Raw genomic sequence first — 72,089 nt, 5'->3', positions numbered from 1 at the left:
CCCACTAGTATATGAAAGTGATAACATAGGAGACTCTCTATCATGAAGATCATGGTGCTACTTTGAAGCACAAGTGTGGTAAAAGGATAGTAGCATTGTCCCTTCTCTCTTTTTCTCTCATTTTTTATTTGTGCCTTTTTATGGCCTTTTTTTAGTCCGGAGTCTCATCCCGACTTGTGGGGGAATCATAGTCTCCATCATCCTTTCCTCACTTGGGACAATCCTCTAATGATGATCATCACACTTTTATTTACTTACAACTCAACAATTACAAGTCGATACTTAAAACAAAATATGACTCTATGTGAGTGCCTCCGGTGGTATACCGGGATATGCAATGAATCAAGAGTGACATGTATGAAAGAAGTATGAACGGTGGCTTTGCCACAAATACAATGTCAACTACATGATCATGCAAAGCAATATGACAATGATAGAGCATGTCATAGTAAACGGAACGGTGGAAAGTTGCATGACAATATATCTCGGAATGGCTATGGAAATGCCATAATAGGTAGGTATGGTGGCTGTTTTGAGGAAGGTATATTGTGGGTGTATGATACTGGCAAAAATTGCACGGCATAAGAGAGGCTAGCAATGGTGGAAGGGTGAGAGTGCGTATAATCCATGGACTCAACATTAGTCATAAAGAACTCACATACTTATTGCAAAAATCTATTAGTTATCGAAACAAAGTACTACGCGCATGCTCCTAGGGGGATAGATTGGTAGGAAAAGACCATCGCTCATCCCCGACCGCCACTCATAAGGAAGACAATCAATAAATAAATCATGCTCCGACTTCATCACATAACTGTTCACCATACACACATGCTACGGGAATCACAAACTTTAACACAAGTATCTCTCAAATTCACAACTACTCACTAGCATGACTCTAATATTACCATCTCCATATCTCAAAACAATCATCAAGTATCAACTCACTAGATTAAGAGTTTATTTTATTTTCATGTTAATCTGTTCTAAAAATGATGTTAGATTAAGAGCAAGTGGAAATTTTATGTCAAAGCTGAGATATGTGCACAACGGGTCTTTGATGCATATTGTAGGCTGATAAAATCAAAACCTTTTCGATACACTACAGAGTAGCTAGATAATTGTTTTGGTAACTGAATAATAAAGAATAGAAAATTGTTTCGGTTACTGGATAATACAAAGTATTTTAGTTCTCATGGTAATAGAAAAGGCCTCGGTTGTATTTTATTTGAGTTTTCATTTTCATTATATGTTTGGTCAAGATTGAGCTTACTTTTTGTCCATGTTTTGCTGGTATAATGCATCATCAAGCTTTAATTTTTATAAGATGATATTGTGTAATTCAGCATATGGATAAGGAATATGGTGTATTGTCTCAGAATAGTAAAACACCATCTCTAATCACCTGTAATGGTCTTTGTTTCATTTTTTTGCCAAAAATAGGTGCCGAAAGTGGGAGATGGCTCGCGGAAGAAAAATGTTGGTTGTTCTGAACGAATAGCAGACAGCGTCATGGTGTAGTGCTGTGGTGCTAGAACCCTAGGACAACATTGGTACGAGGCTATTCCTATTTAACTTTGTTACTTGGATCATATAATTGTCTTCTGTAGTAGTGCACACGAACATATAATTGGGAATTTATTCTAGCTTAAAATTTCTAACCAGGAATGCATTGCTTCACATTTCAACCAGCAGTACTGCTGCCATGGCAGTACGTGAACCTGGGAGTGAGCCGACGTTCTACTCCAAGTGGTTCAAGGCGGCGACCCCGCTGTCTACAGCTATATCTACGACAACCTAGGAGCATATTCACCCACGACCAGTCACCCGACTAAACCATCACCTTCCGCTCCAACAAGTAGTAGTCTTATATTCTTATCCTCTCTAAAATTCCTTCATATTTGTGTATCTTGTGGTCAGAGAATTCAATTCTTAACACAATCTTATGCGTGTATGGTCCATCAGTGAGCTTGTCCAGATTCTGGATCCCAAATAAAAAAGAACAATTTTTTGAATCAAAATAAAACTGCAGCAATCGTATACACTATCAATGTTCTTCCCTATGCTGTCAATTCTGAATGGCTTCCTGTTGATAATTGCTTATGTGATTGTTCAGATCTGTAAGGGCATGTTTATTCCATTTTCTGTGGGTGCTATGGTGTTAATTGTTAAGTTTCCAAGGATGGCCCTAATCAACAATTTATGAAGTTGTCTTCTCCCTTCATCGATTATGCTTTCTTTTGTTTGTCATGGATTACCTGCAAAAACATGTGAAATACAATTCACTATTTGTCGTTATAGTTGGCATGTGATATATTTTCTTAAGTTTAAGAAATGTTTTGGGTATACATGCATTTTTATCTTTGGTCAATTTAATTATTTTACCCTTTTTCTTGAAACAGATTAATGTTGTACATGGTGACCTTGTCACCACAGGTATTTCTCATATTTATTGTATTTATGTGTTATTTCTTATGAAATTCCATCTTAATGCTTATGTTGTATCTTAACTATGCGATAATAGTCCAATGCACCAAATAGTATGTTGTGATTCTCCAAGCATGGTTGACATACTTGCTTTGTCCATTGCCCAGGTGACGATTTTATATGCAATGTGTAGGTCAAGCTCCCCGAAGAAGAATTTGGTGGTCTTGTTAGACTGGAATTTTGGAACCATTGGTCGTGTATTGTACAGTTTCATTTATCTACTGTCATTTGTGAGCCTCATGGGTTGTACATACCTGAACTACATTTTTTAACTCATATATACCAAACTATGTTTTGTACAGTTTCATATTTTATCTTTTATTAGTACTTCCAAGCCTTCAACAGAAAAGGCCTTGATGTACATTGTGGGCAATCATGGAGAGCTGATATAGATGTTGTTAGATAACAGTTATTCGTGTGATCCTCTTTTGCCATATTTTGCATTCTCACTAAATTCTGTATGTCAGTTGGTAGAGAAAATAGACCAATATCTACGAGTTACTCCTACAAATGCTTCGCTATTTGAGAACGACTTGACTAACCATCCAGCTTGATTTAGTTTCCAGTGACTTGTAAACCTTTTTGCATAATAGTCACTATAGCGCTCTTTTACATATTTCTTTCCACACCCTGCTTTGATTTCTAACTATCTTCTGACATAGGGACGAATCACATCACAAGCGATACAAGACCTGTTCCTGACTTACGAAAGACAAAACTTATACTGGTACATCATTGGGCAGTGTGTTAAACTTTGCTATTTCATATACATGGAAAATTTCATTCAGATCTGAGTTGCAATCATGCCATGTATGCAAAGTGGGTTTTTTCTTCAAACTTCGAAGCACACACATGTATTTATTTTGTACCTGTTGCAACGCACGGGCATTTTTCCTAATAATAATAAAGCACGGATTGACTCCGTGGGTTCACTATCATAATACGCTTCTTCCCGTAAGTTTACGCTTTCACTTTGAATTTAAAACATATACGCGAGGTGGTACTAATAAAATTTGATACGTCACACGCTAGGCTCGCTCGCGCTATTGATTCTTTTGTTACGGGCCTTTTATTAGCTGTCCCTACTTTAGTTAGTCTGAAAAAAGGTTTCGTTTTTTTACCAGCCGCGGCGCACAACGGAGGCGATGCAGCTGCGCGCCCTCGCTCCTTTTTCCGCTCGCTCCGTCTCTGGTACATCCTCGCCCTGCTCGCTATCGCCCGGTGCTTTCTGGCGCCCAAGGTGGGCCTACATGCACGCACAAAATCAGCCCGACTGTCGTCACGATTGGACTAGATCGAGCAGCGAAAATTACTTTCTGTGACGAGATCAAGCAGCGAAAATTAATTTATGTGTAAGGATTATTAGGACTCATAAATAGTCCCACCTCGCTCCTTTGAATATAATCCAATCAGTTTATATACACAGGCAATTTTGCCCCATCAGATCTCAACAAGAGTAGGAGGAAAACAGAATGAAGGAATTAATCCCACAAAAGGGAAGATGGAGCAAAGGAATACACGATAGAGGGAAGGTAAGCGGTGGGGGAAGACGTGGGCGGGCTTATAGTTGGACTGTCCAGGCTGATGCTCTTACTTTTATTTTCTTTTTCCAACCAAACGAAACTTGATTGTCTCAAAAAAAACTAAACAAAACTTGATGAAAAAAAAGAGAGGAAGAAGGGATTTAGACCTATTTCTATGGGATCGGAGAAATAAGAGGGATTTAAATACAAACTTGTTTCAATTTAAAGTCTGACTAAACCAAACCCAAATGGGCTCAAAATTTAAGAAGTGGAAACTTGATGGACACATCAACTTTTTCCCGTTGCAACGCACGGGCATATGTGCTAGTAATAATTATATAATAGAAGATTTGCTGCCTTTAACGGGTGGTGTTGTACGTTGCCGTCTTTGTGTGTTGTGAGTTGTGACCTTGTCACTGGCCTTGAACACGCCATGGAGGGCCAACCTGGTCCCTGTTCGGACGACTGCTTTGCATGCACACACCCAGGCCCTGGGGTCGGGGCTACGTCGTTGCTAATAGCCCACGTCCCAGGCAAACCCATATAGCTACAGTAGCCGCAGCAGGCTGCAGTGCTCTATAGTGCTACAGTCAACAAAGGCTTTCTCCGCGCCCTGGCTGCTTGGTGGCGCCCTTGCTTACTGCTGCGGGGTATTTTCAAATATCATCGGACACAACCTTTGCTTCATGTTTTTTGATTTCCTACATAAATCTAAAAGCACATTTTTCTGGAGAATCAAAAGGGGAGAACTTTATCTGCTGCGGATTTGGAAGAAGCACACAAATTGGAATTACGTAGAGGGCTCTCATTGGCATACTCGATTTACTCATCTTATAAATTATGGAAGTAGTAGGGCTTTTTAGCTCCTTGTGTTAATAAGTTGGTTTTTGGAATACCACTAAGTGTGTATGTTGGGTCGATCAAAGTAAAAGGCCAAGAACTCAAAATTGAAGGCATGGAGTGCAAGTTTGAGCTCCAGGACCTTGATCTCCAGACCAGGTGCCACAGGTTGATTGAAGGCGTTGAAGATTACATCAACTGAAAGGTTATATGAGGGTCGTGACAAGGAGATCGGTTGCAGTTTCAGGATCATAAATGTATATTTCACATATCACATCAACTGAGTGGATCCGCTTTTACCAATGGTCAAACTATAAACCGTGTATATCAAATGCATGCTGCAAGGATGATTTGTCAAATGTGTTCTTTGAGATCATCATAGGTTCCTATTGTGCATATCTCTTGCTTCACTGCCGCCTTCATAAACCATGCCACTCGGTCTCTCCGAAAGATTTACTTGTATGAGTTTAGCTCACAGACACTAAGTTGTATATCTTGTCCAAACCATCTCGGTGCAGGTTCGCACATTATATAACATCTTCATGTACTTATTATGGAGTTATATAAATGTACGCGAGGTTCTTTAGGTGGGTTCTCATCAATCCGTAAACTAGGAACCTGCCATTGTGGCATGCCGGCCTAGATTCAGCTCACACTTGAGCAAGTCTTGAAGCACATTTATAGTCCTGGTCACACATTGTCTTCTGTTTGTTGACACAGTCAATGTGATTGTGGGGTGGGTATGTAGAGTAATGAAACGAACCATGACTACTAGTTTCATCAGCCCTTCCGCCGGTATGGGCCGGGATCCACCACCTTCATGGCTCTAAGGTCGCAGAACATGAGGCAATTACACGTCTCAGAGACTTTCTTTCTTTTTGGGAAAGAAGGTTATTTATGGGTACATCTACAAGTAATACTTCAATGATCCAGATGACCCAACATATAGATATTCTTCAACTATGCGTAAACAAATACATTAAAAATCAAATTTCTTACACTCAATAAAACAACAAATCTCATTACAAGAGGCCAACATCTAGGCGACACGACCGATCCACGATGATCTATCTGCCAGGGACCAGTGCATCAAAAAACAGAAACTATCTAGTTACCTAGGGTTTCTTTTTCCCAGGAATCTAGTTATACTACCTAGCTAATAATACTACTACGACATAAAAAGAAAAAATGATCATGGGGAAGCGAGGGTGGGCTCGCAAAGCGCGACGGCGGCGTCTATGCGGTCCTGGAGAGGCCAGAGCTGCTCATAATCGCTAAAGTAGGCAAGGGTCTGTCGCTCCAGTTTCGGAAGCTTATCCGCGGCATCTTGGAAGCGATCGTCCTCCATGTCTTGCAGTATCTCCTCGGACAGGGCTGAGAGACTTGCTATTTGGGGTTTCAACGCGGCGAGACCCCACTTCACCTCCCTGCAATCCGCCGACGCGGCCCGTATTATGTCGTCCAGGTCGAGGTCTTCTTCCTTGCTAACTCCCGCCGCCGCAGGCTCAGCCACGGGCACGGACAGTTGCTTGTTATCCATGGTCGGTTGATGAGTTGCTTGGGAGGGGTCTCGTCTGGGGACGAGCTCTGCTGCTAGCTAGCTACCTGATGAATCGATGAGACGAAACACGCCGCGACTGTCCATATATATATAGCTAGTCAAGGACACAGGGACATACCTACCTATCCGGACTCAGGGTCCGTGTCCGACAATGATATGCATGGCAGCCACGCGACATCGAGTCGTCTCCTCCCCGGATTGCGTATGTGCACGTTGCTCTACGCCCAGACCGCTCAGTCAAATTAAACCAAGGGATCGGAGTTCATATCATACATTTTTTCATGGAAGCACGCATATATATATTTTTTATTAATTAATTACTAGCAAATGAACCTGTGCGGTTGCCATGGGTGAAAAAACCCGGTAATGTTAACGCCCACACGTGTGGGCGTTGACCATCTCGACCACACGCATCCATCACCGTCCAGTACTATATGCACGAATCTTGACAAAGTCTGGCTGATTTTCTGTGCCACGTAGGACAAGGCGTGTATGTGGTGTGTGACATAGTTCGCCCACACATTCGTTTTACCACACTGAGGGGCCGGTGTGTGGGCGTTTAGCAATTCACCCACACACCAGTTTTCAGTCACGCACAAGGGTTGGTGTGTGGGCATTTGCCATCTCGCCCACACGCCCGTCTCCTCTCCCACATGTAAGCTGCTAGTTGCCATGTGTTTTTGTAGCGCACATGGCAACTGCCTCTAGTGTGCTTTATAAGCAGGTGGCAACTCTCTTTTTTTACCCGAGTTGCCATGTGTTTTTGCAGGGTACACGGCAACTGCCTAGTGTGCACGTAAGCAGATGGCAACTGTCTTTTACCCAGTTGCCATGTGTTTTTGCATGGTACATGGCAACTGCCCCAACGTGCACGTACATGGCAACTGCCCTAACATGCACGTAAGCAGATGACAACTCTTCCTTTTTACATGGCAACTGCCGTAGCATGCTTGTGAGCACATGACAACTCTCTCAACTTCATAGTGTTAGTATGTGGCAACTCCTGAAATCATGGCAACTACATTAGATCAGACCATACATGGCAACTGCAGTTGAGCAACCAAGACAACTGCAGTTGTCCGACATGGCAACCGTAGTTCAGCAACATGGCAACTGCAGATAAACGAACATGGACGAGGGTCTGGACCATGGCAACTGCGGGCGCGCGGTGGGCATCACGCGTCGCGTGCGGAACCAGAAGGGTACGAGGCCTGACATACGGGTGTGTGGGCGTTATCAACTTCGCCCACACGCACGCGTGTGAGAGGGTTCAGGAGGGAAAAAAAGATACACCACACGTGTGGCAGTTATCGGGACCCAAAAAAAACACTTGCTAATCTAATAGCCATGAGTCCAAACTTCAGTAGGTCTATGTCCTTTATTTCAACATATGGCATCTCATATGTGTTTCTATTTATCTTTCTTCCCACTCTTGTCGACACTAGCTTCAGTGTTGACATCAACACAACACATTCGAATGTTGCCAATCTTAAGACATCTCTCTCTCGACATACGACGCAAATGAGCCCGTTCGTTGCAACGGGTGAAAAAACACTGACTAATCTAATAACAATGAATTCGTAGGTCCATGTCCTTTATTTCAACACATGACATCCCATTTGTGTTTCATTTTATCCTTTTCCCACTCTCGTTGATGCTGGTCTCAGTGTTCACACCATCACAACATGTTTGAATGTTGTCAATCTTAAGACGTCTCCCTTTCGGTATAGGATGATAAATCTATTTTTGTGAAGTCTTTAGATATTGTTTTTTCACCATCCTAGTTTTTCCAAAGTATTCATTTTCAATTCGGAACGGCACCGATATGAAGGAAAGACTAATCATGCGCTATTGATTAAGATTTCATCGTAAATAGCATTTTTAAATGGCAACAGTTAAAAATAATATCATATTCAGATTCTACATATTTATTTAATCAAGTTTCATATATAACATGTTAAATTTGGAGTTAGGGTTAAAAAGCTATGAATTTTAAATAAATCGATTAATATGTACTATGGGTTTATTACCAAAAACTTGAGGGGGTTTTCTGCAAAATAGCATGACGGACCAAGAATACCTATTTCTTTTATTAGTAAAAAAATAAAAAGGTATAGACTTAGGTTGTACATGGAGAGGCACCTTGGTGCAGTTGAATCTGTAAATTTTGTTTGTTTATTTATTAAGACAAGTCTATATTGCAAACTCGTTTGTTTGACTTCTATAGTTTTTCAGAAAAAAAAGAAAAATCCACCATCCACCGTCCTGCGTCGCCCCCACGAGGCGACTGTGAGGAACCCTAGCGCACCGCCGCCAGCTCCGTACTTTGGAACTCTGGTAGCGGAATAATCCCTGATATTGGCTCCTTGTGTAAAGAAGTTGGTTTTTGAAATACCACTAAGTGTGTGTATTGGTTTCTGTATTTTCAACATTCAGGTCGACCAAAGTAAAAGGCCAAGAACTCAATATTGAAGGCATGGAGTGCAAGTTTGAGCTTCAGGAGCTTGATCTCCCGACCAGGTGCCACAGGTTGGTCGAAGGCGTTGAAGATTACATCAACTGAAAGGTGATACGAGGGTCTTGGCAAGGAAAATGATTGGAGTTTCAGGATCGTAAATGTATATTTTCACATATCACATCAATTGAGTGGATTGTCTTTTACCAATGATCAAGCTATAAACCGTGTATATCCAAATGCATGCTGCAAGGATGATTTGTCAAATGTGTTCTTTGAGGTCATCACAGATTTCACTCCTATTGTGCATGTCTCTTGCTTCACTGCCGCCTTCATAAACCATGCCACTCGGTCTCTCCGAAAGATTTACTTGTATGAGTTTAGCTCACAGACACTAAGTTGTATATCTTGTCCAAACCATGTCGGTGCAGGTTCGCACATTATATAACATCTTCATGTACTTATTATGGAGTTATATAAATGTACGCGATGTTCCTTAGGCGGGTTCTCATCAATCCGTCAACTAGGAACCTGCCATTGTGGCATGCCGGCCTAGATTCAGCTCACACTTGAGCAAGTCTTGAAGCACATTTATAGTCCTGGTCACACATTGTCTTCTGTTTGTTGACACAGTCAATGTGATTGTGAGGTGGGTATGTAGAGCAATGAAACGAACCATGACTACTAGTTTCATCAGCCCTTCCGCCGGCATGGGCCGGGATCCACCGCCTTCATGGCTCTAAGGTCGCAGAACATGAGGCAATTACACATCTCAGAGACTTTCTTTCTTTTTGGGAAAGAAGGTTATTTATGGGTACATCTACAAGTAATACTTCAATGATCCAGATGACCCAACATATAGATATTCTTCAACTATGCGTAAACAAATACATTAAAAAACAAATTTCTTACACTCAATAAAACAACAAATCTCATTACAAGAGGCCAACATCTAGGCGACACGGCCGATCCATGATGATCTATCTGCCAGGGACCAGTGCATCAAAAAACAAAAACTATCTAGTTACCTAGGGTTTCTTTTTCCCAGGAATCTAGTTATACTACCTAGCTAATAATACTACTACGACATAAAAAGAAAAAATGATTATGGGGAAGCGAGGGTGGGCTCGCAAAGCGCGACGGCGGCATCAATGCGGTCCTGGAGAGGCCAGAGCTGCTCATAATCGCTAAAGTAGGCAAGGGTCTGTCGCTCCAGCTCCGGAAGCTTATCCGCGGCATCTTGGAAGCGATCGTCATCCATGTATTGCAGTATCAACTTGGACAGGGATGAGAGACTTGCTATTTGGGGTTTCAACGCAGCGAGACCCCGCTTCACCTCCCTGCAATCCGCCGACGCGGCCCATATTATGTCGTCCAGGTTGAGGTCTTCTTCCTTGCTAACTCCCGCCGCCGCAGGCTCAGCCACGGGCACGGACAGTTGCTTGTTATCCATGGTCGGTCGATGAGTTGCTTGGGAGGGGTCTCGTCTGGCGACAAGCTCTGCTGCTAGCTAGCTACCTGATGAATCGATGAGACGAAACACGCCGTGACTGTCCATGTATATATAGCTAGTCAAGGACATAGGGACATACCTACCTATCCGGACTCAGGGTCCGTGTCCGACAATGATATGCATGGCAGCCGTGCGACATCGAGTAGTCTCCTCCCCGGATTGCGTATGTGCACGTTGCTCTACGCCCAGATCGCTCAGTCAAATTAAACCAAGGGATCGGAGTTCTTATCATGCTTTTTTTATGGAAACACGCATATATATATATTATTAATTAATTACTAGCAAATAAACCTGTGCGGTTGCCACGGGTGAAAAAACCCGGAAATGTTAACGCCCACACGTGTGGGCGTTGACCATCTCGACCACACGCATCCATCACCGTCCAGTACTATATGCACGAATCTTGACACAATTTGGCTGATTTTCTGTGCCACGTAGGACAAGGCGTGTGTGTGGTGTGTGACATAGTTCGCCCACACATCCGTTTTACCACACGGAGGGGCCGGTGTGTGGGCGTTTAGCATTTCACCCACACACCAGTTTTCAGTCACGCACAAGGGCTGGTGTGTGGGCATTTGCCATCTCGCCCACACGCCCGTCTCCTCTCCCACACGTAAGCTGCTAGTTGCCATGTGTTTTTGCAGTGCACATGGCTACTGCCTCTAGTGTGCTTTATAAGCAGGTGGCAACTCTCTTTTTTACCCGAGTTGCCATGTGTTTTTGCAGGGTACACGGCAACTGCCTAGTGTGCACGTAAGCAGATGGCAACTGTCTTTTACCCAGTTGCCATGTGTTTTTGCATGGTACATGGCAACTTCCCCAACGTGCACGTACATGGCAACTGCCCTAACGTGCACGTAAGCAGATGACAACTCTTCCTTTTTACATGGCAACTGCCCTAGCATGGTTGTGAGCACATGGCAACTCTCTCAACTTCATAGTGTTAGTATGTGGCAACTCCTGAAATCATGGAAACTACATTAGATCAGACCATACATGGCAACTGCAGTTGAGCAACCATGACAACTGAAGTTGTCCGACATGGCAACCGTAGTTCAGCGACATGGCAACTGCAGATAAACTAACATGGACGAGGGTCTGGACCAACTACGGGCGCGTGGTGGGCGTCATGCGTCGCGTGCGAAATCAGAAGGGTATGAGGCCTGACATACGGGCGTGTGGGCGTTATCAACTTCGCCCACACGCACGCGTGTGAGAGGGTTCAGGAGGGAAAAAAGATGTGTGTGGGCATTAGTTGTTTTGCCCATATGTAGGTGTGTGGGCTAGTTGCTCTCCATGCCACACGAGGCGTGTGGCACAACTACCCGATACACCACACGTGTGGCAGTTATCGGGACCCAAAAAAACACTTGCTGATTTAATAGCCATGAGTCCAAACTTCAGTAGGTCTATGTCCTTTATTTCAACATATGACATCTCATCTGTGTTTCTATTTATCTTTCTTCCCACTCTTGTGGACACTGGCTTCAATGTTGACATCACCACAATACATTTGAATGTTTTCAATCTTAAGACATCTCTCTCTCGACATACGACGCAAATAAGCCTGTTCGTTGCAATGGGTGAAAAAACACTCACTAATCTAATAACAATGAATTCATAGGTTCATGTCCTTTATTTCAACACATGGCATCCCATCTGTGTTTCATTTTATCCTTTTCCCACTCTCGTTGATGCTGGCCTCAGTGTTCACACCATCACAACACGTTTGAATGTTGTCAATCTTAAGACGTCTCCCTTTCGGTGTAGGATGAAAAATCTATTTTTTTCTGTGAAGTCTTTAGATATTGTTTTTTCACCATCCTAGTTTTTCCAAACTTTTCATTTTCAATTCGGAACAGCACCGATATGAAGGAAAGACTAATCATGCGCTATTGATTAAGATTTCATCGTAAATAGCATTTTTAAATGGTAACAGTTAAAAATAATATCATATTCAGATTCTACATATTTATTTAATCAAATTTCATATATAACATGTTAAATTTGGAGTTAGGGTTAAAAAGCTATGAATTTTAAATAAATCGATTAATACGTACTACGGGTTTATTACCAAAAACTTGAGGGGGTTTTCTGCAAAATAGCATGACGGACCAAGAATACCTATTTCTTTTATTAGTAAAAAATAAAAAGGTATAGACTTAGGTTGTACATGGAGAGGCACCTTGGTGCAGTTTGGAATCTGTAAATTTTGTTTATTTATTTATTAAGACAAGTCTATATTGCAAACTCGTTTGTTTGACTTCTATAGTTTTTCAGAAAAAAAGAAGAAAAATCCACCATCCATCGTCCTGCGTCGCCCCCACGAGGTGACTGTGAGGAACCCTAGCGCACCGCCGCCAGCTCCGTACTTTGGAACTCTGGTAGCGGAATAATCCCTGATATTGGCTCCTTGTGTAAAGAAGTTGGTTTTTGAAATACCACTAAGTGTGTGTATTGGTTTCAGTATTTTTGACATTCAGGTCGACCAAAGTAAAAGGCCAAGAACTCAATATTGAAGGCATGGAGTGCAAGTTTGAGCTTCAGGAGCTTGATCTCCTGACCAGGTGCCACAGGTTGGTTGAAGGCGTTGAAGATTACATCAACTGAAAGGTGATACGAGGGTCTTGGCAAGGAAAATGGTTGGAGTTTCAGGATCGTAAATGTATATTTTCACATATCACATCAATTGAGTGGATCGTCTTTTACCAATGATCAAGCTATAAACCATGTATATCCAAATGCATGCTGCAAGGATGATTTGTCAAATGTGTTCTTTGAGGTCATCACATATTTCACTCCTATTGTGCATGTCTCTTGCTTCACTGCCGCCTTCATAAACCATGCCACTTGGTCTCTCCGAAAGATTTACTTGTATGAGTTTAGCTCACAGACACTAAGTTGTATATCTTGTCCAAACCATGTCGGTGCAGGTTCGCACATTATATAACATCTTCATGTACTTATTATGGAGTTATATAAATGTACGCGAGGTTCTTTAGGCGGGTTCTCATCAATCCGTCAACTAGGAACCTGCCATTGTGGCATGCCGACCTAGATTCAGCTCACACTTGAGCAAGTCTTGAAGCACATTTATAGTCCTGGTCACACATTGTCTTCTGTTTGTTGACACAGTCAATGTGATTGTGATGTGGGTATGTAGGGCAATGAAATGAACCATGACTACTAGTTTCATCAGCCCTTCCGCCGGCATGGCCGGGATCCACCGCCTTCATGGCTCTAAGGTCGCAGAACATGAGGCAATTACACGTCTCAGAGACTTTCTTTCTTTTTGGGAAAGAAGGTTATTTATGGGTACATCTACAAGTAATACTTCAATGATCCAGATGACCCAACATATAGATATTCTTCAACTATGCGTAAACAAATACATTAAAAAACAAATTTCTTACACTCAATAAAACAACAAATCTCATTATAAGAGGCCAACATCTAGGCGACACGGCCGATCCACGATGATCTATGTGCCAGGGATCAGTGCATCAAAAAATAGAAACTATCTAGTTACCTAGGGTTTCTTTTTCCCAGGAATCTAGTTATACTACCTAGCTAATAATACTACTACGACATAAAAAGAAAAAATGATCATGGGGAAGCGAGGGTGGGCTCGCAAAGCGCGACGGCAGTGTCTATGCGGTCCTGGAGAGGCCAGAGCTGCTCATAATCGCTAAAGTAGGCAAGGGTCTGTCGCTCCAGCTCCGGAAGCTTATCTGCGGCATCTTGGAAGCGATCGTCCTCCATGTCTTGCAGTATCTCCTTGGACAGGGCTGAGAGACTTGCTATTTGGGGTTTCAATGCGGCGAGACCCCGCTTCACCTCCCTGCAATCCGCCGACGCGGCCCGTATTATGTCTTCCAGGTCGAGGTCTTATTCCTTGCTAACTCCCGCCACTGCAGGCTCAGCCACGGGCACAGACAGTTGCTTGTTATCCATGGTCGGTCGATGAGTTGCTTGGGAGGGGTCTCGTCTGGCCACGAGCTCTGCTGCTAGCTAGCTACCTGATGAATCGATGCAATTTAGCTACTTTTCAGTTAGCTGAGTTTTTCAATTTGGGTCAGTCGAATTTGTGGCCGTTCGATTTATGCTTTGAGATTTGTGGTTTGGTTTTTTTTTTCTGTTTTGTTTTTTGTGGTGAGCTGGGCCTAATTGAAATCGACTGAGTCTTGTTCTGGTCAGTCAATTTTGCTTAATGGGCGCGCTCAGCCTCGCGGGCGCCCTTTTTTTTGCGCGCCCGTTAACAGGCTTGGAGCCCAGCGCCCACCGCCCATCCCGCTTCTGGAATCGTCCTTTCGGTGGCTGGAATCTTGTCAGTCACTTTCCCCTCAAGCTCTCAGTCTCTCTCCCGTTCCTGTCTTCTCCTCTTCTCCTCGTCGGCCTGTTGATTTGTTGCTTGTTTCTCTTCTCTGCTCTCTTTTCTACCTAGATATGTTCTAGGTTTAGAAGTTATTGATGTGGTTTTTCTTTTTGTTTGTTGATGTTGTGTTTGCAGGACCCGTAATTGGGGGATTTCTTGGGGAATCTGCTCCTTTTCCAGGTATTTTCTCATTCTCTTGAATCCTCTCTTTGTATTTGTTTTAGGGTTTCTTGCTATGATGCTCTTTGGTGTTTGTTTCTGTTTTCCTTTTAGATCTAATGTTGTCACTGATTAGGTGACCAGTGTAGAGTCCTTGTTGTTTAGTGGTAGGGTTCTTTGTAATGCTTTAGGGTTTCTTGTTTCTGATGCTGTTTGGTGTGTGTTTCTCTGTTATCTTTTGATCTGTTCTAATGTTCGAATGATTAGGTGACCAGTGTATAGTTCTTGTTGTTTAGTAGTAGTATGATTAGGTGCTTATTTTGTATATGATGCTTCAGATTTGGTCTTTATTTTGTGTGGTTAGGTGTTTTACTCGTAGATTTGTGTTCTTGGTGGTGGTGGTAGTGCTACTAGGTTTGTTCTGATTGGTTAGGGTAAGTTCAGATTTTTTTGTGTATTAGGTGCTAATAGTAGTAGTAGTAGTAGTAGTAGTAGTAGTACGGTCGGTGTTTTTTACTTTCTAGATTCATGTTTTTGGTGGTAGTGGGAGTAGTATGGTAGGTTTTCTTTGGGTTCGTTAGTGTAAGTTCAGACTTTTTGTCGATTTGGGTTCTTTTATTAGTAACGATATCCTTCATGTACTTAACATAAGGGTTCATTTTAAGCATATCAGTCAAACGCATACGCAAAAAGATAGGTCTAATCATTTTAGCAAAGCGCTCAAAATCCTCATCATCCTTTTTCTTGGATGGTTTAGGAGGAAAAGGCATGGGTTTCTAAACCCATGGTTCTCTTTCTTTACCGTGCTTCCTAGCAACGAAGTCTCTCTTATCATAACGTTGATTCTTTGATTGTAGGTTATCAAGATCAACAACAAGTTCAATCTCTACATCATTGTCATTGCTAGGTTGAGCATCAACACGAACATCACAATAACATTATCACTAAGTTCATGTTCATTACCAAATTGTGTTTCAGCATCAGAAATGGAAATATCTTTGGGATTCTCAGGTGTGTCTACAACATGTTCACTAGAAGCATGCAAAGTCCTATCATTTTTCTTTTTCTTCTTCTTAGAAGAACTAGGTGCATCAACATTAGTTCTCTGAGAATCTTGCCCAATTCTCTTAGAGTGGCCCTCAGGATACAAAGGTTCCTTAGTCATTTTACCCCCTCTAGTCATAACTCTGACAACATTATCAATTTTCTTATTATTTAATTCATTGAGCAAATCATTCTAAGCTTTAAGTACTTGTTCTACTTGAGTGGTAACCATAGAAGCATGTTTACTAATAAGTTTAAGCTCACCTTTAACTCTAGACATATAATCACTCAAGTGTTCAATCATATAAGCATTACGTTTCAATTGTCTACCAACATAAGCATTAAAGTTTTCTTGCTTAACAATAAAATTATCAAACTCATCCAAGCATTGGCTAGCATACTTATTATGAGGAATATCACCTTCATCAAGTCTATAGAGAGAATACCACCCTACCATACCACATCACAACCATTTTAATAGCATGTTGGCACACAAGGTAAACCATTATAAACTCCTAGCAAATTAAGCATGGCATGAGCAACTATAATCTCTAATTGTCATTGCAAACATGTTTCATTCATAATAGGCTGAATCAGGAACGATGAACTAATCCTATTTACAAAAACAAGAGAGGTCGAGTTTATACTAGCTTCTCTCATCTCAATCAGTCCATCAGATATCATCATTATTGCACAACCGAATGGTGTGGATAATAATAATAGTGCACGTGCATTGGACTAAGCTGGAATCTGCAAGCATTCATTACAAGGGAGAAGACAAGGTAATATGGGCTCTTTGTTAGATCAACAATAATGCATATAAGAGCCACTCAACATTTTCATTATGGTCTTCTCCTCTCGACCCTCAAAGAAAAGAAAAGAAATAAAACTATTTACACGGGAAAGCTCCCAACAAGCAAAAGAAGAACGAGAAATCTTTTTGGGTTTTCTTTTTAGTTACTACTACTACAAGCATGGAAAGTAAACTAGCTAAAAGCTACAACTAATTTTTTTTGTTTTTTCTTAAGGTTTTTCAAACACACAAGAAGAATGCCAGAAAAGAAAATAAACTAGCATGGATCATACAATGAAAAAGTATGAGCACCGACAACTGGCATGAGTGTGTGAACATGAATGTAATGTCGATGAGAAATACGTACTCCCCCAAGCTTAGGCTTTTGGCCTAAGTTGGTCTATGGTCATGGTTGGCCTGGTGGAAATCCAAAGTTGTAGCTGGGGTTGTACTGAGATGCAGCAGCTACTGCTTGACGAGCTGCAGCAGCTTGGAGGCGAGCTGCCTCCGTCCTCCTCTCGTACTCGTTCGCCTCCTCCCTGGTTATAACATATCTCCCTTCTATCTAAAAGTCAAAGAAAGCAGGAGCAGGGAGAGCAACATGGACAGTGCGATGCCCGTCAAAGATTAGTCGGTACTGGAGGAACTGATCGTTCCTCTCAACAAACTGATGACGAACCATAGCATTATAATCTAGATAAGGAGGAGGCAATTTAATATCATTCTCATGTATGGGTATCTCAAGAAAATTAGCTACACGACTTGCATAAATTCCACCAAACAAGTCTCCAATAATACTATTATGATGCAAATTACATGCAACAATGGCCCCCAAGTTATATTGTTTATCACCTAATACATCACTCTTGAGGACACTAAGATCTGGAACGCACATGTGACATGCCTCATCCTTACCATTAATGCATCTACCTACAAAGAGAGCAAAATAATGTATGGCAGGAAAATGAATGTTCCCTATGGTAGCTTGTGTTATTTCTATAGATTCCCCCCACAGTGATACTAGCAAGAAATTCTGTAAATTCAGATTTGTGAGGTTCACTAATACTACCCCACTGCGGGAGTTTACAAGCAGTATTAAAATCTTCTAAGTCCATGGTATAAGATTTATCATACAGATCAAATAGGACAGTGTGAGAATTGTGTGATGATGTAAATTTAAACCTTCTCACAAAGGAATCATTAAGGTGATAATATTGGGGGCACTTATCTGACACGAAGCCCTCAAGTTCAGCATTACGCACACATGCGTCAAATTCCTCCTTAATTCCAGCTTGGACCATAATCTGACGGCCATTCACAAGGCTGTACTTGAGCTTCTCTTAGTAGTTCATAGTCTGGCTCACGTATCGCGGGCCTGGGTCCTTGCTTCTTTGAGGAACCAACTTGGTACATTTTCCTAAACATAATTCTTCCTCTGAAAATTTTCTGAAATTTTTGTAACTCAAAATAAAAGTGAACCAAGCTCAACAAAATTGATAGCAACTACTCCTACAAGTGTCTAGAGGCTATATCATGCATTAAAACTACTTTTGACCACATAAATTTGACATGCAAGCTCAAGAACAAGGTCACCTAAGCAGCAAAAATTTGCAATAAATAAAGCACTAGAACAAAAACTAATTGGACCATTGGAGGAGTCACATACCAAAGAACAATCCCCCCAAAGCCGTTTTGTGAATGGAGCTTTGAGCAAGGAGATCGAAAATGGCAGCAAGATGAGCTAGAACACGGGTTTGAGCTGGTGGATGATTTTTTTCTGGAGGAAGACGAAGTGTGTGGGTGCAAGAATAAGTGGAGGGGACCCACATGGGGTCCATGAGGCAGGGGGCGCGCCCTCCACCCTCGTGGGCACATGGTGGGTCCCCCTGGTGTGTTCTCAGTGCCAATAATTCTTAAATATTCTGGAAAAATCATATTAAATTCAGGGCATTTGGAGAACTTTTATTTTTGAGGTATTTTTTATTGCAAGGATAATGCGGAAAACAAACAGAAAATACTATTTTTTGCTTTATTTAAACTAAATAACAAAAGGTAAAAAGAGGGTACAGAGAGTTGTGCTTTCTAACTTCATCCATCTCATGCTCATCAAAAGGAATCCACTAACAAGGTTGATCAAGTCTTGTTAACAAACTCATTTCGATTCGCATGAAACCGGAGAAATTTCGAATAACACTAGGTTACCTCAACGGGGATATGCACGTCCCCAACAATAAGAATATCATATTTCTTGTTTACAGTAGGAAGAGGAAATTCAAAACCTCCAATAGTAATTGTTGGAATTTTTCCAATAGAATTGATACTGTTGACTTGAGGTTGTTTCCTTGGAAAGTGTACCGTATGCTCATTATCATTAACATGAAAAGTGATATTGCCTTTGTTGCAATTAATAACAGCCCCTGCAGTATTCAAAAAGGGTCTACCAAGGATAATCGACATACTATCGTCCTCGGGAATATCAAGAATAACAAAGTCCGTTAAAATAGTAACGTTTGCAACCACAACAGGCACATCTTCACAAATACCGACATGTATAGCAGTTGATTTATCAGCCATTTGCAAAGATATTTCAGTAGGTGTCAACTTATTCAAATCAAGTCTATGATATAAAGAGAGAGGCATAACACTAACACCGGCTCCAAGATCACATAATGCAGTTTTAACATAGTTTGTTTTAATGGAGCATGGTATAGTTGGTACTCCTGGATCTCCAAGTTTCTTTGGTATTCCACCTTTAAAAGTGTAATTAGCAAGCATGGTGGAAATTTCAGCTTTCGGTATCTTTCTTTTATTAGTAACGATATCCTTCATGTACTTAACATAAGGGTTCATTTTAAGCATATCAGTCAAACGCATACGCAAAAAGATAGGTCCAATCATTTTAGCAAAGCGCTCAAAATCCTCATCATCCTTTTTCTTGGATGGTTTAGGAGGAAAAGGCATGGGTTTTTAAACCCATGGTTCTCTTTCTTTACCTTGCTTCCTAGCAACGAAGTCTCTCTTATCATAACGTTGATTCTTTGATTGTAGGTTATCAAGATCAACAACAAGTTCAATCTCTACATCATTGTCATTGCTAGGTTGAGCATCAACACGAACATCATCAATAACATTATCACTAAGTTCATGTTCATTACCAGATTGTGTTTCAGCATCAGAAATAGAAATATCTTTGGGATTCTCAGGTGTGTCTACAACATTTTCACTAGAAGCATGCAAAGTCCTATCATTTTTCTTTTTCTTCTTCTTAGAAGAACTAGGTGCATCAACATTAGTTCTCTGAGAATCTTGCTCAATTCTCTTAGGGTGGCCCTCAGGATACAAAGGTTCCTGAGTCATTTTACCCCCTCTAGTCATAACTCTGACAACATTATCATTTTTCTTATTATTTAATTCACTGAGCAAACCATTCTGAGCTTTAAGTACTTGTTCTACTTGAGTGGTAACCATAGAAGCATGTTTACTAATAAGTTTAAGCTCACCTTTAACTCTAGACATATAATCACTCAAGTGTTCAATCATATAAGCATTACGTTTCAATTGTCTACCAACATAAGCATTAAAGTTTTCTTGCTTAACAATAAAATTATCAAACTCATCCAAGCATTGGCTAGCATACTTATTACGAGGAATATCACCTTCATCAAGTCTATAGAGAGAATTTACCTTTACTACCTGTGTCGGGTTATCAAGACCATGTATTTCTTCAATAGGTGGTAAATTCTTAACATCTTCAGCTTTAATACCTTTTTCTTTCATAGATTCCTTGGCCTCTTGCATATATTTAGGACTAAGAAATAGAATACCCCTTTTCTTCGGAGTTGGCTTAGGAGTTGGTTCAGGAAGTGTCCAATCATTTTCATTACTCAACATATTATTCAATAGCAATTCAGCTTGATCAATAGTTCTTTCCCTGAAAACACAACCAGCACAACTATCCAGGTGGTCTCTGGAAGCATCGGTTAGTCCATTATAAAAGATATCAAGTATTTCATTTTTCTTAAGAGGATGATTAGGCAAAGGACTAAGTAATTGGAGAAGCCTCCGCCAAGCTTGTGGGAGACTCTCTTCTTCAATTTGCACAAAATTATATATTTCCCTCAGAGCAACTTGTTTCTTATGAGCGGGGAAATATTTAGCAGAGAAGTAATAAATCATATCCTGGGACTACACACACAACCAGGATCAAGGGAATTAAACCATGTTTTAGCATCACCCTTTAATAAGAACAGAAACAACTTAAGGATAAAGTAATAGCGAGTTTTCTCATCATTAGTGAATAGGGTGGCTATATCATTTAATTTAGTAAGATGTGCCACAACAGTTCCAGATTCATAGCCATAAAAAGGATCAGATTCAACAAAAGTAATTAACTCAGGATCGATAGAGGAATCATAATCCTTATCGGAAATAAAGATAGGTGAAGTAGCAAAAGCAGGGTCATATTTCATTCTAGCATTCAAGGATTTTTATTTAAGCTTAGCTAATAATTTCTTAAGATCATATCTATCATTGCAAGCTAAAAAGTCTCTAGCAGTTTCTTCATCCATAACATAACCCTCGGGTACAACAGGCAATTCATATCTAGGGGGAGAGTCTTCATCATCACTTTCGTCAATATTATCAGTTTCAATAATTTCATTCTCTCTGTCCCTAGCAAGTTGTGTTCATCAAGAAATTCACCTAGTGGCACAGTATTATCAAGCATAGAAGTGGTTTCATCATAAGTATCATGCATAGCAGAAGTGGCATCATCAATAACATGCGACATATCAGAATGAATAGCAGGAGTAGGTGTCGCAAGTTTACTCAAAACAGAAGGTGAATCAAGTGCAGAGCTAGATGGCAGTTCCTTACCTCCCCTCGTAGTTGAGGGAAAAATCTTGGTTCTTTTGTCTTTCAAGTTCTTCATAGTGATCAGCAGATATAAATCCCAAGTGACTCAAAGAATAGAGCTATGCTCCTCGGCAATGGCGCCATAAAATAGTCTTGATAACCCACAAATATAGGGGATCGCAACAGTTTTTGAGGGTAGAGTATTCAACCCAAATTTATTGATTTGACACAAGGGGAGCCAAAGAATATTCTCAAGTATTAACAGTCGAGTTGTCAATTCAGCCGCACCAGGAAACTTAATATCTGCAGCAAAGTACTTAGTAGCAAAGTAATATGATAGTAGCGGTAACGGTAGCAAAAGTAATAGTAGCGGTTTTGTAGTGATTGTAACAGTGGCAATGGAAAAGTAACTAAGCAAAGAACAATATGTGAAAAGCTCATAGGCAATGGATAAGTGATGGATAATTATGTCGGATGCGATTCCTCATGCAACAGTTATAACATAGGGTGACACAGAACTAGCTCCAGTTCATCAATGTAATGTAGGCATGTATTCCGAATATAGTCATACATGCTTATGGAAAAGAACTTGTATGACATCTTTTGTCCTACCCTCCCATGGCAGCGGGGTCCTATTGGAAACTAAGGGATATTAAGGCCTCCTTTTAATAGAGTACTGGACCAAAGCATTAACACTTAGTGAATACATGAACTCCTCAAACTACGGTCATCACTAGTAAGTATCCCGATTATTGTCACTTCGGGGTTAACGGATCATAACACATAATAGGTGACTATAGACTTGCAAGATAGGATCAAGAACTCACATATATTCATGAAAACATAATAGGTTCAGATCTGAAATCATGGCACTTGGGCCCTATGACAGGCATTAAGTATAGCAAAGTCATAACAACATCAATCTCAGAACATAATGGATACTAGGGATCAAACCCTAACAAAACTAACTCGATTACATGATAAATCTCATCCAACCCATCACCGTCTAGCAAGCCTACGATGGAATTACTCATGCACGGCGGTGAGCATCATGAAATTGGTGATGGAGGAAGGTTGATGATGACGATGGCGACGGATTCCCCTCTCCGGTGCCCTGAACGGACTCCAGACCAGCCCTCCCGAGAGAGATTAGGGCTTGGTGGCGACTCCGTATTGTAAAACGCAATGAATCCTTCTCCCTGATTTTTTCTCCCCGAACGTGAATATATAGAGTTGGAGTTGAGGTCGGTGGAGCACCAGGGGGCCCAAGAGGCAGGGGGCGCGCCCAGGGGGGAGGCGCGCCCCCACCCTCGTGGACAGGGTTTGGGCCCCTGGCCTTGATTCTTTTGCTAGTATTTTTTATATATTCCAAAAATATTCTCCGTTGATTTTCAGGTCATTCCGAGAACTTTTATTTCTGCACAAAAATAACACCATGGCAATTCTGTTGAAAACAACGTCAGTCCGGGTTAGTTCCATTCAATCATGCAAGTTAGAGTCCAAAACAAGGGCAAAAGTGTTTGGAAAAGTAGATACAATGGAGACATATCAATTGTTGTATGAGATGATCATGCTTTGTTGAAGTTATCGACAACTGGCAGGAGCCTTATGGTTGTCTCATTATTGCATAAGATGCAAGCGCCATATAGTTGCTTTACTTTATCGCTATGCAATAGCAATAGTTGGCGAGATGACCATGTGATGACACATTGATAAAGATCAAGATGATGGAGATCATGGTGTCATGCCGGTGACGATGGAGATCATGACGGTACTTTGGAGATGGAGATCAAAGGCACAAGATGATGATGGCCATATCATGTCACATATTTTGATTGCATGTGATGTTTATCTTTTATGCATCTTATTTTGCTTAGTACGTCAGTAGCATTATAAGATGATCCCTCACTAAATTTCAAGGTATAAGTGTTCTCCCTGAGTATGCACCGTTGCGATAGTTCTTCGTGCTGAGACCCCACGTGATGATCGGGTGTGATAAGCTCTACGTTCACATACAACGGGTGCAAGCCAGTTTTGCACACGCAAAATACTCGGGTTAAACTTGACGAGCCTAGCATATGCAGATATGGCCTCAGAACACTGGAGACCGAAAGGTCGAGCGTGAATCATATAGAAGATATGATCAACATAGAGATGTTCACCATTGAAAACTACTCCTTCTCACGTGATGATCGGACATGGTTTAGTTGATATGGATCACGTGATCACTTAGATGATTAGAGGGATGTCTATCTAAGTGGGAGTTCTTAAGTAATATGATTAATTGAACTTTAATTTATCATGAACTTAGTCTTCCATATCTATGTTGTAGATCAATAGCTTGCGATGTAGCTTCCCATTTAATTTTGTATGTTCATTGAGAAAAAGAAGTTGAAAGATGATAGTAGCAATGATGCGGACTTGGTCCGTGATATGAGGATTATCCTCATTACTGCACAAAAGAATTATGTCCTTGATGCACCGCTAGGTGACAGACCTATTGCAGGAGTAGATGGACACGTTATGAACGTTTGAAAAAGCTCGGTATGATGACTACTTAATAGTTTAGTGCACCACGCTTTACGGCTTAGAACCAGGACTTAAAAACGTTTTGAATGCCACAGAGCATATAAGATGTTCTAAGAGTTGAAATTGGTATTTCATACTCATGCCCGTGTCGAGAGGTATGAGACCTCTGAAGTACGTTGCCTACAAGATGGAGGAGAATAGCTCAACCAGTGAGTATGTGCTCAGATTGTCTGGGTACTACAATTGCTTGAACCAAGTGGGAGTTAATATTCTAGATAAGATAGTAATTGATAAAGTTCTCTAGTCACCATCACCAAGTTACTAGAACTTAGTGATGAACTATAATATGCAAGGGATGACGAAAACAATTCCCGAGCTCTTCGTGATGTTGAAATCGACGAAGGTAGAAATCAAGAAAAGCATCAACTGTTGATGTTTGACAAAACCACTAGTTTCAAGTAAAAGGGCAAGGGAAAGAAAGGGAACTTCAAGAAGAATGGCAAGCAAGTTGCCACTCCCATGAAGAAGCCCAAAGATAGACCCAAGCCTGGAATTGAGTGCTTCTATAGCAAAGGAAATGGTCATTGGAAGTGGAACTTCCTTAAATATTTGGCGGATAAGAAGGATGGCAAAGTGAACAAAGGTATATTTGATATACATGTTATTGATGTGTACTTTACTAGTGTTTATAGCAACCCCATAGTATTTGATACTAGTTCAGTTGCTAAGATTAGTAACTCGAAACGGGAGTTGCAGAATGAATAGAGACTAGTTAAGGGTGAAGTGACGATGTGTGTTGGAAGTGGTTCCAAGATTGATATGATCATCACACACTCCCTATACTTTCGGGATCAGTGTTGAACCTAAATAAATGTTATTTGGTGTTTGCGTTAAGCATGGATATGATTTGATCATGTTTATTGCAATACGGTTATTCATTTAAAGTCACAAAATAATTATTGTTCTATTTACATGAATAAAACCTTCAATGGTCATACACCCAAGGTCAATGGTTTATTGAATCTCGATCGTAGTGATACACATATTCATAATATTGAAGCCAAAAGATGCAAAGTTAATAATGATAGTGCAACTTATTTGTGGCACTGCCATTTAGGTCATATTGGTGTAAAGCGCATGAAGAAAATCCATGCTGATGGGCTTTTGGAATCACTTAATTATGAATCAGTTGATGCTTGCGAACCATGCCTCATGGGAAGATGACTAAGACTCCGTTCTTCGGAACAATGGAGCGAGCAACAAACTTGTTGGAAATAATACATACTTATGTATGAAGTCCGATGAGTGTTGAGGCTCACAGCAGGTATCATTATTTTCTGACCTTCACAGATGATTTGAGCAGATATGGGTATATCTACTTGATGAAACATAAATCTAAAACATTTGAAAAGTTCAAATAATTTCAGACTAAAGTGGAAAATCATCGTAACAAGAAAATAAAGTTTCTACGATCTGATCGTGGAGGAGAATATTTGAGTTACGAGTTTGGTCTTCATTTGAAACAATGCGGAATAGTTTCAAAACTCACGCCACCTGGAACACCACAACGTAATGGTGTGTCCGAACATCGTAATCGTACTTTATTAGACATGGTGCAATCTATGATGTCTCTTACCGATTTACCACTATCGTTTTGGGGTTATGCATTAGAGACAGCTGCATTCACGTTAAATAGGGCACCATCTAAATCCATTGAGATGACACCATATAAACTGTAGTTTGGCAAGAAACCAAAGTTGTCGTTTCTTAAAGTTTGGGGTTGCGATGCTTATGTGAAAAAGTTTCATCTTGATAAGCTCAAACTCAAATCGGAGAAATGTGTCTTCATAGGATACCCAAAGGAGACAGTTGGGTACACCTTCTATCACAGATCCGAAGGCAAGACATTCTTTGCTAAGAATGGATCCTTTCTAGAGAAGGAGTTTCTCTCGAAAGAAGTGAGTGGGAGGAAAGTAGAACTTGATGAGGTAACTATACCCACTCTCTTATTGGAAAGTAGTTCATCACAGAAATCTCTGTTCTTGTGAATCCTACACCAATTAGTGAGGAAGCTAATGATGATGATCATGTAACTTCAGATCAAGTTACTACCGAACCTCGTAGGTCAACCAGAGTGAGATCCGCACCAGAGTGATACAGTAATCCTGTTTTGGAGGTCATGTTACTTGACCATGACGAACCTACGAACTGTGAGGAAGCAATGATGAGCCCAGATTCCGCGAAATGGCTTGAGACCATGAAAGCTAAGATGGGATCCATGTATGAGAACAAAGTATGGACTTTGATTGACTTGCCCGATGATCGGTGAGTCACTGAGAATAAATGTATCTTCAAGAGGAAGACGGACACTAATAGTAGTGTTATTATGTACAAAGCTTGAATAGTCGCAAAAATGTTTTTGACAAGTTCAAGATGTTGACTAGATGAGATTTTCTCACTCGTATCGATGCTTAAAAGTCTGCCCGAATCATGTTAGCAGTTGCCGAATTTTATGAAATATGGCAAATGGATGTCAAAACTGCATTCCTTAATGGATTTCTTAAAGAAGAGTTGTATATGATGCAACCAGAAGGTTTTGTCGATCCTAAAGGTGCTAACAAAATGTGCAAGCTCCAGCGATCCATCTCTGGACTGGTGCAAGCATCTCGGAGTTGGAATATACGCTTTGATGAGTTGATCAAAGCATATAGTTTTATACAGACTTGCGGTGAAGCCTGTATTTATAAGAAATTGAGTGGGAGCAATACAACATTTCTGATAAGTATATGTGAATGACATATTGTTGATCGGAAATAATGTAGAATTTTCTAGAAAGCATAAAGGAGTATTTGAAAGGAGTTTTTCAAAGAAAGACCTCGGTGAAGCTGCTTACATACTGAGCATCAAGATCTATAGAGATAGATCAAGACGCTTGATAAGTTTTTTTTCAATGAGTACATACCTTGACAAGATTTTGAAGTAGTTCAAAATGGAACAGTCAAAGAAAGAGTTCTTGCCTATGTTACTGTTGGAAATATGCCCTAGAGGCAATAATAAAAGTATTATTATTATATTTCCTTGTTCATGATAATTGTCTTTTATTCATGCTATAACTGTATTATCCGGAAATCGTAATACACGTGTGAATACATAGACCACAATATGTCCCTAGTGAGCCTCTAGTTGACTAGCTCGTTGTGATCAACAGATAGTCATGGTTTCCTGGCTATGGACATTGGATGTCGTTGATAACGGGATCACATCATTAGGAGAATGATGTGATGGACAAGACCCAATCCTAAGACTAGCACAAAAGATCGTGTAGTTCATTTGCTAGAGCTTTGCCAATGTCAAGTATCTCTTCCTTCGACCATGAGAGCGTGTAACTCCTGGATACCGTAGGAGTGCTTTGGGTGTATCAAACGTCACAACGTAACTGGGTGACTATAAAGGTGCACTACAGGTATCTCCGAAAGTATCTATTGTTTTATGCGGATCGAGACTGGGATTTGTCACTCCGTGTAAACGGAGAGGTATCTCTGGGCCCACTCGGTAGGACATCATCATATGCGCAATGTGACCAAGGAGTTGATCACGGGATGATGTGTTACGGAACGAGTAAAGTGACTTGCCGGTAACGAGATTGAACAAGGTATTGGATACCGACGATCGAATCTCGGGCAAGTAACATACCGATAGACAAAGGGAATTGAATACGGGATTGATTAAGTCCTTGACATCGTGGTTCATCCGATGAGATCATCGTGGAACATGTGGGAGCCATCATGGGTATCCAGATCCCGCTGTTGGTTATTGACCGGAGAACGTCTCGGTCATGTCTACATGTCTCCCGAACCCGTAGGGTCTACACACTTAAGGTTTGATGACGCTAGGGTTATAAAGGAAGTTTTGTATGTGGTTACCGAATGTTGTTCGGAGTCCCGGATGAGATCCCAAACGTCACGAGGAGTTCCGGAATGGTCCGGAGGTAAAGATTTATATATGGGAAGTCCTATTTTTGCCACCGGAAAATGTTCGGGATTTTTCGGTATTGTACCGGGAAGGTTCTAGAAGGTTCCGGAGTGGGGCCCACCTGCATGGGGGGACCCACATGGACGTGGGTAGTGGGGGCAAGGCCCCACACCCCTGGTCAAGGCGCACCAAGATCCCCCCTTAGAAGGAATAAGATCATATCCCGAAGGGATAAGATCAAGATCCCTAAAAAGGGGGGATAACAATCGGTGGGGAAGGAAATAATGAGATTTCTTTCCTCCCACCTTGGCCAACGCCCCAATGGACTTGGAGGGCAAGAAACCAGCCCCTCCACCCCTATATATAGTGGGGAGGCGCATGGGAGCTATACACGAAGTTCTGGCGCAGCCCTCCCCCTCTCACAAGTACTCCTCCTCTCCCGTGGTGCTTGGCGAAGCCCTGCAGGATTGCCACACTCCTCCACCACCACCACGCCGTTGTGCTGCTGCTGGATGGAGTCTTCTTCAACCTCTCCCTCTCTCCTTGCTGGATCAAGGCTTGGGAGATGTCACCGGGCTGTACGTGTGTTGAACGCGGAGGTGCCGTGCGTTCGGCACTTGATCATCGGTGATTTGAATCACGACGAGTACGACTCCATCATCCCCGTTCACTTGAACGCTTCCGCTTAGTGATCTACAAGGGTATGTAGATGCACTCTCTTTCTACTCGTTGCTGGTCTCTCCATAGATAGATCTTGGTGACACGTAGGAAAATTTTGAATTTCTGCTACGTTCCCCAACAGTTACAAGGTGTGAAATTGAGTATGACTCAAAGCCCGACCACGGCAGAAGATAGAAAGAGAATAAAAGTCATTCCCTATGCCTCAGCCATCGGTTCTATAAAGTATGCCATGTTGTGTATCAGATCTATTGTATACCCTACATTGAGTTTGGCAAGGGAGTACAATAGTGATCTAGGAGTAGATCACTAGACAACGGTCAAAATCATCCTTAGTGGAATAAGGATATGTTTCTCGATTATGGAGGTGACAAAAGGTTCATCGTAAAGGGTGTCGATGCAAGTTTTGACACTGATCCAGATGACTCTAAGTCTCAATCTAGATACATATTGAAAGTGGGAGCAATTAGCTAGAGTAGCTCCGTGCAGAGCATTGTTGACATAGAAATTTGCAAAATACATATGGATCTGAATATGGCAGACCCGTTGACTAAACTTCTCTCACAAGCAAAACATGATCACACCTTAGTACTCTTTGGGTGTTAATCACATGACGATGTGAACAAAGATTACCGACTCTAGTAAACCCTTTGAGTGTTGGTCACATGGCGATGTGAACTATGGGTGTTAATCACATGGTGATGTGAACTATTGGTGTTAAATCACATGGCGATGTGAACTAGATTATTGACTCTAGTGCAAGTGGGAGACTGAAGGAAATATGCCCTAGAGGCAACAATAAAGTTATTATTTATTTCCTTATTTCATGATAAATATTTATTATTCATGCTAGAATTGTATTAACCGGAAACTTAGTACATGTGTGGATACATACACAAACAGAGTGTCACTAGTATGCCTCTACTTGACTAGCTTGTTGAATAAAAGATGGTTAAGTTTCCTAGCCATAGACATGAGTTGTCATTTGATTAACGGGATCACATCATTAGAGAATGATGTGATTGACTTGAACCATTCCGTTAGCTTAGCATTTGATCGTTTAGTATATTGCTACTGCTTTCTTCATGACTTATACATGTTCCTATGACTATGAGATTATGCAACTCCCGAATACCGGAGGAACACCTAGTGTGCTATCAAATGTCACAACGTAACTGGGGATTATAAAGATGCTCTACAGGTGTCTCCAATGGTGTTTGTTGAGTTGGCATAGATCGAGATTAGGATTTGTCACTCTGTCTATCGGAAAGGTATCTTTGGGCCCTCTCGGTAATGCACATCACTATAAGCCTTGCAAGCAATGTGTCTAATGAGTTAGTTGCGGGATGATGTATTATTGAACGAGTAAAGAGACTTGCCGGTAACGAGATTGAACTAGGTATTGAGATACCGACGATCGAATCTCGGGAAAGTAACATACGGATGACAAAGGGAACAACGTATGTTGTTATGTGGTTTGACCGATAAAGATCTTCGTAGAATATGTAGGAACCAATATGAGCATCCATGTTTCGCTATTGGTTATTGACCGGAGATGAGTCTCAGTCATGTCTACATAGTTCTTGAACCCGTAGGGTCCGCACGCTTAACGTTCTGTGATGATTTATATTATGAGTTATATGATTTGATGACCGAAGTTCGTTCAGAGTCCCGGATGAGATCGGGGACATGACGAGGAATCTCGAAATGGTCGAGACGTAAAGATCGATATATTGGAAGGCTATATTCGGACATCGGAAAGGTTTCAAGTGACTCGGGTATTATTCGGAGTACCGGAGAGTTACGGGAATTCGTATTGGGCCTTAATGGGCCATACGGGAAAGGAGAGAAAGGCCTCAAGGGTGGCCGCGCCCCTTCCCAATGGACTAGTCGGAATTGGACTAGGGAAATGGGGCGCCCCCTTCCTTCCTTCTCCTTCTCCCTTCCCTTTTTCCTATTCCATGTGGGAGGTGGAATCCTACTAGGACTAGGGAGTCCTCCTAGTAGGACTCTGATGTCTACTACACAAACTTCTTCTTGTAGACGTTGTTGGTCCTCCAAGTGCAGAGGTTTGTAGGACAGTAGAAAATTTCCCTCAAGTGGATGACCAAAGGTTTATCAATCCATGGGAGGCATAGGATGAATATGGTCTCATTCAAGCAACCCTGCAACCAAATAATAAAGAGTCTCTTGTGTCCCCAACACACCCAATACAATAGTAAATTGTATAGGTGCACAATTTCGGCGAAGACATGGTGATACAAGTGCAATATGGATAGTAGATAATGGTTTTTGTAATCTGAAAATATAAAAACAGCAAGGTAACTAATGATAAAAGTGAGCACAAACGGTATTGCAATGCGTTGAAACAAGGCCTAGGGTTCATACTTTCACTAGTGCAAGTTCTCTCAACAATAATAACATAATTGGATCATATAAATATCCCTCAACATGCAACAAAGAGTTACTCCAAAGTCACTAATAGCGGAGAACAAACGAACAGATTATGGTAGGGTACGAAACCACCTCAAAGTTATCCTTTCTGATCGATCTATTCAAGAGTCCGTAGTAAAATAACATGAAGCTATTATTTTCGTTCAATCTATCATAGAGTTCGTACTAGAATAACACCTTAAGACACAAATCAACCAAAACCCTAATGTCACCTAGATACTCCAATGTCACCTCAAGTATCCGTGGGTATGATTATACGATATGCATCACACAATCTCAGATTCATCTATTCAAACCAACACAAAGTACTTCAAAGAGTGCCCCAAAGTTTCTACCAGAGAGTCAAGACGAAAACGTGTGCCAACCCCTATGCATAAGTTCATGGGCGGAACCCGCAAGTTGATCACCAAAACATACATCAAGTGGATCAATAGAATACCCCATTGTCACCACGGGTATCCCATGCAATACATACATCAAGTGTTCTCAAATCCTTAAAGACTCAATCCGATAAGATAACTTCAAAGGGAAAACTCAATCCATTACAAGAGAGTAGAGGGGGAGAAACATCATAAGATCCAACTATAATAGCAAAGCTCGTGATACATCAAGATCGTATCACCTCAAGAACACGAGAGATAGAGAGATCAAACATATAGCTACTGGTACATACCCTCAGCCCCGAGGGTGAACTACTCCCTCCTCGTCATGGAGAGCGCCGGGATGATGAAGATGGCCACCGGAGAGGGGTTTCCCCTCCGGCAGGGTGCCGGAACGGGTCTAGATTGGTTTTCGGTGGCTATAGAGGCTTCTGGTGGCGAAACTCCCGATCTATTCTGCTCCTCGAAGTTTTTAGGGTATATGGATATATATAGGAGGAAGAAGTACGTCGGTGGATCTCCGGGCTGTCCACGAGGCAGGGGGCACGCCCAGGGGGGGGGCGCCCCCCACCCCCGTGGGCAGCCCGGGACTCTTCTGGTCCATCTCCGATACTCCGTGGGCTTCTTCTGGTCCAAAAATAAGTTCCGTGAAGTTTCAGGTCAATTGGACTCCGTTTGATTTTTCTTTTCTGCGATACTCTAAAACAAGGAAAAACAGAAACTATCACTGGGCTCTAGGTTAATAGGTTAGTCCCAAAAATCATATAAAATAGCATACAAATGCATATAAAACATCCAAAGTTGATAATATAATAGCATGGAACAATCAAAAATTTATAGATACGTTGGAGACGTATCAGCATCCCCAAGCTTAATTCCTGCTCGTCCTCGAGTAGGTAAATGATAAAAATAGAATTTTTGATGTGGAATGCTACCTAACATATTTATCCATGTAATTCTCTTTATTGTGGCAAGAATATTCAGATCCATAAGATTCAAGACAAAAGTTTAATATTGACATAAAAATAATAATACTTCAAGCATACTAACAAAGTAATCATGTCTTCTCAAAATAACATGGCCAAAGAAAGCTATCCCTACAAAATCATATAGTCTGGCTATGTTCTATCTTCATCACACAAAATATTTAAATCATGCACAACCCCGATGACAAGCCAAGCAATTGTTTCATACTTTTGATGTTCTCAAACTTTTTCAATCTTCACGCAATACATGAGCGTGAGCCATGGACATAGCACTATAGGTGGAATAGAATGGTGGTTGTGGATAAGACAAAAATGGAGAAGATAGTCTCAAACCAACTAGGCGTATCAACGGGCTATGGAGATGCCCATTAATAGATATCAATGTGAGTGAGTAGGGATTGCCATGCAACGGATGCACTAGAGCTATAAGTATATGAAAGCTCAACAAAAGGAACTAAGTGGGTGTGCATCCAACTCGCTTGCTCACGAAGACCTAGGAAATTTTGAGGAAGCCCATCATTGGGATATACAAGCCAAGTTCTATAATGAAAGATTCCCACTAGTATATGAAAGTGATAACATAGGAGACTCTCTATCATGAAGATCATGGTGCTACTTTGAAGCACAAGTGTGGTAAAAGGATAGTAGCATTGTCCCTTCTCTCTTTTTCTCTCATTTTTTATTTGTGCCTTTTTATGGCCTTTTTTTAGTCCGGAGTCTCATCCCGACTTGTGGGGGAATCATAGTCTCCATCATCCTTTCCTCACTTGGGACAATCCTCTAATGATGATCATCACACTTTTATTTACTTACAACTCAACAATTACAAGTCGATACTTAAAACAAAATATGACTCTATGTGAGTGCCTCCGGTGGTATACCGGGATATGCAATGAATCAAGAGTGACATGTATGAAAGAAGTATGAACGGTGGCTTTGCCACAAATACAATATCAACTACATGATCATGCAAAGCAATATGACAATGATAGAGCATGTCATAGTAAACGGAACGGTGGAAAGTTGCATGACAATATATCTCGGAATGGCTATGGAAATGCCATAATAGGTAGGTATGGTGGCTGTTTTGAGGAAGGTATATTGTGGGTGTATGATACTAGCGAAAATTGCACGGCATAAGAGAGGCTAGCAATGGTGGAAGGGTGAGAGTGCGTATAATCCATGGACTCAACATTAGTCATAAAGAACTCACATACTTATTGCAAAAATCTATTAGTTATCGAAACAAAGTACTACGCGCATGCTCCTAGGGGGATAGATTGGTAGGAAAAGACCATCGCTCATCCCCGACTGCCACTCATAAGGAAGACAATCAATAAATAAATCATGCTCCGACTTCATCACATAACTGTTCACCATACACACATGCTACGGGAATCACAAACTTTAACACAAGTATCTCTCAAATTCACAACTACTCACTAGCATGACTCTAATATTACCATCTCCATATCTCAAAACAATCATCAAGTATCAACTCACTAGATTAAGAGTTTATTTTATTTTCATGTTAATCTGTTCTAAAAATGATGTTAGATTAAGAGCAAGTGGAATTTTTATGTCAAAGCTGAGATATGTGCACAACGGGTCTTTGATGCATATTGTAGGCTGATAAAATCAAAACCTTTTCGATACACTACAGAGTAGCTAGATAATTGTTTTGGTAACTGAATAATAAAGAATAGAAAATTGTTTCGGTTACTGGATAATACAAAGTATTTTAGTTCTCATGGTAACAGAAAAGGCCCCGGTTGTATTTTATTTGATTTTTCATTTTCATTATATGTTTGGTCAAGATTGAGCTTACTTTTTGTCCATGTTTTGCTGGTATAATGCATCATCAAGCTTTAATTTTTATAAGATGATATTGTGTAATTCAGCATATGGATAAGGAATATGGTGTATTGTCTCAGAATTGTAAAACACCATCTCTAATCACCTGTAATGGTCTTTGTTTCATTTTTTTGCCAAAAATAGGTGCCCAAAGTGGGAGATGGCTCGCGGAAGAAAATTGTTGGTTGTTCCGAACGAATAGCAGACAGCGTCATGGTGTAGTGCTGTGGTGCTAGAACCCTAGGACAACATTGGTACGAGGCTATTCCTATTTAACTTTGTTACTTGGATCATATAATTGTCTTCTGTAGTAGTGCACACGAACATATAATTGGGGATTTATTCTAGCTTAAAATTTCTAACCAGGAATGCATTGCTTCACATTTCAACCGGCAGTACTGCTGCCATGGCAGTACGTGAACCTGGGAGTGAGCCGACGTTCTACTCCAAGTGGTTCAAGGCGGCGACCCCGCTGTCTACAGCTATATCTACGACAACCTAGGAGCATATTCACCCACGACCAGTCACCCGACTAAACCATCACCTTCTGCTCCAACAACTAGTAGTCTTATATTCTTATCCTCTCTAAAATTCCTTCATATTTGTGTATCTTGTGGTCAGAGAATTCAATTCTTAACACAATCTTATGCGTGTATGGTCCATCAGTGAGCTTGTCCAGATTCTGGATCCCAAATAAAAAAGAACAATTTTTTGAATCAAAATAAAACTGCAGCAATCGTATACACTATCAATGTTCTTCCCTATGCTGTCAATTCTGAATGGCTTCCTGTTGAAAATTGCTTATGTGATTGTTCAGATCTGTAAGGGCATGTTTATTCCATTTTCTGTGGGTGCTATGGTGTTAATTGTTAAGTTTCCAAGGATGGCCCTAATCAACAATTTATGAAGTTGTCTTCTCCCTTCATTGATTATGCTTTCTTTTGTTTGTCATGGATTACCTGCAAAAACATGTGAAATACAATTCACTATTTGTCGTTATAGTTGGCATGTGATATATTTTCTTAAGTTTAAGAAATGTTTTGGGTATACATGCATTTTTATCTTTGGTCAATTTAATTATTTTACCCTTTTTCTTGAAACAGATTAATGTTGTACATGGTGACCATGTCACCACAGGTATTTCTCATATTTATTGTATTTATGTGTTATTTCTTATGAAATTCCATCTTAATGCTTATGTTGTATCTTAACTATGCGATAATAGTCCAATGCACCAAATAGTATGTTGTGATTCTCCAAGCATGGTTGACATACTTGCTTTGTCCATTGCCCAGGTGACGATTTTATATGCAATGTGTAGGTCAAGCTCCCCGAAGAAGAATTTGGTGGTCTTGTTAGACTGGAATTTTGGAACCATTGGTCGTGTATTGTACAGTTTCATTTATCTACTGTCATTTGTGAGCCTCATGGGTTGTACATACCTGAGCTACATTTTTTAACTCATATATACCAAACTATGTTTTGTACAGTTTCATATTTTATCTTTTATTAGTACTTCCAAGCCTTCAACAGAAAAAGCCTTGATGTACATTGTGGGCAATCATGGAGAGCTGATATAGATGTTGTTAGATAACAGTTATTCGTGTGATCCTCTTTTGCCATATTTTGCATTCTCACTAAATTCTGTATGTCAGTTGGTAGAGAAAATAGACCAATATCTACGAGTTACTCCTACAAATGCTTCGCTATTTGAGAACGACTTGACTAACCATCCAGCTTGATTTAGTTTCCAGTGACTTGTAAACCTTTTTGCATAATAGTCACTATAGCGCTCTTTTACATATTTCTTTCCACACCCTGCTTTGATTTCTAACTATCTTCTGACATAGGGACGAATCACATCACAAGCGATACAAGACCTGTTCCTGACTTACGAAAGACAAAACTTATACTGGTACATCACTGGGCAGTGTGTTAAACTTTGCTATTTCATATACATGGAAAATTTCATTCAGATCTGAGTTGCAATCATGCCATGTATGCAAAGTGGGTTTTTTCTTCAAACTTCGAAGCACACACATGTATTTATTTTGTACCTGTTGCAACGCACGGGCATTTTTCCTAATAATAATAAAGCACGGATTGACTCCGTGGGTTCACCATCATAATACGCTTCTTCCCGTAAGTTTACGCTTTCACTTTGAATTTAAAACATATACACGAGGTGGTACTAATAAAATTTGATACGTCGCACGCTAGGCTCGCTCGCGCTATTGATTCTTTTGTTACGGGCCTTCTATTAGCTGTCCCTACTTTAGTTAGTCTGAAAAAAGGTTTCGTTTTTTTACCAGCCGCGGCGCACAACGGAGGCGATGCAGCTGCGCGCCCTCGCTCCTTTTTCCGCTCGCTCCGTCTCTGGTACATCCTCGCCCTGCTCGCTATCGCCCGGTGCTTTCTGGCGCCCAAGGTGGGCCTACATGCACGCACAAAATCAGCCCGACTGTCGTCACGATTGGACTAGATCGAGCAGCGAAAATTACTTTCTGTGACGAGATCAAGCAGCGAAAATTAATTTATGTGTAAGGATTATTAGGACTCATAAATAGTCCCACCTCGCTCCTTTGAATATAATCCAATCAGTTTATATACACAGGCAATTTTGCCCCATCAGATCTCAACAAGAGTAGGAGGAAAACAGAATGAAGGAATTAATCCCACAAAAGGGAAGATGGAGCAAAGGAATACACGATAGAGGGAAGGTAAGCGGTGGGGGAAGACGTGGGCGGGCTTATAGTTGGACTGTCCAGGCTGATGCTCTTACTTTTATTTTCTTTTTCCAACCAAACGAAACTTGATTGTCTCAAAAAAAAAACTAAACAAAACTTGATGAAAAAAAAGAGAGGAAGAAGGGATTTAGACCTATTTCTATGGGATCGGAGAAATAAGAGGGATTTAAATACAAACTTGTTTCAATTTAAAGTCTGACTAAACCAAACCCAAATGGGCTCAAAATTTAAGAAGTGGAAACTTGATGGACACATCAACTTTTTCCCGTTGCAACGCACGGGTATATGTGCTAGTAATAATTATATAATAGAAGATTTGCTGCCTTTAACGGGTGGTGTTGTACGTTGCCGTCTTTGTGTGTTGTGAGTTGTGACCTTGTCACTGGCCTTGAACACGCCATGGAGGGCCAACCTGGTCCCTGTTCGGACGACTGCTTTGCATGCACACACCCAGGCCCTGGGGTCGGGGCTACGTCGTTGCTAATAGCCCACGTCCCAGGCAAACCCATATAGCTACAGTAGCCGCAGCAGGCTGCAGTGCTCTATAGTGCTACAGTCAACAAAGGCTTTCTCCGCGCCCTGGCTGCTTGGTGGCGCCCTTGCTTACTGCTGCGGGGTATTTTCGAATATCATCGGACACAACCTTTGCTTCATGTTTTTTGATTTCCTAAATAAATCTAAAAGCACATTTTTCTGGAGAATCAAAAGGGGAGAACTTTATCTGCTGCGGATTTGGAAGAAGCACACAAATTGGAATTACGTAGAGGGCTCTCATTGGCATACTCGATTTACTCATCTTATAAATTATGGAAGTAGTAGGGCTTTTTAGCTCCTTGTGTTAATAAGTTGGTTTTTGGAATACCACTAAGTGTGTATATTGGGTCGATCAAAGTAAAAGGCCAAGAACTCAAAATTGAAGGCATGGAGTGCAAGTTTGAGCTCCAGGAGCTTGATCTCCAGACCAGGTGCCACAGGTTGATTGAAGGCGTTGAAGATTACATCAACTGAAAGGTTATATGAGGGTCGTGACAAGGAGATCAGTTGCAGTTTCAGGATCATAAATGTATATTTCACATATCACATCAACTGAGTGGATCCGCTTTTACCAATGGTCAAACTATAAACCGTGTATATCAAATGCATGCTGCAAGGATGATTTGTCAAATGTGTTCTTTGAGATCATCATAGGTTCCTATTGTGCATATCTCTTGCTTCACTGCCGCCTTCATAAACCATGCCACTCGGTCTGTCCGAAAGATTTACTTGTATGAGTTTAGCTCACAGACACTAAGTTGTATATCTTGTCCAAACCATGTCGGTGCAGGTTCGCACATTATATAACATCTTCATGTACTTATTATGGAGTTATATAAATGTACGCGAGGTTCTTTAGGTGGGTTCTCATCAATCCGTAAACTAGGAACCTGCCATTGTGGCATGCCGGCCTAGGTTCAGCTCACACTTGAGCAAGTCTTGAAGCACATTTATAGTCCTGGTCACACATTGTCTTCTGTTTGTTGACACAGTCAATGTGATTGTGGGGTGGGTATGTAGAGTAATGAAACGAACCATGACTACTAGTTTCATCAGCCCTTCCGCCGGCATGGGCCGGGATCCACCACCTTCATGGCTCTAAGGTCTCGCAGAACATGAGGCAATTACACGTCTCAGAGACTTTCTTTCTTTTTGGGAAAGAAGGTTATTTATGGGTACATCTACAAGTAATACTTCAATGATCCAGATGACCCAACATATAGATATTCTTCAACCATGCGTAAACAAATACATTAAAAAACAAATTTCTTACACTCAATAAAACAACAAATCTCATTACAAGAGGCCAACATCTAGGCGACACGGCCGATCCACGATGATCTATCTGCCAGGGACCAGTGCATCAAAAAACAGAAACTATCTAGTTACCTAGGGTTTCTTTTTCCCAGGAATCTAGTTATACTACCTAGCTAATAATACTACTACGACATAAAAAGAAAAAATGATCATGGGGAAGCGAGGGTGGGCTCGCAAAGCGCGACGGCGGCGTCTATGCGGTCCTGGAGAGGCCAGAGCTGCTCATAATCGCTAAAGTAGGCAAGGGTCTGTCGCTCCAGTTCCGGAAGCTTATCCGCGGCATCTTGGAAGCGATCGTCCTCCATGTCTTGCAGTATCTCCTCGGACAGGGCTGAGAGACTTGCTATTTGGGGTTTCAACGCGGCGAGACCCCACTTCACCTCCCTGCAATCCGCCGACGCGGCCCGTATTATGTCGTCCAGGTCGAGGTCTTCTTCCTTGCTAACTCCCGCCGCCGCAGGCTCAGCCACGGGCACGGACAGTTGCTTGTTATCCATGGTCGGTCGATGAGTTGCTTGGGAGGGGTCTCGTCTGGGGACGAGCTCTGCTGCTAGCTAGCTACCTGATGAATCGATGAGACGAAACACGCCGCGACTGTCCATATATATATAGCTAGTCAAGGACACAGGGACATACCTACCTATCCGGACTCAGGGTCCGTGTCCGACAATGATATGCATGGCAGCCACGCGACATCGAGTCGTCTCCTCCCCGGATTGCGTATGTGCACGTTGCTCTACGCCCAGACCGCTCAGTCAAATTAAACCAAGGGATCGGAGTTCATATCATACTTTTTTTCATGGAAGCACGCATATATATATATATATTTTATTAATTAATTACTAGCAAATGAACCTGTGCGGTTGCCACGGGTGAAAAAACCCGGTAATGTTAACGCCCACACGTGTGGGCGTTGACCATCTCGACCACACGCATCCATCACCGCCCAGTACTATATGCACGAATCTTGACACAATCTGGCTGATTTTCTGTGTCACGTAGGACAAGGCGTGTATGTGGTGTGTGACATAGTTCGCCCACACATTCGTTTTACCACACTGAGGGGCCGGTGTGTGTGCGTTTAGCAATTCACCCACACACCAGTTTTCAGTCACGCACAAGGGCTGGTTTGTGGGCATTTGCCATCTCGCCCACACGCCCGTCTCCTCTCCCACACGTAAGCTGCTAGTTGCCATGTGTTTTTGCAACGCACATGGCAACTGCCTCTAGTGTGTTTTATAAGCAGGTGGCAACTCTCTTTTTTTACCTGAGTTGCCATGTGTTTTTGCAGGGTACACGGCAACTGCCTAGTGTGCACGTAAGCAGATGGCAACTGTCTTTTACCCAGTTGCCATGTGCTTTTGCATGGTACATGGCAACTGCCCCAACGTGCACGTACATGGCAACTGCCCTAACATGCACGTAAGCAGATGACAACTCTTCCTTTTTACATGGCAACTGCCCTAGCATGCTTGTGAGCACATGACAACTCTCTCAACTTCATAGTGTTAGTATGTGGCAACTCCTGAAATCATGGCAACTACATTAGATCAGACCATACATGGCAACTGCAGTTGAGCAACCGAGACAACTGCAGTTGTCCGACATGGCAACCGTAGTTCAGCGACATGGCAACTGCAGATAAACGAACATGGACGAGGGTCTGGACCATGGCAACTGCGGGCTCGCGATGGGCGTCACGCGTCGCGTGCGGGATCAGAAGGGTACGAGGCCTGACATACGGGCGTGTGGGCGTTATCAACTTCGCCCACACGCACGCGTGTGAGAGGGTTCATGAGGGAAAAAAGATGTGTGTGGGCATTAGTTGTTTTGCCCACACGTAGGTGTGTGGGCTGGTTGCTGTCCGTGCCACACGAGGCATGTGGCACAACTACCCGATACACCACACGTGTGGCAGTTATCGGGACCCAAAAAAACACTTGCTAATCTAATAGCTATGAGTCCAAACTTCAGTAAGTCTATGTCCTTTATTTCAACATATGGCATCTCATCTGTGTTTCTATTTATCTTTCTTCCCACTCTTGTCGACACTAGCTTCAGTGTTGATATCAAAACAACACATTTGAATGTTGTCAATCTTAAGACATCTCTCTCTCGACATACGACGCAAATGAGCCTGTTCGTTGCAACGGGTGAAAAAACACTCACTAATCTAATAACAATGAATTCGTAGGTCCATGTCCTTTATTTCAACACATGACATCCCATTTGTGTTTCATTTTATCCTTTTCCCACTCTCGTTGATGCTGGTCTCAGTGTTCACACGATCACAACATGTTTGAATGTTGTCAATCTTAAGACGTCTCCCTTTCGGTATAGGATGATAAATCTATTTTTTGTGAAGTCTTTAGATATTGTTTTTTCACCATCCTAGTTTTTCCAAAGTATTCATTTTCAATTCGGAACGGCACCGATATGAAGGAAAGACTAATCATGCGCTATTGATTAAGATTTCATCGTAAATAGCATTTTTAAATGGCAACAGTTAAAAATAATATCATATTCAGATTCTACATATTTATTTAATCAAGTTTCATATATAACATGTTAAATTTGGAGTTAGGGTTAAAAAGCTATGAATTTTAAATAAATCGATTAATATGTACTATGGGTTTATTACCAAAAACTTGAGGGGGTTTTCTGCAAAATAGCATGACGGACCAAGAATACCTATTTCTTTTATTAGTAAAAAAATAAAAAGGTATAGACTTAGGTTGTACATGGAGAGGCACCTTGGTGCAGTTGAATCTGTAAATTTTGTTTGTTTATTTATTAAGACAAGTCTATATTGCAAACTCGTTTGTTTGACTTCTATAGTTTTTCAGAAAAAAAAAGAAAAATCCACCATCCACCGTCCTGCGTCGCCCCCACGAGGCGACTGTGAGGAACCCTAGCGCACCGCCGCCAGCTCCGTACTTTGGAACTCTGGTAGCGGAATAATCCCTGATATTGGCTCCTTGTGTAAAGAAGTTGGTTTTTGAAATACCACTAAGAGTGTGTATTGGTTTCAGTATTTTCAACATTCAGGTCGACCAAAGTAAAAGGCCAAGAACTCAATATTGAAGGCATGGAGTGCAAGTTTGAGCTTCAGGAGCTTGATCTCCCGACCAGGTGCCACAGGTTGGTCGAAGGCGTTGAAGATTACATCAACTGAAAGGTGATACGAGGGTCTTGGCAAGGAAAATGGTTGGAGTTTCAGGATCGTAAATGTATATTTTCACATATCACATCAATTGAGTGGATCGTCTTTTACCAATGATCAAGCTATAAACCGTGTATATCCAAATGCATGCTGCAAGGATGATTTGTCAAATAAGTTCTTTGAGGTCATCACAGATTTCACTCCTATTGTGCATGTCTCTTGCTTCACTGCCGCCTTCATAAACCATGCCACTCGGTCTCTCCGAAAGATTTACTTGTATGAGTTTAGCTCACAGACACTAAGTTGTATATCTTGTCCAAACCATGTCGGTGCAGGTTCGCACATTATATAACATCTTCATGTATTTATTATGGAGTTATATAAATGTACGCGAGGTTCTTTAGGTGGGTTCTCATCAATCCATAAACTAGGAACCTGCCATTGTGGCATGCCGGCCTAGATTCAGCTCACACTTGAGCAAGTCTTGAAGCACATTTATAGTCCTGGTCACACATTGTCTTCTGTTTGTTGACACAGTCAATGTGATTGTGGGGTGGGTATGTAGAGTAATGAAACGAACCATGACTACTAGTTTCATCAGCCCTTCCGCCGGCATGGGCCGGGATCCACCACCTTCATGGCTCTAAGGTCGCAGAACATGAGGCAATTACACGTCTCAGAGACTTTCTTTCTTTTTGGGAAAGAAGGTTATTTATGGGTACATCTACAAGTAATACTTCAATGATCCAGATGAACCAACATATAGATATTCTTCAACTATGCGTAAAAAAATACATTAAAAAACAAATTTCTTACACTCAATAAAACAACAAATCTCATTACAAGAGGCCAACATCTAGGCGACACGGCCGATCCACGATGATCTATCTGCCAGGGACCAGTGCATCAAAAAACGGAAACTATCTAGTTACCTAGGGTTTCTTTTTCCCAGGAATCTAGTTATACTACCTAGCTAATAATACTACTACGACATAAAAAGAAAAAGTGATTATGGGGAAGCGAGGGTGGGCTCGCAAAGCGCGACGGCGGCATCAATGCGGTCCTGGAGAGTCCAGAGCTGCTCATAATCGCTAAAGTAGGCAAGGGTTTGTCGCTCCAGCTCCGGAAGCTTATCCGCGGCATCTTGGAAACGATCGTCCTCCATGTCTTGCAGTATCAACTCGGCAGGGCTGAGAGACTTGCTATTTGGGGTTTCAACGCGGCGAGACCCCGCTTCACCTCCCTGCAATCCACCGACGCGGCCCATATTATGTCGTCAAGGTCGAGGTCTTCTTCCTTGCTAACTCCCGCCGCCGCAGGCTCAGCCACGGGCACGGACAGTTGCTTGTTATCCATGGTCGGTCGATGAGTTGCTTGGGAGGGGTCTCGTCTGGCGACGAGCTCTACTGCTAGCTAGCTACCTGATGAATCGATGAGACGAAACACGCCGTGACTGTCCATGTATATATAGCTAGTCAAGGACACAGGGACATACCTACCTATCCGGACTCAGGGTCCGTGTCCGACAATGATATGCATGGCAGCCGTGCGACATCGAGTCGTCTCCTCCCCGGATTGCGTATGTGCACGTTGCTCTATGCCCAGATCGCTCAGTCAAATTAAACCAAGGGATCGGAGTTCATATCATACTTTTTTTCATGGAAACACGCATATATATATATATATATATATATATATATATATATATATATTTTATTAATTAATTACTAGCAAATGAACCTGTGCGGTTGCCACGGGTGAAAAAAAACGGAAATGTTAACGCCCACACGTGTGGGCGTTGACCATCTCGACCACACGCATCCATCACCGTCCAGTACTATATGCACGAATCTTGACACAATTTGGCTGATTTTCTGTGCCACGTAGGACAAGGCGTGTGTGTGGTGTGTGACATAGTTCGCCCACACATCCGTTTTACCACACGGAGGGGCCGATGTGTGGGCGTTTAGCAGTTCACCCACACATCAGTTTTCAGTCACGCACAAGGGCTGGTGTCTGGGCATTTGCCATCTCGCCCACACGCCCGTCTCCTCTCCCACACGTAAGCTGCTAGTTGCCATGTGTTTTTGCAGCGCACATGGCAACTGCCTCTAGTGTGCTTTATAAGCAGGTGGCAACTCTCTTTTTTTACCCGAGTTGCCATGTGTTTTTGCAGGATACACGGCAACTGCCTAGTGTGCACGTAAGCAGATGGCAACTGTCTTTTACCGAGTTGCCATGTGTTTTTGCATGGTACATGGCAACTGCCCCAACGTGCACGTACATGGAAACTGCCCTAACGTGCATGTAAGCAGATGGCAACTCTTCCTTTTTACATGGCAACTGCCCTAGCATGGTTGTGAGCACATGGCAACTCTCTCAACTTCATAGTGTTAGTATGTGGCAACTCCTGAAATCATGGCAACTACATTAGATCAAACCATACATGGCAACTGCAGTTGAGCAACCATGACAACTGAAGTTGTCCGACATGGCAACCGTAGTTCAGCGACATGGCAACTGCAGATAAACGAACATGGACGAGGGTCTGGACCATGGCAACTGCGGGCGCGCGGTGGGCATCACGCGTCGCGTGCGGAACCAGAAGGGTACGAGGCCTGACATACGGGTGTGTGGGCGTTCTCAACTTCGCCCACACGCACGCGTGTGAGAGGGTTCAGGAGGGAAAAAAAGATGTGTGTGGGCATTAGTTGTTTTGCCCACACGTAGGTGTGTGGGCTAGTTGCTGTCCATGCCACACGAGGCGTGTGGCACAATTACCCGATACACCACACGTGTGGCAGTTATCGGGACCCAAAAAAACACTTGCTGATCTAATAGCCATGAGTCCAAACTTCAGTAGGTCTATGTCCTTTATTTCAACATATGGCATCTCATCTGTGTTTCTATTTACCTTTCTTCCCACTCTTGTCGACACTGGCTTCAGTGTTGACATCAACACAACACATTTGAATGTTGTCAATCTTAAGACATCTCTCTCTCGACATACGACGCAAATGAGCCTGTTCGTTGCAATGGGTGAAAAAACACTCACTAATCTAATAACAATGAATTCGTAGGTCCATGTCCTTTATTTCAACACATGGCATCCCATCTGTGTTTCATTTTATCCTTTTCCCACTCTCATTGATGCTGGCCTCAGTGTTCACACCATCACAACACGTTTGAATGTTGTCAATCTTAAGACGTCTCCCTTTCGGTGTAGGATGAAAAATCTATTTTTTTCTGTGAAGTCTTTAGATATTGTTTTTTCACCATCCTAGTTTTTTCCAAACTATACATTTTCAATTCGGAACGGCAGCGATATGAAGGAAAGACTAATCATGCGCTATTGATTAAGATTTCATCGTAAATAGCATTTTTAAATGGTAGCAGTTAAAAATAATATCATATTCAGATTCTACATATTTATTTAATCAAATTTCATATATAACATGTTAAATTTGGAGTTAGGGTTAAAAAGCTATGAATTTTAAATAAATCGATTAATATGTACTACGGGTTTATTACCAAAAACTTGAGGGGGTTTTCTGCAAAATAGCATGACGGACCAAGAATACCTATTTCTTTTATTAGTAAAAAACTAAAAAGGTATAGACTTAGGTTGTACATGGAGAGGCACCTTGGTGCAGTTTGGAATCTGTAAATTTTGTTTATTTATTTATTAAGACAAGTCTATATTGCAAACTCGTTTGTTTGACTTCTATAGTTTTTCAGAAAAAAAAAGAAAAATCCACCATCCACCGTCCTGCGTCGCCCCCACGAGGCGACTGTGAGGAACCCTAGCGCACCGCCGCCAGCTCCGTACTTTGGAACTCTGGTAGCGGAATAATCCCTGATATTGGCTCCTTGTGTAAAGAAGTTGGTTTTTGAAATACCACTAAGTGTGTGTATTGGTTTCAGTATTTTTGACATTCAGGTCGACCAAAGTAAAAGGCCAAGAACTCAATATTGAAGGCATGGAGTGCAAGTTTGAGCTTCAGGAGCTTGATCTCCTGACCAGGTGCCACAGGTTGGTCGAAGGCGTTGAAGATTACATCAACTGAAAGGTCATACGAGGGTCTTGGCAAGGAAAATGGTTGGAGTTTCAGGATCGTAAATGTATATTTTCACATATCACATCAATTGAGTGGATCATCTTTTACCAATGATCAAGCTATAAACCGTGTATATCCAAATGCATGCTGCAAGGATGATTTGTCAAATGTGTTCTTTGAGATCATCATAGGTTCCTATTGTGCATATCTCTTGCTTCACTGCCGCCTTCATAAACCATGCCACTTGGTCTCTCCGAAAGATTTACTTGTATGAGTTTAGCTCACAGACACTAAGTTGTATATCTTGTCCAAACCATGTCGGTGCAGGTTCGCACATTATATAACATCTTCATGTACTTATTATGGAGTTATATAAATGTACGCGAGGTTCTTTAGGTGGGTTCTCATCAATCCGTCAACTAGGAACCTGCCATTGTGGCATGCCGGCCTAGATTCAGCTCACACTTGAGCAAGTCTTGAAGCACATTTATAGTCCTGGTCACACATTGTCTTCTGTTTGTTGACACAGTCAATGTGATTGTGAGGTGGGTATGTAGAGCAATGAAATGAACCATGAGTACAAGTTTCATCAGCCCTTCCGCCGGCATGGGCCGGGATCCACCGCCTTCATGGCTCTAAGGTCGCAAAACATGAGGCAATTACACGTCTCAGAGACTTTCTTTCTTTTTGGGAAAGAAGGTTATTTATGGGTACATCTACAAGTAATACTTCAATGATCCAGATGACCCAACATATAGATATTCTTCAACTATGTGTAAACAAATACATTAAAAAACAAATTTCTTACACTCAATAAAACAACAAATCTCATTACAAGAGGCCAACATCTAGGCGACACGGCCGATCCACGATGATCTATCTGCCAGGGACCAGTGCATCAAAAAACAGAAACTATCTAGTTACCTAGGGTTTCTTTTTCCCAGGAATCTAGTTATACTACCTAGCTAATAATACTACTACGACATAAAAAGAAAAAATGATCATGGGGAAGCGAGGGTGGGCTCGCAAAGTGCGACGGCGGCGTCTATGCGGTCCTGGAGAGGCCAGAGCTGCTCATAATCGCTAAAGTAGGCAAGGGTCTGTCGCTCCAGCTCCGGAAGCTTATCCGCGGCATCTTGGAAGCGATCGTCCTCCATGTCTTGCAGTATCTCCTCGGAAAGGGCTGAGAGACTTGCTATTTGGGGTTTCAACGCGGCGAGACCCCACTTCACCTCCCTGCAATCCGCCGACGCGGCCCGTATTATGTCTTCCAGGTCGAGGTCTTCTTCCTTGCTAACTCCCGCCGCCGCAGGCTCAGCCACGGGCACGGACAGTTGCTTGTTATCCATGGTCGGTCGATGAGTTGCTTGGGAGGGGTCTCGTCTGGCCACGAGCTCTGCTGCTAGCTAGCTACCTGATGAATCGATGCAATTTAGCTACTTTTCAGTTAGCTGAGTTTTTCAATTTGGGTCAGTCGAATTTGTGGCCGTTCGATTTGTGCTTTGAGATTTGTGGTTTGGTTTTTTTTTCTGTTTTGTTTTTTGTGGTGAGCTGGGCCTAATTGAAATCGACTGAGTCTTGTTCTGGTCAGTCGATTTTGCTTAATGGGCGCGCTCAGCCTCGCGGGCGCCCTTTTTTTTGCGCGCCCGTTAACAGGCTTGGAGCCCAGCGCCCACCGCCCATCCCGCTTCTGGAATCGTCCTTTCGGTGGCTGGAATCTTGTCAGTCACTTTCCCCTCGAGCTCTCAGTCTCTCTCCCGTTCCTGTCTTCTCCTCTTCTCCTCATCGGCCTATTCATTTATTGCTTGTTTCTCTTCTCTGCTCTCTTTTCTACCTAGATATGTTCTAGGTTTAGAAGTTATTGATGTGGTTTTTCTTTTTGTTTGTTGATGTTGTGTTTGCAGGACCCGTAATTGGGGGATTTCTTGGGGAATCTGCTCCTTTTCCAGGTATTTTCTCATTCTCTTGAATCCTCTCTTTGTATTTGTTTTAGGGTTTCTTGCTATGATGCTCTTTGGTGTTTGTTTCTGTTTTCCTTTTAGATCTAATGTTGTCACTGATTAGGTGACCAGTGTAGAGTCCTTGTTGTTTAGTGGTAGGGTTCTTTGTAATGCTTTAGGGTTTCTTGTTTCTGATGCTGTTTGGTGTGTGTTTCTCTGTTATCTTTTGATCTGTTCTAATGTTCGAATGATTAGGTGACCAGTGTATGGTTCTTGTTGTTTAGTAGTAGTATGATTAGGTGCTTATTTTGTATATGATGCTTCAGATTTGGTCTTTATTTTGTGTGGTTAGGTGTTTTACTCGTAGATTTGTGTTCTTGGTGGTGGTGGTAGTGCTGCTAGGTTTGTTCTGATTGGTTAGGGTAAGTTCAGATTTTTTTGTGTATTAGGTGCTAATAGTAGTAGTAGTAGTAGTAGTAGTAGTAGTAGTAGTAGTAGTAGTAGTAGTAGTAGTAGTAGTAGTAGTACGGTCAGTGTTTTTTACTTTCTAGATTCGTGTTTTTGGTGGTAGTGGGAGTAGTATGGTAGGTTTTCTTTGGGTTCGTTAGTGTAAGTTCAGACTTTTTGTCGATTTGGTGGTAGTAGGAGTAGTATGGTTAATTTTATTTATTAGGGGGTAAGACGAGATTTGCTACATCTGTCCAAAGATGAAATGTTTTCTGTGTTTATAGTTAATGTAATGCTCTCTTTTTAGGTCTTAGCTACAGATGCATGTGTAGTTTTGTTGCTTCTTTTTGCTGGTTTGTCAATGTTTATTTTAAGCATGAGTATTGATGAATTTGCAATGTTAGCTTGAGTATTACATGTATTGATTTAGAGTGCAAGCATGAGTATCGATGAATTTGCAATGTTAGCTTGAGTAGTACACGTATTGATTTGGAATGCAAGCATGAGTATTGATGTATTTTAGGTAGGTTTGTTTGTAGTTTTTGTAGGTTCAGTTGTATTGATCAAATGTAGCTGACGTAGGAATTTATTTTTTGAGATTTATTTTTTATCTCTTATATAGTCTGTAATTAGAATGTAAGTTTCTATATCTTGTAACAAATTAATAAAAAATATTTAGTTTGTGCAACTTTGTTATGTCCTGCTGTGTACTTAGATAAATTTGGCAGGATTTTCTACTTTTACATTTTTGTACTTATGTTTGTTAAATTCATCTTTACATTTGCTTACAGTTCCCATGTGCAACTTCCATAGTGTGGTCTTGTAAATTAGGAAGATTTTCTTTACATTTTGCTTACAGTTCCCATGTGCAATTGGCATACTATGGTCTAGTAAATTAGGAAGATTTTAAGATTCGTAACTTATGTAATATATTTTCTTGCTTTAATAGTGTGTGATATATATTCATAATTACGGTTATTTTTAGTAGTATCTGAACATGATACTATTCCTCTTGGTCTTGAGCAGTTTGTGGAAGTTTTTAGTTGTAATTGTGATTTTTAGAGAGGATTCTTCTATCTCTTCCTTGGAGATATATATCTAGGTTAGGAATTCATTTATCAAGGTTTCTTTCTTAGGTTTTAAATTTTGGTAATTGTATAAATTTTGCTTTTTATATAACCTATTATTTTTGTAGCTATGGTTTGCCCCGTATGCCGCTGTCCGGGTGCTCCTTGCATCCCTGTGCAAGCTGAAGCAATTCCTCAAGTTTTTGATGTTATGCTTGATGAGGATTGCTTCAGGAGGATGGTGAGTGGCAGGACCTTGCAAAGTGTAGTTATAATTGTGAGTTTGATTGAGGTACTGTCTAATTCAAATGTAGTAACATTTTGTGCAGTTCATATCACTTCTAGTGAACCTTAACCCAGTGGTACCCTCAAGTCTTCGTATGAAACGTGATGTTGTAAAATGTATGCTAGTTTAGCAAGTTGAGGATGCAAGTTTTATTTGTATCTTTTCAATTTATGTATTAGTTTCTTACTATAGTAAAAAAATGAATTAACTGAGGTACTCTGTAATTCATCTAGTTTAAATTCCTTTCGTACAAACCACAAGCAATATCAATCTTTACAATATATATAACTTGTAGTTATAATTGTACATTATATATAACTTGTAGCAAACCTTAACCTGGGGGTATCTATGAGGCTTGTATAAAGGTTGCTGTTGTAAATTTTGTGCAAGTTTAGCATCTTGAGGATGCAACTTTTATTTTGTAGGTTTTGAACTTGTGGATTAGTTTTCTGCTGTAGTTAAAAATATGTATTTTGGAGTGAGGTGGTATCTCATTTGTGTAGTTTAAATTTGTTTTGTACAAACACTAAACCAAGATGATCAAGGCTATTATCAATCATTTTTTACATTTGTAAAATGTGCGCAAGTTTAATGAATTAGCTTTTTACAGTAACCCTGCTCTAGGATATCACTCCTAGTAAACCCTGAACTAGGATATCACCAATTTTACCTTCTTGAGGATGCAAGTTTACCATCTTGAGGATGCTAGTTTTTATTTGTATCTTTGCTTTCGTAAAATGCGTGCAAGTTTAATGAATTAGGTTTTTTATAGTAAGCCCTAAAGTAGGATACTATTCAAGTGTTGTTATAATGGTACAGTACATATCTCCCGCAGTAAACCTTAACCGAGGGGGTACCATCCAAGTTTTGCTTGAAACATGTTTTTCTATAATTTGTGCAAGTTTAGCATATTTAGGATGCAAGTTTTTTTTGTAACTTTAAATTGAGTGAGGTTCTATCTAATTCATGTAGTTTAAATTACTTTTTGTACAAACCCTAAAGCATGATGTAATCAAGGTTAATATCCATTTTTTTGCTGTTGTAAAATGTATGCAAGTTTAATAAATTAGGTTTTTCTAGTAAGCTCTGAACTAGGTTATTATCAAGTCTAGTATGAACCTTGCTGTTGTAAAATGTGTGCAATTTTAGCATCGTGAACATGCAACTATTTATTTTTGTACTCATTGAATTTATAATTTGTGCAAGTTTAATGAATTAGGTGTTTTATAGTAAGCTCTAAACTAGGGTGGTATTCAAGTGTTGTTATAATGTTACAGCATATATCACTCCTAGTAAACCTTAACCCAAGGGTATCATCAAAGATTGCATGAACTTCCTGTTCAATAATGTGTGCAAGTTTGGCATCTTGAGGATGCAAGTTTTATTTGTAGCTTTTTCTATTTATGTATTAGTTTTCTGCTCTAGTTAAAGCTGTGACTGAGTGAGATTCTATCTAATTCATGTAGTTTAAATTACTTTTCTGCAAACTCTAAATGACGATGTAATCAAGGTTAACATTACTTTTTTAGCAGTTGTAAAATCCATGCAAGTTTAATGAATTAGGTTTTTATAGTAAGCCCTGAACTAGGTTATCATCAAGGCTAGTATGATTTTTTTGCTCTTTTAAAATGTGTGCAACTTTAGTATCATGAACATGTAACTATGTATTTGTACTCATTGAATTTGTCAATTAGTTTTTTGGTTTTTCTTAAAGTTGTATTAATTTTTTGCACTTTGTTTTTTGATAAATTGATGGTATTTATAGTTATAGTTGTGAATTCATTGAGGTATTGTGTAATTCTAGTTTTAATATCTTTTTCAGCAAGGCTAGCATGTATCTTGTGCTATTGCAAAATTTGTGCAAGTTTAATATCAATTAGGTTTCTTGTTATTTATATTTGTACTCATATTGATGCTGGTGGAACATTGATTGTGTTTATGTGTTGTAGTAGATCCCGTGCAATGTGAGTGCTTCCCTAGCTGCCTACATTCAAGAGCACAGGAATGCTGGTGGAATACAAGGTATGTCCAAAACTAATTTCTCCACCTTGCCTATCTGCTCATTTAGAAGTTTCCTCCTCACAAGATATTTTGATGCTTGAGAAGCTAACTGAATCAGCCTTCTTGAAAATGAGAAGAATGCCATCTGATCATCCAAATCTTCATTGTTTGCATCTTCTTCATTATCTTGCACTAATTTCTTTTCTTTAGGACTCCATCTATCAATGAAATATTTATCTGCTAGCTCATCAATGTTCAATGCTTGTATGACTTTAAGTGCATGACAACATCACTTCCGCTTGTGCCATCAGTATCCGTTGTTTCTGTGTAATCAGGCCCTTGTGATTTTGCATCATTGTCTTTTGCCAATACTTCTTTCTCAGGGAACATAACTTCTTTCGCTAGAACTGAATCAATAGAGTTCCAACTATGCTCTATTTGTTGCAATTCCGAGACCATATTATTGAAGGAAATATGCCCTAGAGGCAATAATAAATGTTATTATTTTATTTCCTTATATCATGATAAATGTTTATTATTCATGCTAGAATTGTATTATCCGGAAACATAATACTTGTGTGAATATATAGACAAACCAAACGTCACTAGTATGCCTCTACTTGACTAGCTCGTTAATCGAAGATGGTTATGTTTCCTAACCATAGACATGTGTTGTCATTTGATTAATGGGATCACATCATTAGGAGAATGATGTGATTGACATGACTCATTCCATTAGCTTAGCACCTGATCATTTAGTATGTTTCTATTGCTTTCTTCATGACTTATACATGTTCCTATGACTATGAGATTATGCAACTCCCGTTTACCGGAGGAACACTTTGTGTGCTACCAAACATCACAACGTAACTGGGTGATTATAAAGGAGCTCTACAGCTGTCTCCAAAGGTGAATGTTGGGTTGGCGTATTTCGAGATTAGGATTTGTCACTCTGATTGTCGGAGAGGTATCTCTGGGCCCTCTCGGTAATGCACATCACATAAGCCTTGCAAGCATTACAACTAATGAGTTAGTTGCAAGATGATGTATTACGAAACGAGTAAAGAGACTTGCCGGTAACGAGATTGAACTAGGTATTGAGATACCGACGATCGAATCTCGGGCAAGTAACATACCGATGACAAAGGGAACAACGTATGTTGTTATGCGGTCTGACCGATAAAAGATCTTCGTAGAATATGTAGGAGCCAATATGAGCATCCAGGTTCCGCTATTGGTTATTGACCGGAGATGTGTCTCGGTCATGTCTAAATTGTTCTCGAACCCATAGGGTCCGCACGCTTAAGGTTTCGATGACAGTTATATTATGAGTTTATGAGTTTTGATGTACCGAAGTTAGTTTGGAGTCCCGGATGTGATCACGGACATGACAAGGAGTCTCGAAATGGTCAAGACATAAAGATTGATATATTGGACGGCTATATTCGGACACCGGAAGTGTTCCGGGTGATTTTGGAGAAAACCGGAGAGCCGGAGGGTTACCGGAACCCCCCCGGGAGAAGTAATGGGCCATATGGGCCTTAGTGGAGAGAGAGAGGGGCAGCCAAAGGTGGGCCGCACGCCTCCTCCCCCCTGGTCCGAATTGGACTAGGAGAGGGGGGGCGGCGCCCCCTTTCCTTCTCCCTCCCCACTTCTTTCCCCCTCCTAGTAGGAGTCCTACTCCTACTAGGAGGAGGACTCCTCCTGGCGCGCCAATAGGGGCCGGCCGGCCTCCTCCCCTTGATCCTTTATATACGGGGGCAGGGGGCACCCATAGACACAAGTTGATCCACGTGATCATATTCTTAGCCATGTGCGGTGCCCCCTTCCACCATAATCCTCGATAATATTGTAGCGGTGCTTAGGCGAAGCCCTACGACGGTAGTACATCAAGATCGTCACCACACCGTCATGCTGACGGAACTCTTCCCCAACACTTTGCTGGATTGGAGTCCGGGGATCGTCATCGAGCTGAACGTGTGCTAGAACTCGGAGGTGTCGTAGTTTCGGTGCTTGATCGGTCGGGCCGTGAAGACGTACGACTACATCAACTGCGTTGTGCTAACGCTTCCACTGTCGGTCTACAAGGGTACGTAGATCACACTCTCCCCTCTTGTTGCTATGCATCACCATGATCTTGCGTGTGCGTAGGAAATTTTTTGAAATTACTATGTTCCCCAACAGTGGCATCAGAGCCTAGGTTTTATGTGTTGATGTTATATGCACGAGTAGAACACAAGTGAGTTGTGGGCGATATAAGTCATACTGCTTACTAGCATGTCATACTTTGGTTCGGCGGTATTGTTGGACGAAGCGGCCCAGACCGACATTACGCGTACGCTTACGCGAGACCGGTTCTCCCGACGTGCTTTGCACAAAGGTGGCTAGCGGGTGACAGTTTCTCCAACTTTAGTTGAACCGAGTGTGGCTACGCCAGGTCCTTGCGAAGGTTAAAACATCACCAACTTGACAAACTATCATTGTGGTTTTGATGCGTAGGTAAGATTGGTTCTTACTTAAGCCCATAGCAGCCACGTAAAACTTGCAACAACAAAGTAGAGGACGTCTAACTTGTTTTTGCAGGGCATGTTATAATGTGATATGGTCAAGACATGATGCTAAATTTTATTGTATGAGATGATCCTGTTTTGTAACCAAGTTATCGGCAACTGGCAGGAGCCATATGGTTGTCGCTTTATTGTATGCAATGCAATTGCGCTGTAATGCTTTACTTTATCACTAAGTGGTAGCGATAGTCGTGGAAGCATAAGATTGGCGAGACGACAATGATGCTACGATGGTGATCAAGGTGTCGCGCCGATGACGATGGTGATCACGATGGTGCTTCGAAGATGGAGATCACAAGCACAAGATGATGATGGCCATATCATATCATTTATATTGATTGCATGTGATGTTTATCTTTTATGCATCTTATCTTGCTTTGATTAACGGTAGCATTTTAAGATGATCTCTCACTAATTATCAAGAAGTGTTCTCCCTGAGTATGCACCGTCGCGAAAGTTCTTCGTGCTGAGACACCACGTGATGATCGGGTGTGATAGGCTCTACGTTCAAATACAACGGGTGCAAAACAGTTGCACATGCGGAATACTCAGGTTATACTTGACGAGCCAAGCATATACAGATATGGCCTCGGAACACGGAGACCGAAAGGTCGAACGTGAATCATATAGTAGATATGATCAACATAGCGATGTTCACCAATGAAACTACTCCATCTCACGTGATGATCGGACATGGTTTAGTTGATTTGGATCACGTAATCACTTAGAAGATTAGAGGGATGTCTATCTAAGTGGGAGTTCTTTAGTAATATGATTAATTGAACCTAAAATTATCATGAACTTAGTACCTGATAGTATCTTGCTTGTTTATGTTTGATTGTAGATAGATGGCCCGTGCTGTTGTTCCGTTGAATTTTAATGCGTTCCTTGAGAAAGCAAAGTTGAAAGATGTGGTAGCAATTACACGGACTGGGTCCGTAACTTGAGGATTATCCTCATTGCTGCTCAGAAGAATTATGTCCTGGAAGCACCGCTGGGTGCCAGGCCTGCTGCTGGAGCAACACCAGATGTTTTGAACGTCTGGCAGAGCAAAGCTGATAACTACTCGATAGTTCAATGTGCCATGCTTTACGGCTTAGAATCGGGACTTCAACGACGTTTTGAACGTCATGGAGCATATGAGATGTTCCAGGAGTTGAAGTTAATATTTCAAGCAAATGCCCGGATTGAGAGATATGAAGTCTCCAATAAGTTCTATAGCTGCAAGATGGAGGAGAACAGTTGTGTCAGTGAGCATATACTCAGAATGTCTGGGTATAATAATCACTTGATTCAATTGGGAGTTAATCTTCCAGATGATTGCGTCATTGACAGAATTTTCCAATCACTACCACCAAGCTACAAGAGCTTCGTGATGAACTATAATATGCAAGGGATGAATAAGACTATTCCCGAGCTCTTCGCAATGCTGAAAGCTGTGGAGGTAGAAATCAAGAAGGAGCATCAAGTGTTGATGGTCAACAAGACCACTAGTTTCAAGAAAAAGGGCAAAGGGAAGAAGAAGGGGAACTTCAAAAAGAACAGCAAACAAGTTGCTACTCAAGAGAAGAAACCCAAACCTGGACCTAAGCCTGAAACAGAGTGCTTCTACTGCAAGCAGACTGGTCACTGGAAGCGGAACTGTCCCAAGTATTTGGCGGATAAGAAGGATGGCAAGGTGAACAAAGGTATATGTGATATACATGTTATTGATGTGTACCTTACTAATGCTCGCAGTAGCACCTGGGTATTTGATACTGGTTCTGTTGCTAATATTAGCAACTCGAAACAGGTACTACGGATTAAGCGAAGATTGGCTAAGGACGAGGTGACGATGCGCGTGGGAAATGGTTCCAAAGTCGATGTGATCGCAGTCGGCATGCTACCTCTACATCTACCTTCAGGATTAGTATTAGACCTAAATAATTGTTATTTGGTGCCATCGTTAAGCATGAACATTATATCTGGATCTTGTTTGATGCGAGACGGTTATTCATTTAAATCTGAGAATAATGGTTGTTCTATTTATATGACTAATATCTTTTATGGTCATGCACCCTTAAAGAGTGGTCTATTCTTATTAAATCTCGATAGTAGTGACACACATATTCATAGTGCTGAAACCAAAAGATGCAGAGTTGATAATGATAGTGCAACTTATTTGTGGCACTGCCATTTGGGTCATATTGGTGTAAAGCGCATGAAGAAACTCCATACTGATGGGCTTTTGGAACCACTTGACTATGAATCACTTGGTACTTGCGAACCGTGCCTTATGGGTAAGATGACAAAAACACCGTTCTCCGGTACTATGGAGAGAGCAACAGATTTGTTGGAAATCATACATACAGATGTATGTGGTCCGATGAATGTTGAGGCTCATGGCGGATATCGTTATTTTCTCACCTTCACAGATGACTTAAGCAGATATGGGTATATCTACTTAATGAAACACAAGTCTGAAACGTTTGAAAAGTTCAAAGAATTTCAGAGTGAAGTTGAAAATCATCGTAACAAGAAAATAAAATTCCTACGATCTGATCGTGGAGGAGAATATTTGAGTTACGAGTTTGGTGTACATTTGAAACAATGTGGAATAGTTTCGCAACTCACGCCACCCGGAACACCACAGCGTAATGGTGTGTCCGAACGTCGTAATCGTACTTTACTAGATATGATGTGATCTATGATGTCTCTTACTGATTTACTGCTATCGTTTTGGGGATACGCTCTAGAGACGGCCGCATTCACATTAAATAGGGCACCATCAAAATCCGTTGAGACGACGCCTTATGAACTGTGGTTTGGCAAGAAACCAAAGTTGTCGTTTCTGAAAGTTTGGGGCTGCGATGCTTATGTGAAAAAGTTTCAACCTGATAAGCTCGAACCCAAATCGGAGAAATGTGTCTTCATAGGATATCCAAAGGAAACTATTGGATACACCTTCTATCACAGATCCGAAGGCAATACTTTCGTTGCTAAATTCGGAAACTTTCTGGAGAAGGAGTTTCTCTCGAAAGAAGTGAGTGGGAGGAAAGTAGAACTTGACGAGGTAACTGTACCTGCTCCCTTATCGGAAAGTAGTACATCACAGAAACCTATTTCTGTGACACCTACACCAAGTAGTGAGGAAACTAATGATAATGATCATGAAACTTCAGAACAAGATACTACTGAACCTCGTAGATCAACCAGAGTAAGATCCGTGCGAGAGTGGTACGGTAATCCTGTTCTGGAAGTCATGCTACTAGATCATGATGAACCTACGAACTATGAAGAAGCGATGGTGAGCCCAGATTCCGCAAAATGTCTTGAAGCCATGAAATCTGAGATGGGATCCATGTATGAGAACAAAGTATGGACTTTGGTTGACTTGCCCAATGATCGGCAAGCAATTGAGAATAAATGGATCTTCAAGAAGAAGACTGACGCTGACGGTAATATTACTGTCTACAAAGCTCGACTTGTCGCAAAAGGTTTTCGGTAAGTTCAAGGGATTGACTACGATGAGACCTTCTCGCTGGAGCGATGCTTAAGTCTGTTCGAATCATGTTAGCAATTGCCGCATTTTATGATTATGAAATTTGGCAAATGGATGTCAAAACTGCATTCCTGAATGGATTTCTGCAAGAAGAGTTGTATATGATGCAGCCGGAAGGTTTTGTCGATCCAAAGGGAGCTAACAAAGTGTGCAAGCTCCAGCGATCCATTTATGGACTGGTGCAAGCCTCTCGGAGTTGGAATAAACGCTTTGATAGTGTGATCAAAGCATTTGGTTTTATACAGACTTTTGGAGAAGCCCGTATTTACAAGAAAGTGAGTGGGAGCTCTGTAGCATTTCTGATATTATATGTAGATGACATATTACTAATCGGAAATGATATAGAATTTCTGGATAGCATAAAAGGATACTTGAATAAAAGTTTTTCAATGAAAGACCTCGGTGAAGCTGCCTACATATTGGGCATCAAGATCTATAGAGACAGATCAAGACGCTTAATTGGACTTTCACAAAGCACATACCTTGACAAAGTTTTGAAAAAGTTCAAAATGGATCAAGAAAAGAAAGGATTCTTGCCTGTGTTACAAGGTGTGAAACTGAGTAAGACTCAAAGTCCGACCAATGCAGAAGATAGAGAGAAAATGAAAGATGTTCCCTATGCTTCAGCCATAGGCTCTATCATGTATGCAATGCTGTGTACCAGACCTGATGTGTGTCTTGCTATAAGTCTAGCAGGGAGGTACAAAAGTAATCCAGGAGTGGATCACTGGACAATGGTCAAGGACATCCTGAAATACCTGAAAAGGACTAAGGATATGTTTCTCATATATGGAGGTGACAAAGAGCTCATCGTAAATGGTTACGTTGATGCAAGCTTTGACACTGATCCGGACGATTCTAAATCGCAAACCGGATACGTGTTTACATTAAACGGCGGAGCTGTTAGTTGGTGCAGCTCTAAACAAAGCGTAGTGGCGGGATCTACATGTGAAGCGGAGTACATAGCTGCTTTGGAAGCAGCAAACGAAGGAGTCTGGATGAAGGAGTTCATATCCGATCTAGGTGTCATACCTACTGCATCGGGTCCAATGAAAATCTTTTGTGACAATACTGGTGCAATTGCCTTGGCAAAGGAATCCAGATTTCACAAGAGAACCAAGCATATCAAGAGACACTTCAATTCCATCCGGGATCTAGTCCAGGTGGGAGACATAGAGATTTGCAAGATACATACGGATCTGAATGTAGCAGACCCGTTGACTAAGCCTCTTCCACGAGCAAAACATGATCAACACCAAAGCTCCATGGGTGTTAGAATCATTACTGTGTAATCTAGATTATTGACTCTAGTGCAAGTGGGAGACTGAAGAAAATATGCCCTAGAGGCAATAATAAATGTTATTATTTTATTTCCTTATATCATGATAAATGTTTATTATTCATGCTAGAATTGTATTATCCGGAAACATAATACTTGTGTGAATATATAGACAAACCAAACGTTACTAGTATGCCTCTACTTGACTAGCTCGTTAATCGAAGATGTTTATGTTTTCTAACCATAGACATGTGTTGTCATTTGATTAATGGGATCACATCATTAGGAGAATGATGTGATTGACATGACCCATTCCATTAGCTTAGCACCCGATCGTTTAGTGTGTTGCTATTGCTTTCTTCATGACTTATACATGTTCCTATGACTATGAGATTATGCAACTCCCATTTACCGGAGGAACACTTTGTGTGCTACCAAACGTCACAACGTAACTGGGTGATTATAAAGGAGCTCTACAGCTGTCTCCAAAGGTGAATGTTGGGTTGGCGTATTTCGAGATTAGGATTTGTCACTCCGATTGTCAGAGAGGTATCTCTGGGCCCTCTCGGTAATGCACATCACATAAGCCTTGCAAGCATTACAACTAATGAGTTAGTTGCAAGATGATGTATTATGAAATGAGTAAAGATACTTGCCGGTAACGAGATTGAACTAGGTATTGAGATACCGACGATCGTATCTCGGGCAAGTAACATACCGATGACAAAGGGAACAACGTATGTTGTTATGCGGTCTGACCGATAAAAGATCTTCATAGAATATGTAGGAGCCAATATGAGCATCCAGGTTCCGCTATTGGTTATTGACCGGAGACGTGTCTCGGTCATGTCTACATTGTTCTCGAACCCGTAGGGTCCGCACGCTTAAGGTTTCGATGATAGTTATATTATGAGTTTATGAGTTTTGATGTACCGAAGTTAGTTCGGAGTCCCGGATGTGATCACGGACATAACAAGGAGTCTCGAAATGGTCGAGACATAAAGATTGATATATTGGACGGCTATATTCGGACACCGGAAGTGTTCCGGGTGATTTCGGAGAAAACCGGAGAGCCGGAGGGTTACCGGAACCCCCCGGGAGAAGTAATGGGCCATATGGGCCTTAGTGGAGAGAGAAAGGGGCAGCCAAAGGTGGGCCGCGCGCCTCCTCCCCCCTGGTCCGAATTGGACTAGGAGAGGGGGGGTGGCGCCCCCTTTCCTTCTCCCTCCCCACTTCTTTCCCCCTCCTAGTAGGAGTCCTACTCCTACTAGGAGGAGGACTCCTCCTGGCGCGCCAATAGGGGCCGGCCGGCCTCCTCCCCTTGATCCTTTATATACGGGGGCAGGGGGCACCCCTAGACACAAGTTGATCCACGTGATCATATTCTTAGCCGTGTGCGGTGCCCCCTTCCACCATAATCCTTGATAATATTGTAGCGGTGCTTAGGCGAAGCCCTGCGACGGTAGTACATCAAGATCGTCACCACGCCGTCGTGCTGACGGAACTCTTCCCCGACACTTTGCTGGATCGGAGTCCGGGGATCGTCATCGAGCTGAACGTGTGCTAGAACTCGGAGGTGCCGTAGTTTCGGTGCTTGATCGGTCGGGCCGTGAAGACGTACGACAACATCAACCGCGTTGTGCTAACGCTTCCGCTGTCGGTCTACAAGGGTACGTAGATCACACTCTCCCCTCTCGTTGCTATGCATCACCATGATCTTGCGTGTGCGTAGGAAATTTTTTGAAATTACTACGTTCCCCAACAATTATGTTCACACAACTGATCAGAAGTTCTTGTATATTGTTCCAGGTATTCTTCCTCTATATCAATTTCATTTTGAGGTGTGCTCCTACCTAGGTAAGCTAGCTCTGAATTATGCTCATCTTGATCACTTTCATCAGGGTCACTGTTGCATTCAGAACTATGCTCATCTGATTCAACTTGATCTTCATCTTCATCTCGATCTTCCTTTTCATCTTCATCATCATCTTGATCGTCTTCTTGTATTTTAGGTATTGAATTTTTGCTTGTCAATGGTTCTGAATGCTTGCTTGTCAATGGTTCTATCATGAGCCACTGCGGTGCAATTTTATTTATGTCAGCATACAAATTCATTGAAAAGGCTAAAATACAGGTTTTAGTAATATCACGTACCTCATCATTCATGCCTGCATTCAAGAGTGAAGTGAAACTTGTTATAGGGAAAGACATATTGTCATTCTGAAGATGACTTAGTACAGTCATCTGTTGCATTAGTTTTGTGTAAGTTTGTGTTTCTCCTTGTGGTGCTAGCATCGCACTATTCATCTCGAAATTTTGCTGAACAAGGACAGGCTCAGCAAATTCCTGCTCAAGTATAAATCAAATATCAAGATTCCTTCCACAAGAAATTGGTATGCATAGATTTGTTTGTTGTAATGTACTATGGTACACTGTTTGCACAACACCTTTTGTACTAGATCCTTCATGTTTTGTTGTGTAGTAGAGCTCTTCCTGTCGTGCATAGCTTTGTGCAATTATTGCCTCCTGCAATGAAAGTTTTGCCTTAGAAATTGCAGCAAACAATCGAGAGCAAAGCCGTTATGACATTACAGTTAAGGGAAAAAACAATACGGTAAGCACGAGACTCGTAAGACTCATTTTCTTTTGCAGATATGAAATTTTTCAAGAAAAAAAATTAAGTACAAAAATGTGACATTACTTTCTGCAGGTGCTGAAAAATTCTTATCAAGGGAATGAAGATATGCAAGTTAAAATTTTGGTTGATGCTACTTGTCAGGTTACTATATTTTATTTTCTAAAACATGATGATAACTTGGTTGGGGCCCAAAAAAAACTAACCTCATTCATGGTTAATGCTCATAGCATTGCAGAATATACAGTTTTCAACTATGTACATACTCAATTGACTCGGTATGTTCCTTCTAGCAAAGTACTGCAAGTTTTCTTTTGGTGCAATGTGCAAACTGAATATGCTTGCTTCAAATGTTAGTTGCATATATGAATGAGCTTATATTATTTGTATAGTTTTGGTTATAGTATTTGCACATACATATTAGTATGTTTTTGCCTGCAATTCTAGTCTCACTTAGTATGAATAATTCTCCATTTTTGGTTGCACATTTTTGGCTTCTGAATAGTGCTACTTTGTATTGCTGTTATAGTTAGACTTCATCTAGAGCATTTAGATGATGAAGCTTCTCTGACAGTGCTTCAAAGTTGCTATAACTGAAACATTTAGTTGTGATAGTCCACCAGAAAATGTAGAAACTAACTGTTGCATACAGAAAATGTTGATTTGATGCATGGTTGTTCAGAGATTCTAAATAACATTCTTTAAAAAGCATGATTCAAAAAAACTTGCATAATGAGATTATTAAACTTGCATATGTTTACCAGTAAGAAGTACAAAGTAGGAGGAGGAGCTCTAGATGACGTCTAACTATAACAGCAAGGAAGAAATGCAAACACAAAATCTCTGAAGAGAAGGCGGTTATGGAAGGAACAGTTGGTGGGAATGAGATGATCGTTTTACCTTTGACTCAGCAGGAACATCTTCTGCTGGTTATCTTTTTTCTTCCTTTAGTTCTCCCTTTTGGCAGATCTGAGTTCTAAGTATGATTTGTACGTTCATCCATTTGTTGCAGAACTGTGAGCGATCGGAGGAGCAGGAGGTTGCAAGGAAGAAATATCAGCACAACATATGAGGAGACATCAGAACAGAACAGAGCAGTGGTTTTTTCTTTCATCCATGGCGGCAACAGAGTACTTGGTCGGGCAAGGGAGAGAGGTAGAAGACCTAGTTCTATGTTGGCGAGCTGGATCTGGTTCGTTTTCTAGTGTAGTGGTTTTGGTGCTTAGCGGGTTGAGGCCCGTTTTGTTTTTGGGCTGAACAGAACGCAGAAGAGTAGCAACAGAATTTTGGGTTTTTGGGCTGGTCGACTGACCACTTTATGCAATCAGTCGATTGGGTCAGTCAGTTTTCTGCTTTGTTGTGTTTTCTGCTATTCTGCCAATCGACTGACCACTTTATGCAATCAGTCGATTGATCTGTAGCCGCTCCCGAATCGATGAGACGAAACACGCCGCGACTGTCCATGTATATATAGCTAGTCAAGGACACAGGGACATACCTACCTATCCGGACTCAGGGTCCGTGTCCGACAATGATATGCATGGCAGCCGCGCGACATCGAGTCGTCTCCTCCCTGGATTGCGTATGTGCACGTTGCTCTACGCCCAGACCGCTCAGTCAAATTAAACCAAGGGATCGGAGTTCATATCATACTTTTTTTCATGGAAACACGCATATATATATATATATATATATATATATATATATATATATATATATATATATATATATATATATATATATCTTATTAATTAATTACTAGCAAATGAACCTGTGCGGTTGCAACGGGTGAAAAAAAACACTTGCTAATCTAATAGCCATGAGTCCAAACTTCAGTAGGTCTATGTCCTTTATTTCAACATATGGCATCTCATCTATGTTTCTATTTATCTTTCTTCCCACTCTTGTCGACACTGGCTTCAGTGTTGACATCAACACAACACATTTGAATGTTGTCAATCTTAAGACATCTCTCTCACGACATACGACGCAAATGAGCCTGTTCGTTGCAACGGGTGAAATAACACTCACTAATCTAATAACAATGAATTCGTAGGTCCATGTCCTTTATTTCAACACATGGCATCCCATTTGTGTTTCATTTTATCCTTTTCCCACTCCCGTTGATGCTGGCCTCAGTGTTCACACCATCACAACACGTTTGAATGTTGTCAATCTTAAGACGTCTCCCATTCGGTATAGGATGATAAATCTATTTTTTTCTGTGAAGTCTTTAGATATTGTTTTTTCACCATCCTAGTTTTTCCAAAGTATTCATTTTCAATTCGGAACGGCACCGATATAAAGGAAAGACTAATCATGCGCTATTGATTAAGATTTCATCATAAATAGCATTTTTAAATGGCAACAGTTAAAAATAATATCATATTCAGATCCTACATATTTATTTAATCAAATTTCATATATAACATGTTAAATTTGGAGTTAGGGTTAAAAAGCTATGAATTTTAAATAAATCGATTAATATGTACTACGGGTTTATTACCAAAAACTTGAGGGGGTTTTCTGCAAAATAGCATGACGGACCAAGAATACCTATTTCTTTTATTAGTAAAAAAATAAAAAGGTATAGACTTAGGTTGTACATGGAGAGGCACCTTGGTGCAGTTTGGAATCTGTAAATTTTGTTTATTTATTTATTAAGACAAGTCTATATTGCAAACTCGTTTGTTTGACTTCTATAGTTTTTCAGAAAAAAAGAAAAATCCACCATCCGCCGTCCTGCGCCGCCCCCACGAGGCGACTATGAGGAACCCTAGCGCACCGCCGCCAGCTCCGTACTTTGGAACTCTGGTAGCGGAATAATCCCTGATATTGGCTCCTTGTGTAAAGAAGTTGGTTTTTGAAATACCACTAAGTGTGTGTATTGGTTTCAGTATTTTCGACATTCAGGTCGACCAAAGTAAAAGGCCAAGAACTCAATATTGAAGGCATGGAGTGCAAGTTTGAGCTTCAGGAGCTTGATCTCCTGACCAGGTGCCACAGGTTGGTCGAAGGCGTTGAAGATTACATCAACTGAAAGGTGATACAAGGGTCTTGGCAAGGAAAATGGTTGGAGTTTCAGGATCGTAAATGTATATTTTCACATATCACATCAATTGAGTGGATCGTCTTTTACCAATGATCAAGCTATAAACCGTGTATATCCAAATGCATGCTGCAAGGATGATTTGTCAAATGTGTTCTTTGAGGTCATCACAGATTTCACTCCTATTGTGCATGTCTCTTGCTTCACTGCCGCCTTCATAAACCATGCCACTCGGTCTCTCGAAAAGATTTACTTGTATGAGTTTAGCTCATAGTTGTACTACAACCACTAAGTTGTATATCTTGTCCAAACCATGTCGGTGCAGGTTCACACATTATATAACATCTTCATGTATTTATTATGGAGTTTAATGTACCCCGAGGTTCTTTAGGTGGGTTCTTTTTAATCCTTAAACTAGGAACTTCCCATTGTGGCATGCCGACCTGGATTTGGCACACACCTGACCTGGTTTTACTTGTCTTCTGTTTGTTGACACAGTCAATGTGATTGTGAGGTGGGTATGTAGTGATGAAACCAACTATGACTAGTTTCATAAATTTGTTAGGGTGTTAACCTGATTTGGTAATTTTATTTTTCGAAGCATGATAGCATATTGCAAAGACTATGGCTTCTTAGACCCCCCCTTTACTGTTAGTGAGTGGTGATGACACGATTTAAGAAATGCAGACACATAAAGAAACAAGGAGTGAACTTGAATCAATATGATCAAAACATTCATTATGTCCATGTGGTCCTTATGGTAGGATTAAACTGTATGAAAACTCCATCACGGGGCTATTGCAACACATGTATGGAAAATTAACATACCTAGATGATACCTCGGAAGTTGTAGCGGGATTTGTTTTCTAATATATTGTAGTGGTATTTGTCTCTGCATGGAACATGAAATTCGAACTAATTATATGGGAATTAAAACCTAAAATGGATATGATTTATTGTGCTTGATTATTCTATAGTTGCAAACTATGTATTAAATATAAATAATATAATAAAATGGAAATTCTCATCCATGTTTGCATGTTGAGGTGTACTGGTTTTATGCATGATTGCATGTTGATGTGTGCCTTTTTTCATGCATGTTGCATCATGAGGTGGTATGTTTGCATGTTAAAAAAAACAGGTTAGTGAGGGCTAACTACTTAGATAAAGAAGATAGTGTTACTATTTAAGCCATTTAAGTGTTTGAAGAGATGGAGTGTGATCATACCTCGCAAATAATTCATATTTTGTACTAGAGGCCAAGCAAGGAGTAAATCTCATTCATCCCTACGCTCATAGTCATATCAACCATGAAGTGAACACAAGTTTTGTACTTTGTTGGAACGTCTATGAAATTCAAAAACATCCTAGGACTTGGAAGCTTTAGAACTGACGACAACTTTCTAGAATTTATTTCTGCTTGAAGTAAAATACCATGATGTTCAGCTAGATGTTGACTACTCTTATTACTTCGATGGAGTTGGCACACTTGTTCATCTTTCTAGAATTTCTAAATCGGGCTACGTCCAAGGTTTCACACACTTCGGTAGAATTTCCAACGCGCAGGCTCGCACCTCCACTTCGTTTGAAACACAAATGGATGCCCCTTGCTCGCTTGGGTTGCTCTTGCGGGTGGTAGGGTAAATCCGTAGCCGTCGCCGGCTAGCACACTGATGTCTACTATGCAACTTTATTCTTATAGACACGTGTTGGGCCTCTAAACGCAGTTATAGAACAATAGCAATTTCCAGTCAAGTGAATGACCTAAGGTTTATCAATCCGTGAGAGGTGTGGGATGAAGATGGTCTCTCTCAAGCGACCCTGCAACCAAACACAAGAAATCTTTTGTGTCCCCGACACACCCAATACAATGGCAAATTGTATACATGCACTAGTTCGGCGAAGGTATGGTGATAAACGTGTAATATGGATGGTAGAAATATATTTTTATAATCTAAATAAAAATAGCAAGATAGCAAATAGTAAACGGGCACAAAAAACGGCATTGCAATGCTTAAAAATGAGGCCTAGGGTCCGTACTTTCACTACTGCAACCTCTCAACAATGCTAATATAATTGGATCATATAACCACCCCTCAAAGTGCAATGAAAAATCACTCCAAAGTTCCTGTCTAGCGGAGAACAAAAGAATAAATTGTTTGTAGGGTACGAAACCACCTCAAAGCTATTCTTTCCGTTCGATCTATTCAAGAGTTCGTACTAAAATAACACAAAGCTATTCTTTCTGTTCGATCTATCCTAGAGTTCATACTAAAATAACACCAAAGCAAATTCATATTCATAATACTCAATCCAACACAAAGAACTTCAAAGAGTGCCCCAAGATTTCTACCGGAGAAACAAAGACAAGAACATGCATCAACCCCTATGCATAGATTACCCCAATGTCACCTCGGGAATCCGTGAGTTGAGTGCCAAAACATATATCAAGTGAATTAATACGATACCACATTGTCACCACGAGTATTCAACTGCAAGACATATATCAAGTGTTCTCAAATCCATAAAAGTATTCAATCCGATAACAACGAAATCTCAAAGGGAACGACTCAATTCATCACCACAAGATAGAGAGGGGAAAACACCATATGATCTGACTATATTAACAAAGCCCGCGATACATCAAGGTCATGACATCTCATGAACACAAGAGAGAGAGATAGATTAAACACATAGCTACTGGTACAAACCCTCAGCCCCGAGGGTGGACTACTCCCTCCTCATCATGGTGGCCGCCGGGATGATGAAGATGTCCACCGGAGATGATTTCCTGTCCGGCAGGGTGCCGGGACGGGGTCTAGATTGGTTTTCGATGGCTACAGAGCCTTGCGGCGGCGAAACTTCTGGTCTAGATTAACCCCGAAGGGTTTTGGAATATTTGTGAATTTATAGGGTAAAGAGGGGGTGCGGGAGGCCACCGAGGTGGGCACAACCCACCTGGGCGCGCCTGGGCCCCCAGGCACACCCTGGTGGATTGTGCCCCCCTCGGGGCACCCCCCCAGGTGCTGCTCTGGCCCAATGGATGTCTTCTGGTCCATAAAAAATCTCCAAAAAGTTTCGCGGTGTTTGGACTCCGTTTGATATTGATTTCCTGCGATGTAGAAAACAAGCAAAAAATAGCAACTGGCACTGGGCACTGGGTCAATAGGTTAGTTCAAAAAAATGATATAAAGTTGCTATAAAATGATTGTAAAACATTTAAGAATGATAATATAATAGCATGAATACTTCATAAATTATAGATACGTTGGAGACGTATCACACACTTCCCCCATCTCCCCTCCTACTCATCGCTGCCGAAGGGCACTGTCAGGCGAAGCCCGGTCCGCGTCGACGGCAGTGGCTCCCTTTCCCTCCTTACCTGGTGATCCACGGTGTGAGACACGGAGACCTAGCGGGGAACGCTACGCTCTCACGGGGCCATGTGCTGGTGGAGCGGTTTTTGTGGGTGGTAATTCCTTTTTTCTGTGAAAAGGCCTAAGGCCATATAGTAAGAATTACACAACCTTACAAACACACCCAAATAGAAAAGTAAAATTACAATTAAAGCCTTAGGGGGTGCCAAAGTCTTCTTCTCACACATCCATCGGGGATGCACCACAAGCAAAGTTCGGTGCCGCCTCTGGGCCTCCGCCATGGTGGAGCAAACTTTTTGAAACCCAGGAGGTTGTAGGAGTTGCGGTCGAGAAGTCGTTGATGCAGACCAAGAGACGGCCGCGGCCGCTGCGAAGCAATCACCTCACCGGAGAAGAAACGTCGATAAGGACATATAGAAACTTTGAAGAGCACGATAGCTGGCCAAATCCAGACAGATCCACCATAAACCTACACTTATCGGATCCTAAAAGACCTGTTGGATACAAAAAACCACATGGCCTCCGCCAGTGATAAGCACACCAACTAAATGGGGATAGGAAGGGGAAGACATTATTCCTAAACTAGGGAAGCGTCACTGCCATGTCGTCCCTAACCAAACACGAAGACACTTTAAAGAACACCTGAGATGAATTTCTCACACCATAGTATGCTAAGTACGAATTTGAGATCGAAGTCATTACTGTTCAAGGTCATGCACTATCGTTGTCTTCTTCGGTGTCCTAGCCAAGCCAGGCGGCCGCAGAAGCTCACCACACTGGATTCGTCCGGTTGCAGTGGGTTCACCAATACCGCCGCCGAGCACCGCTTGATGGAGACTCGGGCCCTCATATCCTCGTCCGACCACACCAACTCCCCAAGTCCTCCAAAACTTCCCAGCAAGCCATCCCTGGACCGGTCGTCCCCGCCGCTGCTGACGCTATGCGGGCTTTGCCTGCCGTCACGCCCTGGTGGCGGTGAGAGGGTGAGGTGTTGGAGGAGAGGCTAGGGTTTAGCGATCGCCTCAGAGCCTCTCTCGTACGAAAGCATTATGTCCTCTCTCGTACAATGAGGCGTTCGACACCCCTCCGAAACGTGGGAGCTAGATTTACATGGGAGCCAAAACAACCCTGTCTTGGCCTTTTGTTTCCAATACCAATTCAGTGTTGAGCCAAATGTTTGCATTGATGTCAGATGATTACCAAATCCATTTCCTGCCCTCCAACTGAAACATCCAAATACCATGTTAGACTTCTCTCTCCTGATGAGATCCACCCACGTGACACTCTCTCACAACTTTCATCTTCCTATTGTGGAAATTATTGAGATTTTTTAAAAGTTCATTTCTTCTTAAGTTTGAATTTTCAAAACCACAAGACTTCTTGAAAAGTCCCAAGAATTTTTGAAAGTTCAAGAATTTTTCTTAAGTTTGATAATTTTGAAAGTTCAAGAATTTTTCTTAAGTTTAATAATTTTGAAAGTTCAAACTTCAAATTCTAAAAGTTGTGCCTACAAGTTCTGAAATCCGGTAGTGTATTCCTAAAATTTTCCTTTGACATACAGTGTAGACTTTCCAAAAAAGGAAAAAGCTTGGTCTTAAAGTAACCACTTGAGATCAAATAGTAGCCTGCAATGCAAGAGCGAACTTATGAAGGATGGGCTCCTTGGATCCCATCATTTCAAAGAAATCAAAATGACATTTCCAAGTTTCTTTTTGAAAACAATCTTTGAAAAATTATACATATTCGAGACAGATACGTGAATTTGTGTTAAAAAGATTACGATTTGATGCTACATAAACAATAAAAAATCCCAGCCCAACAACAAATTCCTTTTGGCCCATTTTCATGTATGTATTTGTTTTTTTCTATGCCATGTATGAAAGTATATAGTTATGGAAATTTTCTTGAACGTGTTAAATATGTAATTCCTCATGTACAATTTTTTTGTGGTGTGAAAAAATGTTATTTTAAAAACGTCCTCCATGGAGCCCGACCTCCATTGATAATTTCCGCCTGCAATGCTAGTCTTACTATGTAAAATAGATCTAGTGTACAATATCACTTAATTTAAGTACAGTATATGCATCTTTTAATATCCACAGGAGGATGTACAATGAGGCAAGCATATAGGTAAAAAATAAACCTAAGGTTTTAAATCATCTTTTTTTTTCGGAACAAATGGTTGAAAATCGGTTAGTGACGGACGCTGGGCTCTCTCGACGGCCCACACTACCGGCCCGCGGCGTCTGTATCAAATAGACGGGCAGCCCTACACTCGAAAAAAACAAAACAAAGACGGGGAAAAGGCTCCACAAAATTTCCCCCTCGTCTTCTTCGCTCGCCGGACGCCCACGACCTCTAGCCCCATCCCTCGCCGGAGCCGTCGTCTTCTTCGCCCGGAGCCCCCTACGCGCCCACCACCTCCCCCGCGTACTCCTCGCCGGACCGCGACGCCCGCGGCCGCAGAGGATGGCCCGCTCCGTCGGCGGCTCGGGGCTTGGCCCGGACCATGTGTACAGCCTCTTCCGGCGAGGCGACCGGAGCGCCGTGTTCCTGTACCTAGCCTCCATCCGCGGAGCCTCGGAGGACCCGCATTGCCACGGCATTTGGCAAGCGGGCTGGGCGCTTGGTACGCCGCCGCCAGAAAGGTGAGCTCCCTTTCTTTCTCCGGTACCTCTTTCTTGAATTCGTTCTCGATTCTTGTGTTTATGGCTGTTCTTTTCTCTTCCTTTCTCGTCTAGGTCTGATCTTGGAGCTGGGTCTTCACCGACAGAGGAGCATGCTCTCGGAGCACCGCCGCCAGAAAGGTGTGTCATTCTTCTTTGAATGAAACGCGTCCTTGGTTCGTGGCGATTTCTTTCCCCATAAAACTTCACTTACTTCCTCTGTTTCCCAGAATTCCATGTGATTCGAGGAAGTCAGCTCGCGGGGGGCCGGTGGAGGTTGAAGGCTCCACAGGGTGGGCGACCACTTCCCTTTCTATTTACATTTCTTGCAAGAATTTCAGCCTTCTTGTCATGTGAGCAGTTCTTCACCCGACTGCTGTTGCTTTAATTTGTGCAATCTCCCGGTAGTTATTCCAGGGTTTCTTGTGATTCGAGGAACTCAGCGCATGCAGCGCCGCTGGACTTTGACGGCTCCACGGGATGGTCGATCTTTTACCTTTTCTATTTACGTTTCTTGCAAGATTCATCCTCTTGCCATGTGAGCAGTTCTTCACTCGACTGCTGTTCCTTAATTTGCTCACTGTTCTTTACCAGGTATGATGATGAGGATGAGTTAATCAAGTTGGCCGAATATGCCCACTGGCAAGCGAAATCGAGCAGGTATATACATTTTTTCAGCTTATTAACATGGTACTAGATAAAAAATAGACTTTGCCGGGCCGGTAAAAAATAAACCTCTCACTAACGAAAGTTCATAATTTTGCAGTCTTTGCGTGTCCCATGTGAGCAGGGACGAAGCTAGAAAAAGTGGGCACTGGTGTTAACCGCTTCCGAGGCTAAGCCGCTAGCAGAAATTATAGTGGTGCAACAACATAGATAATGGCCGAGAGTAATATAAAAAGCAACAATATGCAGGTGATATTATTATTACATCTAAAAAAATCATACCGAGTAGCGA

At 41.4% G+C, this 72,089-nt stretch overlaps 1 long non-coding RNA gene across 1 annotated transcript in view; it reads left to right on the top strand.

Moving 5' to 3' along the window:
- The first annotated feature begins 70,988 nt into the window (after nt 1–70,988).
- Nucleotides 70,989–72,089, top strand: part of LOC119332047 — a 3,608-nt gene continuing 2,507 nt past the window's right edge. Inside the window, exons 1-6 of the long non-coding RNA XR_005160783.1 lie at nt 70,989–71,113; nt 71,207–71,272; nt 71,362–71,424; nt 71,549–71,614; nt 71,726–71,791; nt 71,898–72,089. The exon at nt 71,898–72,089 is cut by the window's right edge and continues 1,081 nt beyond it. This is a non-coding gene — a long non-coding RNA (uncharacterized LOC119332047). The remainder of the gene's footprint in view (nt 71,114–71,206; nt 71,273–71,361; nt 71,425–71,548; nt 71,615–71,725; nt 71,792–71,897) is intronic.

The sequence above is a fragment of the Triticum dicoccoides genome, chromosome 7A (assembly GCF_002162155.2).
Source record: "Triticum dicoccoides isolate Atlit2015 ecotype Zavitan chromosome 7A, WEW_v2.0, whole genome shotgun sequence".
Lineage (NCBI taxonomy): Eukaryota > Viridiplantae > Streptophyta > Magnoliopsida > Poales > Poaceae > Triticum > Triticum dicoccoides.
Note: the sequence above shows the minus strand (reverse complement) of the source record. Positions and strands in the feature narration are given on the sequence as shown.